Source organism: Orycteropus afer, unplaced genomic scaffold (genome assembly GCF_000298275.1).
Source record: "Orycteropus afer afer isolate SDZICR_OR568_19922 unplaced genomic scaffold, OryAfe1.0 scaffold00020, whole genome shotgun sequence".
In the NCBI taxonomy this organism is placed as follows: domain Eukaryota; kingdom Metazoa; phylum Chordata; class Mammalia; order Tubulidentata; family Orycteropodidae; genus Orycteropus; species Orycteropus afer.
In genome coordinates, this window is record NW_006921607.1 from 14,860,425 (window position 1) to 14,932,513 (window position 72,089).

Here is a 72,089-nt window from a genome sequence, read left to right on the forward strand (position 1 = left end):
TGAGATCACATGTCAGATAACGTTAATTCAACTCCTGGCTCTGGCATTTCCTAGCTGTGATTTGGAGTAAAAAATCCTAGCTTACAATTATGACTAATTACTAACTGATTTTAGGTTGCAACAGTCAAGACGTCAGACGTATTACACTGGGAGAATCTGCTGCGAAAGACCTCTTTCAAGTGCTGAAGAGCAAAGATGTCTCCTTGAAGACTAAGGTGTGCCTGACCCAAGCCATGGTATTTTCAATCACCTCATATGCATGTGAGAGATGGACAATGAATAAGGACAGACTGAAGAAGAGTTGATGCTTTCGAGTTGTGGTGTTGGTGAAGGATACTGAAAGTACCATGGACTGCCAGAAGAATGTCCTGGAACAAGTGCAGCCAGAATGCTCCTTGGAAGCGAGAATGGCCAGACTTTGTCTCACCTATTTTGGTCATGTTGTCAGAGGGGACCATTCCCTGGAGAAGGATATCATGCCTGGTAAAGTGGAGGGTCAATGAAAAAGGGGAAGGCCCTCAACAAGATGGACTGACACAGTGGCTGCAATGATGGGCTCAGGTATAGCAAGGATTGAGAGGCTGGCACGGGACCGGGCAGTGTCTCATTCTGTTGTGCACGGGGTTGCAATGAGTTGGAGCTGACTTGATGGCACCTAACAACAACAACTTCTTCTATAAGGAGGCCTGGTGGCATACTGCCTCAGTGCGGTGTAGTAAAGTACCTGGTAGGGCTTTTCTAGCCATAAGTCTCTGTAAACTCTGTGGTGGAATTTGCTGTGAGCAACTGAAGAGCTCCTGATTGTAAAAGTTATCCACCTGGGGTATTTCTGTTGTGAACAGCACAAAGTAATGTTCTGGGAAGTTTGCACTGTCTCTCAGGTGCTTAGAATTCTGCTGTTTTTATTGGTTAGTTTGGCCACTCTGCCGGGATCAAAAGGAGGCCTCCTAGAGGCAGAAGCTTTCTCTGACTGCTGGCTGAGAAGAAACGCACTCCCAAGAGAAACATGCTCCTGAGAGACATGCGCTGCTGGGAAAGAGATGCAAGAGACATGCATGGCTGAAAGAGTCACTGAGGGACACGCATTGTTGGGAGAGAGACTGAGAGACTGTTGTCTGACAGACGGCAGGCTGAGAGACACTGAGCATTTTTTTCCTGAACTTGAATTGTAGACTGATGCTTCCCTAATAAACCCCATAATCTGTGAGTTGTGTGTGGCCACTGCAGTGAATTATCAAACCCAGCAGAAAGGTGGTGAGTCCTGTGGGAGGAATGGTTGGTGTCAGGGTTGGTGAAAGGGCTGAAGGGAGGCAGCATGTCTGGCCTTGCAGGAATAGGCCTTGGGCTACTGATGGTGATTCTGTCTTCCTCTTGTGTGGTTAAAAGAGGTCAGAAGATGTGGCCTCCTTGCCTCTATGGCACTAAGGCATTAACTCATTCAATCAGCTATGACTCAAGTGCTGGGGACAAAGAGATGGATAAGATGCAGTTCCTTCCCTCAAATCTTAGGTAGGTCACTTAAAATGGGGATAATACCCACTTCATAGCTTTTTTACAGAGAGGTTTACCTGTGTTTTATTGATTATACAAAAGCATTCAACTGCGTGGAATATGATAAATTATGGGTAATGTTGAGAAGAATGGGAATTCTAGAACACTTAATTGGCTCATGCAGAACCTGTGCATAGACCAAGAATCAGTTGTTCAAACAGAACAAGGGGACAATGTGTGGTTACAAATCAGGAAAGGTGTGAGTCAGGGGTGTATCCTTTCACCATACTTATTTAATCAGTGTGCTGAGCAAATAATCTAAGAAACTGGACTATATGGAGAACCCAGCATCAGGATTGGAGGATGACTCATTAACAACCTATGATATGCAGGTGACATGATCTTGTTTGCTGAAAGTGAAGAGGACTTAAAGTGTTTACTGAAGAAGATCAAAACTATAGCCTTCAGTATAGATTACATCTCAACAAAGAAAACAAAAATCCTCACAACTGGACCAATAAACAATATAAACAATAAGTGGGGAAAAGACTGAAGTTGCCAAGGATTTCATTACTTGGATTCATTTACTTGAATATACAATCTATGTCTTTGGAAGCAGCAATCAAGAAATCAGCACTGGGCAAATTTGCTGCAAAAGACCTCTTCAAAGTTCTTAAGAGCAAAGATGTCACTTTGAAGACTAAGGTGTGCCTGGCCAACCATGGTATATTCAATCACCTCATAAATGGAAAAGCTGGACAATTAAAAGGAAGATTGAAGAACTGATGCTTTTGAATTATTATGCTGTTGTTAGGGGCTGTCACATTGGTTCCAACTCATAGTAACCCTACGTATAACAGAATGAAACAGTGCCTGTCCTGCACCATTCTCACAATCCTTGTTACGCTTGAACCCATTGTTGCAGCCAGCGTCAATCCATTTCATTGAGGGTCTTCCCTTTTTTCCCCTGCCCTCTACTTTAAGAAGCATGGTATCTTTTCCCAGGGACTGGTCCCTTCTGACAACATGACAAAGTCTAGACATTCTTGCTTCTAAGAAGCATTCCGGCTGCACTTCTTCCAAGACAGATGTTTGTTCTTCTGGCAGTCATGATATCTTCAGTATTTTTCCCCAACACCACAATTCAAAGGCATTGATTCTTCTTTGGTCTTTCTTATTATCATGTTGGTGAAGCATATTGAATATACAATGGGCTGCCAGAAGAACAAAGAGCCCTGGTGGTAAGTGGTTAAACACTTGGCTGCAAACCAAAAGGTCGGTGGTTCAAACCTATCAACCACTCTGCAATGGAAGAAAGATGTGACAGTCTGCTTTTGTAAAGATTTACAGCTTTGGGAATTCTATGGGAGCAATTCTACTCTGTCCTATAGGGCTGTTATGAGTTGGAATTAACTCTATGACAATGGGTTTGTTTTTGGTTTGGGGCTAGAAGAACAAATAAATCTGTCTTAGAAGTACCACTAGAATGCTTCTTAGAACCAAGGATGGTGGGACTTCATCTCACATATTCTGGGCATGTTATTAGGAGAGACCAGTCCCAGGAGGACATAATGCTTGGTAAAGTAGAAGGTCAGCGAAAAAGAGGAAGACCTTCAACAGTGGTTGCACCAATGAACTCAAACACAGCAACTATTTTGAGGATGGCACAGGACCAGGCAGCAGTTCATTCTGTTACAAAAGATCACTTTGAGTCAGAAATGACTGGATGGTACCTATCTACTACTACTACTACTACTATGTTACAGCTTTACCATTAGGATTAAATGAGTTACTTTGTGAAAACAAAGTGTCTGGCACATAGCAAACAATTAGGAAGTGTTAGCTATGAGTGTGATGATTCTAGTCTAGAAAAGAAGGAGCCCTGGTGGTGCACTGGTTAAGAGTTCAGCTGCTAACCAAAAGGTTGGTGGTCTGAATGCACCAGCTGCTGTAAAGGAGAAAGATGTGGCAGTGTGCTTCCATAAAGATGATCAAAAAAACCAAACCCACTGCAATCGAGTCAATTCTGACTCATAGCAACCCTTTAAGACAGAGCAGAACTGCCCCAAAGGGTTTCCAAGGCTGTAAATCTTTACAGAAGCAGACTACTTTATTTTTCTTTGGTAGAGCTGGTGGGTTTGAACCACTTAAATCTACAGGATTGGAAACCCTAAAGGGCAGTTCTACTCTGTTCCAAGCTATGAGTCAGAATCAACTCCATGGCAACAGGTTTTGTCTGGAAAAGGGGTAAAGGCATGTAAGCAAAGACAAATACAATGTAGGAAAAGCAAAAAAAAAAAAACCAAAGGCACCAACGAGAAAAACATCTCCTAAACTGGGGTCTGCCCACAACTGGGAAGTTCCACAATGATCAAGAAAACCGTACAAGCTGTTACGTCTCTGAACTTTCTACCACCCCTCCCTCCATAGTAATTACAAAGACAATTACTTTGCTGCTTTAACTTTAGCTTAAAACTTGGAAAAAAAATTGAGTAAGTCTTCAGATTCTCAGTGTTTCTTAAAGGAGGCAATTCCCCCCCCCCCCAAAAAAAAAGGTTAAATTCTTAAGTTTGAGAAATGTCAACTGTATGGGGAATCTCCAGGGCGCAAGGGTTTGGTGTAATTGCCTAAATGAAGTAACCAATTAGACGCCAACAGCACAAAGCTGCGTTTCATGGCAGTGCTGTCACAGACTAAATGTCATAACTGGGCATTAATGAGTGGGTCCTGGAGGCTCACTAGGAGTTCTTCAGGAGAGAAAGAGAGCATCACGTTTGGGGAGAGAATAGCATGAGCCAAGGCGCAAAGGCGCGAAAGCGCAAGTGCGTGACTTGGCCGAACCAAACAGTAGGTTTTTGGGGGGCGGCCACAGGGCTGGGCATGTATAGAGGAAAAATGCGGCCTGAAGCTTGATGGATAAAAGAAAAAACCCTCCCTCCATACTCAGGCCATGATCCCTCAGCCCCAGTGTCCCCACAGGATCCCCTCTTCGGGATCCAACACGCCGATTTCACACTGGCTCCCGCCATTCTTCCCTTACCTCGTCTTCTAGTCTTGCCCTCACTTTCCCACCGCCTCTACCCCGCCGGAACTGACGTAATTAGTAATGCGCCGTACAGCGCTAGAAAGGTTCCGCGGGCGCGGGAAAAAGAGTTCCGGCGACACTCAATGCGCCGGCGTATGGGCGCGAGCGGTTACAGCGCCTTCCGGGGCCGAGGCACTGAGCTCTCTCGTAGTGTCTCTAGCCTTCGACGTGCCCTGAGCAAGGTTTGGAGAGTCCGCCGCCACTAGAAGGACCTTTTTTTATAGCTCCGGAAGCTTCTAGGTGCCTAACTACTCTGACTTTTGCCCCTTGACCCTGCTCTCGCGGTGGGGCGAGAGGTCGGGTGGCCATCTTGTGGCGGCGGCGCGGGCGGCTGTTACTGCGGAGACCCATCCCCTCCCCCCAACCATCATCCGGGCGGTCTGTCAGTAAAGAGTCTGGCAGTCTGTCTGGTGAAGCCTTGGCCTTGTGCCGTTGCTTTTTCAGCCGCACTGGGCGGCCCAGGCCGCTCCCTGCCGGCCTTCAGCACCGCCACCATGTCCTCCTTCTCGGAGTCAGCTCTAGAGAAGAAGCTGTCGGAGCTGAGCAACTCTCAGCAGAGCGTGCAGACGCTCTCCTTGTGGCTCATTCACCACCGCAAGCACGCGGGGCCCATCGTCTCCGTGTGGCACCGCGAGCTCCGCAAAGGTAAACACCCTCTCCCCGCCCCTTTGGTCCAATCGCGGGTTGACCTCTTCCCCACCCCCTCCCTAGGCTCCTCTGCATCTTGATCGAGTCTTGCCCTTACAGACACGGGCTTCTGAGTTGGAGACAGTGTTTTCATTTCTCGGAGAAGGAAACTGAGGCCCGGGAAGGTTTAAGGCACTTGTCAGAGGTCCCACTGACCAGGGCCCAGGTACCCGGATTTGTAGTTCATTAAGCTGTCAATCCCTCAGATTCCTCCTCACACTTTGAACTGTTATTTTCAGGGCTTCATTTAGCTCCTGGTGTTGGGTGCTGGCTCCAGGCTGTTATCTGCCAGGCGCTGTGCTGGCCATTTGGAGTAAAAGTCGGTGGGCTCAGGAGTCAAGCTGCCTGGATGAGAGTTCTGGCCCGACCACTTAGTAGCTGAACAATGTTGGGTTCTCTTTTCCTCTGTTTATCTGTAAAACGGAAGTAAATGCAGCTGTCAGTTACAGAGCCTTTACTCTGAGCCAGTCACTATTCTAAGATTTTTATGCACTGCCTTGCCTCAGTCCTCACAACAGCATTTTAGAGAGTTTAAGGGGCCACATCACCTCGCCCTTACCTCTCACGCCCCTCCTTTCATGCCGCTGCCGTTGATTGTAGACCCTGCTCAGGATCTGGTTGACATTCATTGAGCTCAGCCTGGCATTGGGTTGGGCACTTGATAGCATGTTAGTTCCAGAGGCCAACAGCCTGGATCCTAAGTTTGACTTTGTTCCTTGCTACTACCAACAACATAACCTCCATGCCTCCCATGTTCCTTAATTCTGAGTCCTACCATGTAGGAGCTTCTCAGATGAGGAAAAACTGATACAGAACAATTTGTGGTGAGGAGTAAACAGAATAATCCAGATGAGCATTTAGCATCGTGTCAGAACACAGTGAAGGCATTGGATAAATATGGTGGTGAGATGGGACTATTGATTCAGTGTGAGGCGGAGCCCTTGCCTTCAGATTTCTCACAGTTGGTGGGGAAAGATGGATACCTACACAGCTATCTGATACCCCAAAGAGTGCCAGAACAGAAGGATGGGGAGATAATAGGGAACTTAAGAGTTGTGATGAATAGCATTCATGTGCTAGGTCCTTTACAGCGTAGGAGGTGACTTTACATGTGTTTTCTATTGCCTGTGTGGTGGAAGGAGTCACTTCAATTTATAGATGATGAAACTAAAGCTCAGAGTGGTGAAGTGGTATTTCCAGGGTCTTAGAGCTGGTGAGACTGTATCAGGTCTCAGGTTCCAAAATCCAGTTTTTGTTTGTTTTCAGCAGGCCCAGTTGTAGCCATCTAGCAGAGATTCACAAGTGTCATGTACTGAACTGAGATAGGGATGCTCTCAGCCCTCAGCCCTTTGGTAGAGCTTGGGAAGGCCAAAGCCTCCTTCACATACCCCAGTGGGCCATTTAAATACTATTTGTAACATGCTGAGATGTGGAAAAATGTAAATCACCTCTCTACGTGATCCTATTGGATGAATTTCAGTCCATCTACAATGTCCCATTTTTTGTTTTATTTTTTTAAAATTTTATTTTGATTTGGGTGAAGATTTACAGAGTAAATTCACTTTTCATACAGCAGTTCACATAATATACTTTGTCTCATGTCATTGACCAAAATTTATAATGCAACAGCTCCCCTCCCACTTCCTCCCCATAGTTACCTCTTCCCAGTGTCCATCCCTCCATACTCTTCTGCGCCCTGAGCTGTCTGCCTGTGTATAAGCAGCCCTTCCTTCTCCCATGATTGTTCTCTCCAGGGCGTGTGTCTACTTGAGGTAAATGTTTAATTCACATGCCTGTACTTTGGCTAATGTCCCTTTTTTTAAACGAAGACTTCTTGATTCCTCATCTCATTCTGAGTTATGGAAAATAATAATTTAGAGAGTACATTAATTTCTGAAGCTCCTTTATCCCTAATCTCATATTTTAGAGTCTTCTGTTGTAAGTAGGCTGCCATTATTATCTCAATTTTCTAGATGAGAAGACAAAGATACAGAGAGATTTAAGTACCTTGTTCAGTGGCCTGCAGCCGGGATATGAGCCTGGAGTTGTCTGATGCCAAAACTTGAACTCAGTGCACTTAAGTGAAAGTGGTTATCTGACTCCAACCAAATCCACAGTATTTTCATTTATTAGAATTAATCACTACCTCCCACCTTATCCCACCTATTTAGCACTTACTTCCTTCTTACCAGTTACATCTTTTTTAGTACATTGTGTTTTGAGAGAGAAACTGTTTCTTTTTTCTCTGTAACCCCCATGGCATTTAGCATGGTGTGTGCTACTTCTAGGTAGTCAATAAATAGTCTTAGGAGTTAAATTGTGTGGCCTCTGACACCATTTTCATGGTTGAGTAAAGCATCCAAGCGGCATTGTCTATTAGAACTGTCTGTGATGATGGAAACATTCTATACCAGTGTTGTCCAATAAGCTAGCCACTAGCCACGTGTGGCTATTGGGCACTTGAAATGTGTGGCTAAAGAACTGAATTTTTAACTAGATCAATTAAAAATTCATTTCTCCAGTTGCACTGGCCACAACTGAAGTGTGCAGTAGCCACACGATAGGCATGTGGCTACCATATTGAACAGCATAGAGCTAGAGAAAGCTCCTTTCAGGCATCAAGATGCAACTTCCTAATACCCAGGCTTCCTTCAAATTGAAAATGCCCTTACACTAAAGTGGAAAAGGATTTTGTGTTCCTAATGTCAACTTGGGAGCCCTGGTAGCATAGTGCCTAAGGCACTTGACTGCTAACCAGAAGGCTGGTGGTTCAAACCCACCAGCCACTCCTCGGAAGGAAGGTTGGGCAATCCTACTTCCGTAGTGATACTGCCTCGGAAACCCAAGGAGGGGTCGCTATGAGTCGGGGCCGACTCGACGGCACATAACAACAACAAATGTCAACTTGCCTGGCCTTTTAGATTCTAGGCTACTCTGATTCTTCAAGAAGTAGATAGTTCTATTTATGGGTAAGTCATTTTCTCTGTGTAAGTTGTTCACAGACTTTCTGTTGAGTTACCTTCAAAAATATTTACCAGACTTAAAAAATAACTATTTCTCACTTAAATATTCCTTCTATTTCTGACGGTTACTTTCTTTCCAATTTTCTAGGAAGAATTCTTAAGTTACTCCTTTGGGCTCTGTCCTAAGTAGAACTTCTGCTCTTCATGGAGTAGTTTGGTGTAAAATGCTCTTAGATGAACATTTTTTGTAATGATGTTTTTGTATCCTAGTCTGAATGCAGATACATAGGCCTTTTTCCAAAGTTACTTTAAGACTTTCTTTAGATGTCAGAACCAACCAGCCAAGTGAAAAGTTTTGGTCAGCCAGTTCCTACTTTGCTCAGTTTGGATTGAGCATAAGTAGGAGGATGAAAGGACCTATTTTGTCGTATTGGAAAGATCTCTGAACAAGTGAGTTGTCACCCAGGGCTGGAGTTGGAGGGGTGGTGTGTGTCCTATATGAATGTGTGTGTTCAGGTACTCTAGTGCTTTGCCCTATATCACCTTTACACATGTGGTGTTTGTGTTGATGGTTACATGCTAGATGTGGAAGGATAAAGGTTTTCTAAGTAGGTCACGTTTAATTTTTATTTAAAAAATTAGATGATAAATTCATGTAGTCAAAAAATCAAAATGACATGAAAAGCTATGTATTAAAAGATCTTACTTGGGATTTCCCATAGCCCCATGTACCCTATTCCCACTCCACACGTACCATTTGTCAGTCTTTTATTCCTATATCTTTGCATTGTTTTGTGATTTTTTTAATTGTTATAAAAAAAAAATATACACACACAAAACGTGGTTGCTATGAGTCAGAATTGACTCAGTGTTGAGTTTGGATATATATAAAACAACATTTGCCAATTCAACATTTTTCAGGTGTACAGCTTAGCAATATCAATTACAGTAATCATATTTTACAGCCATCATTTATTGTTGATGGAGGGATAAAGTTTATCCTAAATAAATCCCCTTGGTTGTGTTTGGGGATGTTGGAAATTAATTGACATTGTAGCTGGTGAAAACCTTAACTCTAGTCTCTTAGATACTGTATTTGAAAAATGTATCAGGTCTTGGATGGCCAAATTGACTTTTTGCAGTACAGATTATGGATTTTGTTGACATAAAGTATGTGAAATTTGTAAAACTTCACTTAGTCAAATTTGTTTTATTATTTTTAAAATTTGAATCCACTATGGACTTAGTATTTTGACTTACTGCAACTTCTCAGAACAAGGTTTGCTTCCCCTCCCACCGCCCCCCCAAAGAAAGCCTTTGCCATAGTCATACCTTTGTAGCAACAGTAGGATATCTTAACTAGTGATACTATTGTTCTGCTTTTGAATAATAATCAAAGCAGTTTAACATAGCTCAGGGTTTACAATATTCTCATCAGTTGGCCATCTAAACTAAGTTATTACCAGAAGGTTAATACAATTCAGGGTGTCCGTATTTAATTTTTTGAACACTTTAAGACATCAGTTTAAACTATGATGTGCTTTAAAAGTCTTGGTTTTTTTTTCTTTTTTTAACTTGGACTATTCTCATGTAGCTACTAAAGACATTTTAAAATGTCAGATCTTATACCTGCTGTGTCAGCACTTACACACGTATATGTTTCAGAAGAAACAGAAAAGTGGTTTCTGAGGAAATGGAGCAAGAAAGACTATATTTTTGTACAGATAACATGCACGCACATAGAATGTGTTGAGAGGGTTGTGTGGTTTCTGAAAAACCATGTACGCGCGTTATTTGCGTAAAAATCTGGCAGTTATTCAGGTGTGTTAAAGGTTGACATACAGCTCCCTTGAGTTTTTCAGGTAGTTTTGCATTGGAAAAAACTTAGTGTTTGAAGTATCTAACTATGTTCTTATTTATTTCTTTTAAAAGAAAACGAGGATCAGAAAATGGTAGTGATGTAACTTTATGGTTGAGAAATTATGTGCATGGAAGCCAGGAAATTCAGTAATGTTCCCCTAAGCAACTGTAACTCAGACATACTGCATGAGGTTTTTATGGTTTAATATATGAGACCGTATAGAGTAATAGGAAATGCTACATCTAGTATGTATAAGAGAGAAGAATTATGGTTTTTGTGAGAGTCATAATTTTGACTATCCAAATTTCAGATGTGTGTAAATTTTCAATAATAATGTAGCATTAATGTATATTTGTATTTGAAATAAATAGCCATTGGTACATCTAGAGAGTTCTCTGGATTGTAGAGTTGGCATCATTGACTGTTTATGGTTATTGAAGTATTCAAAGAGAGATTTTCAGTTCAGGAGCATAAAGTATAAAGCATGTAGTGAAACTGAGACTTAGTCTTTCATTCTGGAATATTTGATAATCAGCAGTAAGTTAGCAATGTTCATTTTTGCATGGAGTAAAGGAAAGGCTTAGTTTTAACATGTCTTCTTAAAAATATTGAATGGTTTATCCTTTAGGAATTTTCTTTGGACTATCTTCATTTTTAGTATGTCAATTAATCATTCTGGTTAAAATAATACAAAAATGAAGATAGTCCATTCTCCCCCCACCCCCCCAAAAAAAAGATTTTCCAAAACCTGTTTTGCCTGAGACCTTCATGAGTTCCTTTTTTAAAAAACAAAACAAAACAAAAACCCCACCATATAACAGCTTTGACCTCAAGTAGATAATATTTGTTTTAATGTTCTGTGTGAGTAACCTAGGGCAAAAGAGCTATGTAATGAGAATTTCCTTGGTGTATATTAAACTTTTTTTTTTTTTTTTTTTCCAGCCAAATCAAATAGAAAGCTTACTTTTCTATACTTAGCAAATGATGTCATTCAAAATAGTAAAAGGAAAGGACCGGAATTCACTAGAGAATTTGAATCTGTCCTTGTGGACGCTTTCTCTCATGTTGCCAGGTATGTTGTCTCTCTCTCCTTCTTCCTTTTTTTAATGTAATACCTTTTTTCCTTTTTTGTTCTTTATGTTTCTGTGATAGCGTTTGTAAATTGAAAACTGTGTACTTTAAAGAAAGTGTTGCAGAGGCCTCTAGAAGTTATCTCAGTCGTGGAAACACTTTGTTGCATTAAGGAGATTCAGCCAACCACTTGAATTACATCTTTTCCCCCAGATATATTCATTTATGATATGGCTTCTTGAATATGGTGTTTTCCTTGGTTTAGCTGAGTTGTCTCATTAGCTTATGATTTAAAAAAAAAAAAATGGCTAAATAGCTAAGTAGTGCAAGTGAGCCTTTCAATAATAAAGCCTTAATGGCTTATGCTTTCGTTTTTACTTATTTCCTTCTGGATGTCTGGATATCTAGTTCACTAAAATTAGTAGTCATTACTGTATCTGCAAGGATAGTGATTATTAGTGTGCTCTGGCTGTATTAAATCGTTTTACTACTGTATTTTGTGGCAGAGAGGACTGGAGCATAGGGCATAGCTACAGCTGATATCATAGAAAGCATAAATGATGAAAAGTTTTAGAAATCATTGTTACTCATTTACTGTTTTCTGTAGATACAAGTTAGGTAGCCAGGAGAAGCAAAGAAAATGGCTATTTTTCAGCAGAACATGACTAAGTAAACATAAAAGATGAATAGACGGAAGTTCAGAAAGATGAAAAGGAGACTAGTGGGTTAAATAAAAATTGTTCTAAGGTCTAAAGTATAAGTGAAAGACCTTAAATATGAAAATAAACCCATCGTTCCATGAAGGAATTGACAATTTGAAGGAATAAAACCAGAAATCCAAATGAGAGAAATGAAATACACCTTTCTGGAGATGGAAAAAAGATTTTTAACTTGCTTATCAGCAACATAGCTGGCTCCTTAATTTAAGGGACATGCGTGCTGAAGAGGCAGAATGTATCATTAGTTTGTACAAAATATGGAATCGTCCTAACAGTAAATTTAGAACAGACTATGAGACTAGCTGTTTGAAATTGGAGAGTTAGGCGTTTTCTAGTTTTGATCAGATTCACTTCACACTTTTCTTTGACATTAAATGTAGCTCTGCCTCAATTACTGTCTAAGTGACCTTGACTGTGTTGGTTAACTTTGGAGTGCGTGTTTCCTAATTGGTTAAAAGAGGTGAGGGGTGCACCACCTACTTTAGAGTTGTGATGCAAAGACAATGTTTGAACTAAAAAAAATCGCCATAGAGTCAGTTCTGACACAGTGACCTTGTAGGAGACAATAAACTGCCTAAGGGTTTCTAAGGCTGTAAATAATTTTGGAAGCAGACTGCCACATCTTTCTCTGCAGAGAAGCTAGTGGGTTCAGATCACTGGCCTTTTGGTTAGCAGCCCAGCAGTTAGTCACTGTGCCACCAGGGCTCCTTTATGTGTTTGAAAGTACTTACTAACATTTGTAATGTGCTCATTTATTGGAATGTACTGGATTTTAAACTCCTGTATCCCAACTACCTAATGAAGTGTCTTACAAAGCTGCTGGATTATGTAGCTTTAGGGGTTTCATTTGTGTAACTCCTTGTGAATCGTGTCCTAGGAGCTGGGGAACATTATGGTCTGCCTAGCCACAGTGCAAGCATTCAATAAATATTTGTTGAATAAGTTAATTTAAGGTTCTAGAGAATAGGCTGAAATAATTTCTTATAGGGCCAGTAAACATAGCCTTGTGTTTAAAATATGATCAATAATCTTAATTGGTCTCAATCCAACAAAGGGTAAGTAGAAAGAGGTGAGAAAAGGAGAGTGGACAATACTAGGATTAAAAATTCCTTTTCTGCTTGGTGTAATATCTTAAAACCCTGTCCAAGAGGCACTGTAAAATGCCTTGGCAGAGTCCATGACATTGTGAGGAAAATAAGCCTGGTTTTTCTTAATGAAAATAACAACAAAAAAAAAATCCCAGTTTTTGTTTGCATTCTTCTGGTTCTTTTATAGGAGCCTTGGTAGTGCAGTGGTTAAGTGCTCAACTGCTAACCAGAAAGTCAGTGGTTTGAACCCACCAAGTGGCTCCGTGGGAGAGAAGACCTGGCAAGCTGCTTCCATACAGATTATAGCCTAAGTGACACTATAGGACAGTTCTGTTCTGTCACATTGGGTTGCTATGAGTTAGAATTGACTTGATGGCACATATTCCTTTAAGGTGCTGTTTGGGTATTGTGTTCAGGACAGCCCATGTCTTTAAGCCCCCTCCCTGAACAGAAAGTCCAGCAATTTCACTTCAATGACTGATGCATTTCATTAGCAGTAAAAGTAGCTTAATAAATGCTTTCTGTGTAGTGTTTCTCTGTCCAGTTGATGATCAAAAGTTGAAGTATTAATACTTACTAAAATTCATTGGAAGTATCTCTGTGGTAACCTCTCACTTGTCCTGTGCCCCCTTCCCTCCCACAAACAACCTCTCATGTCAAAGAATGCTACCAAGCTCAGAGGGGAGATATAATTTGAGTAATATTTAATTAACCAGACTAAGCTTTGTTGTTGTTGTTGTTGTTATGTGCCGTTGAGTTGGCCCCGACTCATAGCGACCCCTCCTTGGGTTTCTGAGGCAGTATCACTACGGAAGTAGGATTGCCCAACCTTCCTTCCGAGGAGTGGCTGGTGGGTTTGAACCACCAGCCTTCTGGTTAGCAGTCAAGTGCTTTAGCCACTATGCTACCAGAGCTCCTAGACTAAGCTTAGTTTCCATGTAAATGCTGCCTTGTTTACTCCTCTGTTTGGAAATAGTTGTGCATTTCATTTTTCTTTCAGCATATTTTGAGTGGCTTTCATGTGCCAAGTACTGATCCAGACACTAGGGGAATAGCAATGAACAAAGAAGACAAAGACAAATAAATGAACAAGATACTTTCAGAGAGTGATAATATGGATATAATAAAATAGAATGATGTTCTAGAGTAGGTGGGGTGGGGGTCTCTTCTATGTAGGTATGATCAAGGAAGGCCTCACTAAAGAAATGACATTTGAGGTAATCATATGACATAGGAGAAGCTATTAAGAGCAGGCTAAGGCAGAAATAATCTTGGCATATTAAGAGAAACAATAAAGACTAGTGTAGTTAAAACATAGTGCACAAAGGGGAACATAGTATTACATGGTGTATCGGACAGGTACATAGGTACACATAAATTCCTGTAAGCCTTAGGAGTTAGGATTTTATTATGGGATGGATTTTAAGCAGAGAAATTATGTATTCTAATATATGTAAAAGATCCTTCTGACTCGATGTGGAGAACAGATCATAAAGGCCAAGAAAGGTGGCAGGCAGGCAGATGAGTTTGGAGGGTATCATTGTAGGACATGCTAGAGATTGGCTAGGATTCAAAAACAACAAGATGATGATAACTTCCATTTATTGAATGCTTGCTTCATGGATGAATTTGGGGTATTTTTTTTACCCACATAAAACTGATAGGATTTGTGGGAGTTAAGTAGAGGTTGGTGATGAGGGGAAAGAGAAATCAAAGATGATTTCTAGGTTTTGACATGAGTGTAAGTGGAGTGTGATGGTGCCGCTTATTTAGATGAAGAATGGAGTAAAGATTCAGTAGAGGAAATTACGAGTTTGTTTTGGCCATGCTGATTTTGAGTTGGCTGTTAAATATCTAGAAGTCCTGGGTGGCACACATGGTTAAGCACTTGTCAGGTAACCAGGAGTTGGCAGCTTCAACCTACTCAGAGGTGCACAGCTTTGAAAACCCAGCAGAGTGCAGTTCTGTTCTGCACACATGGGCTTGCCATGAGTCAGAATCCATTTGATGCCAACTGGTGTGGGTTTTTTCTTTGTTTTTTTGTTAGATACCCCAAAGGGAGATGCCTGATAAGCAGATGGATAAAATCATTAAGCTCAATAGACAATTAGTTTATGGAGACATAAATTTGGGAGTTAACACCATATACATGATACTTATTTAGTTTTGTGCTAGGGGTTGTCAAGACTACTGGGTTTGGTGGCTCATGAGGACTCTCAAAACTTAGATGTAGTTTTATTCATGGCTATGACTTATTACAGTGAAAGGATTTGAAGCAAAATCAGCAAAGGGGAAGTGCACATGGGGTCAAGTACAGAGGAAAGCAAGCATAAGCTTCCAAGAGTTTTCTGCCAATTAAGTCACAGAAAATGCGCTCTATTTTTCTAATGTCAAATTGAGATAACATGTCTGAAGCGTTGTCTACCAAGAAAATCCATTAGGAAACTCTGTTCATGGTTTTGAGAGCTCTGGTAGCATAGTGCCTAAGGCACTTGACTGCTAACCAGAAGGCTGGCGGTTCAAACCCACCAGCCACTCCTCGGAAGGAAGATGGGGTAATCTACTTGTAGTGATACTGCCTCGGAAACCCAAGGAGGGGTCGCTATGAGTCGGGTCTGACTCAATGGCACATAACAACAACAACAGTCTAGCACTTAGTAAAATTCCAGATTCCCAGAAGGAAAGCAGATATTTAGCATAAGCCATATTATTTACACAAATAGTTTAGGCACTCTTACCAGTTAAGGAGTGCTGAGAACACTCTTAAAAGTTCTCAGATGCCAGCCAAGGGCCATTCTTGTGAGCAGGCCTAAGGCTAGTGGTCTCATACATGTTGTGTTAACTCTGTTCTGTTCAATTTCAGACATTCCTGTTTCAACTTTGTGTGAGGTACTATTGGAAGTCCTGGGGATACTAAGAATTCCTGCCCTTATTTGGCCTACCATAGGTGTCCTTGTGTGTGTGTGTGTGTGTGTGTGTGAGAGAGAGAGAGAGAGAGAGAGAAAGATACCAGTCAGAAACACACAAATTACAGTAGATGTTCCAGGGCAGTTCTGTAGAACTACAGGGAAAGATGAGGCGACCAGGCTGGCTTGGCAAGGCTCTAGGTAACACTCCAAGTGGCAGCTGTACATGTGTGTGTATGTGTGTGTGTGTGTGTGAGAGAGAGAGAGAGAGAGAGAGAGAAGTTTCTCATCTGTTACAGTCAATTTAATTAATGGGAATTAAAATACATGTGAAATTGTATTCAACGTAATACTATTTGTATACTTCCTTATCTTCCGTCAGTTTTTCCATAGTCTGATAGCAGATTTTTGGGCCTTTTCCCTTACAGATACTTCAGTTTAGTACCCTGAAAAGGGAACTCCTTCTGCTATAAAACTACATTATTGCTTGAGTTGTATCTGATTCCAAGTGGTTAAGTTTAGTGACTTCCAGTTGACTAGAGCTACTTAATTCAAAACCTTATCAGCAAAAAAAGATTTCATGAATGTTTCATCTGTAACTTTGAAACTTATCTAGCAAAATTTTGAATTACTCTTGTGCCCAAGGAAATAGTCTGTCCTGATTAGTTACATGTACTAATTAAACTAGAACCCGCCTTTTGGCTTTAGCCTTTAGTGATGAAAGCCTTTGGACAACGATTTGTGATTATAACAAGTATAAAGTTTAGATTCCACCGTATAATCAGGTAGCTGGAGTTGTACTCAAAGTCAGTCTTCGTCTTAATTGAGCCCCAGATATCTCCAGGAGTGGTGAGTAATGGTTTGTCCCCAGCCCTACTTTTAAAACTTAATCTTTGATGAGAATAAGTTCTCAATATTGGTTTCCTTTTCTTTTAAGTAAACAGAGATTCTGCAGAGGACAGATTTTATGTTAAAGGTACCAACCAGTTAATTAAGTTCTGATTTCTTGTGGTTTCGTTATACTAGTTATAACGACTATCTTTCTAAACCATAAATTTGATCACATCAAGGACTTCGGATTACCTATAGGATTGAGGCCCTGTGCTTAATATGGCATTTAGGGTCTTTGGTAATCTGATTCTATTCTCTCTCTCCATATTCTCCTGTTTTCTTATATATCACATATACTTCAGCCACCTGAATTACTTGCAACCTTTCTTTCCTCTTAGTCTTGTCTCATTTTGTGGGTATAGGCATTCAAAGGAGAGGCGATAGCATAAGCAAACACATGTGGGTGTGAGAGAGCAAGTTCTGAGTAGAAAATTACCGATGGTGTAGTGCTGCTAGAATGTGAAAGCCTAGGAAGAAGAGTGGAGAAAGGAGATGAGGCTGTGGAAGTCGGACCCTAGAGGTCAGGACTTCAGCTTTACTCTTTGTGTTCCAAGTACAGTCATCCACAAACCCCTTTATTGAATGAGCAGGTAAGTGGTGTAGTGAGATGACTGTTGAAAGTTAAGTGACTGGATCACCTGCTGAAACCTATGTAAGACATTTTAGAAAAGATTATAACTTGATAGATATTTATTGTGCTTGTTCTAAGGCATATATATAAGCAGTGAGGGAAAAGACAAATCCCTAACTTTGTGGAAATTACATTCAGGTGAAAGGAGAATATAAAATAACAAGCTATAGGCAGATCAGGAGATAAATTATGGAGAAAAGTTAAAGGGGTAGGGATTATAATTTTAGAGAGATATTAGAGAAGGACTCACCAAGAAGGTGCTATGTGAGTCAAAAATTGGCCCAGTCTAACGACAGCAGACCTGAAGGGAGGAGAGGGAATGAGCAGTCCAGAGTCTGGGGAAATAGTGTTTCAGACGAAGTGAACTGGAACATGTAAAGGCCCTGGGGCAGGAGGGCCAGTGTAGCTGGTGTGTGTGTGTTGGCGGGGGTAGAGTGGGTAGGAGATGAGGCCAGAGACATAACAGGCTGTGCTGAGAGAGGCTGTCTAGCCTTTGTAAGTACTTTCACTTTTACTCTGGGAGAACGGGAATAACCAGTCGAAGTTTTGAACAAGGGACTGACATGATCTGACTAAAGAGCAGCTAGAATTATGTTTCTGAAATTTGAGAGTAGAATGTAGAAGGGCCAGGGGGGAAGCAGGGGTGCCAATGATGCACTAATCCAGGCGAGAGATGGTAGTGGCCCAGGCCAGGTTGATAGCAGAGGAAGGGTGAGTTTATTCATCTCTGCATATATTTTCAAGGTGGATTAAAAGTGTTTTATCACAAATACTAAATAATTCTATCCTATCTTTTAGCTGTATAAGCTATCAGTGGAAAAGCCCCTCCCCCATTTATCCTTAACCCTCACCTCTGATTGCAGAAGGGACAAATAGTTGAACAAAAGAAGAATTAATTTCTGTCTAATTCAGTGAAATTTGCCACTGATTGTTCATAAGTGATACAGTTGGGCTAGGCTAGGCTTAAACTTCATCTCACCTCGGAGTATTAACTCAAGCTTTGGGAACGTTCTGTCAGGATTGGAGGGGACTAACATTCCCATCTCAGTTGATTTTGGCATAGTTTCTTCTTGAAGTAACTATTAAAAATATTTGATAAATAGAATGGTGTAGGGGTAGCCCTTCTTGTTGAAAGTCACTAATGATAAGGTCATTGACACTGCATTTAAACTGCCATCCAAGCAGCCTCAGAAAACAGCAGTTTGGTGGATAGTGAATTTTCCCTCTGAAAGTCTTCCGCTGCTCTTCTTGTATCTGAGGTTTTATGGTAGGCAGCTGGTTCAGCTGAGGGCTGGATAGAGTCATCTCATTGAGAAATACTGTTTGAAGAATGTTCTATGTCAATTTAAAAAAAAAAAAAAGGCTACCTTCCTTCAGATATAAATCACAAAGGACTGTTTTAGCCTCAGTGGTTAAAAAGTTATCTTAGATACCCTTGTGTAAGTATGGACTATAGATTTAGTCCAGAATATAGTAAGTATGAAGTAGTTAATTCAGAGTTAAGGTCAGTCTTGGCATGTATGTGTGTATAACTGTTTATACATGTAGGGGTGTTGGTGTGTTAGGATTGATGAATTGTGGTCATTTTATTCCCCATTTTAAACATTTGTGTTTATTGCAATCATTTTTTTCTGTTTTTAAAAGTTTTGGCTCACTTTTTTGAAAAAGTAAGCTATAAGCTATCACAATTGGTATCATTGATTTTTGATAAATTCTCTGTAAAAATCGTCCATTGGCTTTTTGCCCTGTTTGCTTTATCTTTCAAAGGGGAAAAAAAGATTACACCTGTAATATAATCTCTCTCCCTTCCCTACCCACCACAGGAAGAATGTGATTTTTGGTCAAGCCGGGCATCCAAGTATCACAATATGTGCCTTACTCTTCCTCCTGTTTTTAAATATGTAAATCATTTAGTCAGGTGTTGATTTTTTTTTTCCCCCCTAAGTAGGTCTACCCTAATGGAAAAAAAAAAAAAAAAAAAAACCTGAAGCTTATATATATCTTTTCATCTTTTCTGGGCAGAGAGGCAGATGAAGGCTGTAAAAAACCTTTAGAAAGATTGCTGAACATCTGGCAAGAAAGAAGTGTGTATGGCGGCGAGTTCATACAGCAACTGAAGCTGTCTATGGAGGACTCCAAGAGCCCTCCCCCCAAAGGTAGAAACATCACCACATGTTTACAGCTCTTGGTCTTTACCTACTTTCGAATCAAATATGAAAAGCTGCATTGGGGGTTGCTGTGAACCACCAGCGATTATATGATTCTTCCGAGAGATGATCATGAATGATGGTGAGAATTTATGTGGTGCTCGCAGTGTGCAAGCCTGGTTCTAGTACTCATGCTGTTCATCATCTCGTGCTCTGACTTTTGCTCTGTACCCTCCTTGTCTCTCTTCTGCCTTTCAGGGACTTACCTTGGCCAAGGGAAAGGAATAACAAAATTGTTTCCAGTTGTGGAGAACTGGGAAGTACCCTGGACTCAGATTTATCCTATCCCTGCCATTAATTACTATGAGATCTTGAATGAGGCCCTTAGCCCTTCCAGAACTTGGCTGCATTATAATGATGTGGATTTTGGAACATACTTTTATGGCTGTTAGTTTGCTGCCTACAATCGATTTTGGTCTTTACTGAAACCAGGACATTCTCAGAAAATATATACATGTATGTGTGTGAATGTGAATTTTACCGAGTCTTTCATAAGCGCTTATGTTATTGTCTCTTCAAAAATATGTAAGATGATCAAATGCTACTTGGTTGTTTGATTTTGGGCTATTTGTGAGTTAATTCAAATTGGCATGATGTGTTTATAGCCCCTGATCTGATCGGATCGCATACATACTCATTTACCTGGAGGATCATACTTTTTCGGACCTTTTATAATCTGAGGTAGTCTACTTTTCCAGATTCTTCTCCTAACATGCACACCATATTCTTTGGCCACATTGACTCACCTGCAGTTTCCCCTCAGGATGCTCTTTGGTACCCCTTCCTTTTCATCCGCTATTATGTCTGCCTGAAATGGCCTCCTGCCCCTTTCCCTCTATGGTGAACTTACTCTTTAAGAATGCTGCTCTCCTGGTGTAACCACTGAGACTATGGCCCCTAGCTGCCCTTCAGGTCTGGAATTGAACCCACAACTGGGGTTTCCAGCCAAACAAAGTACAGGCATGTGAGTTAAACATTTACCTCAAGTAGACACACGCCCTGGAGAGAACAATCATGGGAGAAGGAAGGGCTGCTTATGCACAGGGAGATAGCTCAGGGTGCAGAAGAGTATGAAGGGATGGACACTGGGAGGAGGTAACTATGGGGAGGAAGTGGGAGGGGAGCTGCTGCATTGTAAATTTTGGTCAATGACATGAGACAAAGTATATGTGAACTGCTGTGTGAAAAGTGAATTTACTCTGTAAATCTTCACCCAAATCCTAATAAAAAAAAAAAAAAGAATGCTGCTCTCATCTTGACATCTCCTAGCTCATGTGGGCACATGTAGCCCTTCCTTCCTTGTTCCCCTGGTACTTCCTACCTGTCTCTGGATAGAACTTAACCATGATTGGTGTAAGTAATAGCATTATCCATTCAGCAGTCCTTTATCCTGTGCCTTGCATGAGCTCTTCCAGGTCTAAGATTATGTGCATTTTAAGATGCATTTTAAGTTTCCCGTGAAACTAAAGGTTTGAGGCTTTCTAAGGGTGACATTCAGAAGGAAAATGGGGCAATCTACTTCTGTAGTGATACTGCCTCGGAAACCCAAGGAGGGGTCGCTATGAGTCAGGTCTGATTCGATGGCACATAACAACATCAGCAACAACAAGGGTGATTTAAATGCTTTCAGACTACAGGTTGTTATTTTAAACTTGATGGAAGACAATTTTGGGGTCATTCTGGTTGTGGCTTCTGAAAAGATATTTTCTGCTTTGGATTCTGGAAGTGTTTGTATTGTGTCCTTTAAAGTGCTTCTGTTTGGTGTTGGGGAATTGCCCAGTATTCTTTTCTCTACTCTGCCCTAGAGTTCATTGGTAAGTAGTACTTTTTTTTTTTTTTTCCTTCCCACCTTTGGGCAAGTAAGAGATCTCTATAAAAAGGATATTTAAAGCTAAATGTTGAATTTTAATTCAGTAAGCATTTGCTGCACATGTGTTTTGAGTAAATAGCTAGATGCATAGTACCTAAGGCATTTGACTGCTAACCAGAAAGCTGGAGGTTCAATCCCCCAGCCACTCCTGGGAAGGAAAATTGGACAATCTGCTTCCATAGTAATACCACCTTAGAAACCCAGGGAGGGGTTGCTATGAGTCGGATCCAACTCAGCGGCAGTGAGATTGGTTTGGTTTTGGTAGATGCTGTGGGAGGTGTCGGGGAGAGGAGTGGGAAGTAGTTCTGTACTCAGGGAGCAGCCAGACAAAGTGAGGAATTTGTGGCGGTGGTAGATTGGAAAATAACTCCATTGGGTTGAGTCTAGACGTTAACAATAACATAGGCAGTATTTCTCTATCTGGAAGATAAACTAATCTGAAGATAATTTCTCTTTCTCTGTGAAGATGAAAACAAATACCAAAAAGTTGCAGTGTACCAGCTAACTGCTCTGTTTTCACACTATCTTCTTTGGACCTGAGTTATCAGAATATTTCACACAATCCTTTCAAAATGTTGATGAGTTCTCCAGAAGTTTATTTCCCAATTTAAATAGTCCTTTTATAGTCCAGCTTTGATTCAAGGGTAATTCTTTGTCTTCACACAACTTTTAGAATTTACTTTTGGAATAAAAATTTTCCTGTGGAACTTTCGCAGTTCTTATAATATTGGAGAATGAATAAGTTTAGGAATTCTGTTTTAGTAATACCGCCTCGAAAACCTAAGGAGGGGTCGCTGTGAGTCAGATCCACTCGATGGCAGTGCGTTTGGTTTTTTGGTTTCTCGTATCTTAAGTTAGAGCCCCTGGGTGATGTAAACACTTAAGGGGCTTGGCTGCTAACTGAAGGTTGGAGGTTTGAGTCCACCCAGAGATGCCTTGGAAGAGACACCTGATGATCCACTTCCCAAAAAGTCAGCCATTGAAAGTCCTTACAGAGCACACTTATACTCTGACACACACAGGATCGCTATGAATTGGAATTGACTTGATGGCAACTGTTTTTTATTTCTTAAGTTATATACCTGTCTCCCCAGGTGTGAGACCCAGGTATTCTAAAGTTCTCTTTCTATTCTTGGGAACAGAGGCTGTTGTCTGACTGAATAGAGCTTTATTATTTGCTTGAGACCCACATGAATCACATAGTATGTAGTTTTAGAAGTATTTAGGAAGGAAAGGGTACAAAGGAACTAGGACTGAGTACCTGTTATCTGTGAGCCTCCCATGTTAATTCTTTTTAGGTCTTACAGTTACTCTCAGAATTTGGCATTATTTTCATATTTCAAATGAGAATGCTAAGACCCCAAAGGAATAGTAATTTGGTTCAAGGAGATATCACTGATAAGTGGGGAATTCAAACCCAGATCAATCTAACTTTAAAGCTTTTGTTCTTCACAGGGTACTTTTTCCTAAAAGCACATAGATTCCGTAGATTTGAATTATAACCGGAATTCATGAATAGGTCACTCAAGTTTCCTATTCAGAACATGAGTCTGCAATCAGACTTCCAAGCTGTGTGACCTTGGGGATGGCATTTGACCTTTCTGAACTTCAGATCCCTCCCTGTACAATATGGCTATTAATAGTAACACCTCCTAAGTTGTTTTGGGGGTTACTTGAGACAGTGCAGGTAGGATCTTGTTAGCAGGACCATGAGGTGACTGTTTTTTCCCCTCCCACTTCTCATATCTCAATATTCTGAGTTTCTAATTGTGAATCAGTGGCAAAAGTAGGAAGCTTTGAGTATTTTCAGTCACCAGATTTTGTGCAGGTCCAGGGAGCATAGAGGCTAAAGAGCACGAACTCCAGCTCCCTGGGTCCAAGTCTGGACTGGGCCGCTCAGTCCAGTGAGGTAATAGAAGAAGGTGCTTTTAGAACTGTGCCTTTTATTTGTAAGTCCACAAGTAAAATCTCATGTGCTTTTAAAATTTTTTCTATTGTGTTCCAGAGAGGGAGCATAAAGGGAGATGTTGCAAATTGTCCTTACTCATTATTTTCTCGTTGTAAAAGTTATATGAGATCTGTGGGATTTTTTCTTTTTCCAGTTATTATTTAATCCCAGAAAATTTGAGGTGAATCCTTTTGAAGATCCAGCTTTACTAGTAGATGACTTAGTTTCATAATGTGATTTGGGAGCCTTTAGACGATTTTTTTTTTTTTTTTTTGCCTTAAAATTAGTTATATACTCTGCCATAGTGTCTGAACTTCTACCATAATCACAGCTCTAAGAAGCATACCATAAATTCTTAGGTAACCTGGATTACTTGAAGGTTAGCTGAATCCAAGCCTCCTTAAGACACAGGGACAGGTTGGAGGAGAGAATACAAAGTGTGCAGTATGAGGACAGGGGAACACTGGCCACCTACAGTGTTTGCCCTGTAAACAAGGTGGTAGAGTGAGTGAAAAACAGGGAGTGTTAAATACCATTGGCAGGAGTCAAGTTGGGAGGGGAAGGATGCCTTACCTTAAATTCAGAACGGGACTGATAGCTTTCCTAGGTTAGTTTTAATGGCTATCTGACTTGATTAAGAATATTAGGCATTCTGACTGCTAACTTTACAGATTCGTCAAGGTTGAGTTCGCAGAGGGCTCTCTCCTCAAAGGGAAGCAGTGGTAGTAATTTCTGGGACAGCACTGGCGCTTTCTAAGCTCCATGCTTCCTCCGCTTTGAGAGGTTTCACACTTAAGTCTTTTGATACTTTCCTGGGTACATTTAGGGATGTGAAGGAACAAACATTATTTCTATCAGAGAGGAAAGGCCTGTGTCTGCCAGGAGCCCAGCAGCCATACAAAGTAGCAAGTGCCAGGTACTTAAAAAGAGAGTCTAAATTGGACAGTGAAAAAGAAGGAAGAAAAATGGATGCATTCTAATTAAGGTGTTGGTGAAAACACGACTAACTTTAGCAGGGACTGCCAAAAGAACAAACAGATCAATCTTAAAAGAAATATAACCAGAATGCTCTTTAGACACAAAGATGGTATGACACGGGCTTGCTTATTTTGAATACATCTTCAGAAAAGACCAAAGGCTGCCATGTTTGGTAAAGTAGGCAGTCAAAGAACATGAGATAGATTGACACAGTAGCTACCACAGTGGACTCCGAGGCGCTAGTGATTGTGCAGATGGCGCAGGGCCAGGCAGTGTTTCACTGTATTATGGATAAGGCCGTCAGGAGTTGGAGTTGACTGGACAGCATTTAACAACAGGTGCTGTGGGGGTTCAGAGGGAGAGCATGACGACTGAGAGAAGAGGGCTCAAGATGACACATTACCATACAAATAGCCTTTCCGCTTAGGAGGAGATTCTAAGACCATTAGATGCCATTCTAGGTTTTTGAAAAGAGACCATCAGAACACGGCTTTAGGAAGATTAATAATTGAGTGTTGCCTAAGTGGGAAAAGGAGCAGCTAGCGGCAGGGAGATCAGTTGGGACATTGGTCTGAACTAGGCACAATCAAAAGTAGAATGTTGATCAGAGACTGGGAAAGAGCAGAGAGAGGACGTATGGAAGAGATCCCTCAGAGGTGCAGGATCTGCGAAAAGATGGGACTTGGGGAGAGATTCTAGTGGTCTCCAAGGTTTTGTACTTGGAATATAGGGCAAGTGAAAGCGTTGACACCTAAAATAGGTAGCTCAGGGAAGGAGGCACCCCATGGGGTAATTGATGAATAATTCATTTCCAGAAATCTTAGGTTTATAGCATGAGTGGGTCTTCCTGGTGGAAATGGGAGAGAACTAGAAAAACTGAATGATAATGATTAATACCTCCAGTTACACTCACTTTCATTAGTATGGCAAAGGACTGTACTGTTCCTTTCATCAGTTTGATTTCAGTCTTGAGTAGCAGCATGAAGCAGTAAAAAGAGTTCTGGATTAGGAGGCAGAAGACTTTAGCTGTAGGACCCAGACTTAAAGAGGTCCTTTACTTTGTACAAATCACATCTTGTGGGCCTTGATACGTTAGTATGAAAATTTGAAGGGGAAGGGGAAGCAAAGACATGGGCTCACCTAAGGCCTTCCAGTGCCAAAACTCAGTGATCCAAAGTGTTTGGTAGGAAGTGATGTGTGGTTTTTACATATAATTTTTCCTCTGTGGGACTTTGAGAATGGAAGGATTTGAACTTTTGACTGTTTCCAGCTTCTTTAGCAAACAGTGATTATTGAGCACACTTCTAGGTGCTTAGAAGCAAACAAAATAATATAATTTTTTTTTGCTCTTGGGGTACTTAGATTCCAGTGGCCACTCCTCACACAGGAACACTTTGTGTTGCAGTAGCTAGATGTCTGTGTGGGTCGTACCACATACCACACACTAATTAGGTACCTGCTGTGTGCAAGGTACTGTTAGATATTTCATATGTAAGTTATATCTTAATAGATTTTTCATTGAAAAAAATAACAGCAGTCTTTACTTTGCATGGTAGATGGGACTGTAAAAATAACCATGGAAGTAGAAACCATGCAAAAAGATCTTGAGCAGCAGGAAAAATTACCGTTGTTCTGTGATGTTTTCATAAATTTTTTGTCAAAGCATTAAAACCTACCTAAATGTGTAGGAAAACAGGAAAGATAGTAAAACTATTATTTACTGTGCTATCATTTAAAGTATAAAGATTGAGACTGAAAACGTGTTTCATTACCTTGTAGCAAACCTGTCAGTAGTGTTTTAAATAGCATTTATTTTCTCCCTCTCGTCGTATAATTTATGATATAGAGGAGGCGTCTTTTCTATGCCTTGGCAAGTTATTGTACACCTTTCTAAGTTTGACTCAACTTCCAACATGTTATCCATTTTACCGTCAATGTCGTGAAATAGCTCAGAGAGTTCCTTTAAGCATAGAGTTTATGCTGGCATCATTCCTTGGGATGTTGTCATCCTTTTCATCACAACCGTTTTCTTCATGTATGTTGATGAGTTTACATTTGTTAAATTCCTGTCTACAGACTAGAGTCTCTAGGGTGATGGCATGTCAGCATTTCCACAGCCAGCTATAACTCCGTTTATGTTCAGTTCAAATTCACACCCAGCATTAGTTTAGTTTTTGTTTCTTTGCTGCATTTCCTCTTGGCTGGACAATTCCCTCTTTCAATTATTCATGTTTGTCAAATGTAGTGTGGGTTTTATCATTGGGAGACAAGGAAGCAACACAGCTAAACACTTGGCTGTCTTTACATAAACTGAATAACAGATGTGCAGTGATCAGTCACTGACAGACTTTGAAAGAAGTGACATGATTGATCACTGATCATGATGTATGTTTATTATTTATGTAATAATTTGTGAACTGAAGAGTTGCAGCGAAGTTTGTACTTTTTGAAATGCTCTGTGTTAGTATGCCATGGTAACTAAAATTTGAACTGTATTATGTGTCATTGAACTAAAGTGTAAACCATGGTAACAAATTCATGTATATCAGAATCAGCAAAAACAAGGATTGCTTGCATTGTTTATGTTGATGGTTCTTTTTGTAATATAGCAGACAAAAACATTAAGAAAACATAAAACCTGTGGTATTGACGTGGTTTTGATTTCAAGCATTGTTTGATAAGTTAATGCTTGGTTCCAGAGGAAGATGTTGAAGGAAAATGTGTATATTATTCTATTAATAACTGATGGTGTGTTTGAAGGCAGGCGCATGGTATCCCAGGAGGGTAATTGTGTGGTAATAAGTAATTTGAGTTTAGTGAAAAGTGCATAGCGTTGAGAGTCATACCCTTCTATGGGTTTTTTGGCCTCTGTCGGCCTTTGTTTTTTTACCTGTGAAATGGAGATAATACATCTTAGAATCGTTCAGAGGATTAAATGTAAATAAACTGTTGCAGTGCCCGGCACATGCTAGGTGTCCAATAGTTTCTTTACTTTCCAAGCCAGAAATTTGTCATTTAGATTGATTTCCCATAGTTATCTGGCATTTATTTTGTATTGTCTAATTTGATGCAAAAGGAATGATTTGGAATTTAAAAGCATACAGTACACATGATAAAGAATGTAACCTGTCAGCCCCAAAAGTGGTTAATTTTAAAATGGCAGTTTTAAGTAATTTCTCTCAATAGTATCAATCATATTTCTTAGTAATGGTTATTTTTAATTTTAAGATTAAAATTAAACAAATTAGGTTTGTTTTATTTAAAAAGGGATAGTTTGAAAGATGTTTGTGTTTAGAATTTTTGACATGGTTTTATTTATGGGCTTCTCTCTTCCATTTGTTTTCTACAGTCATTGGGAAGTGTATCACATCACATTTTTATGCACTATGTTCTCTCTGAACCCTTGTACATTTAGGTTTGCTTCATTATATTATCTGATGGCTTTTTTTTTTTTATCATTTTACTTCTCCTGTTAACTTTTTGTTTTTAAGATAAGAATTTTTGATTAAATGTGATCGTTTTGGAAAGTTTCACTTTTAGATGCTTGTTTCAATAGTATTTTTCCAAGGGAGATCAAAGCCTATTTGACTCTTTTCAATAGTGTGGGGAGCTACAACCAACTTTAAGTAACTAGCATAAAAGGTTAATAATGTTAAATCATTTCTGAAAATGTACACTCTTTCTGCCTTTTTTTTTTTTTTTAACATGTGGCCCATTGTGCATGACATTTGACCCTATCTGCAAGATTTATCACTCTAATATTCACTTTTTTCTTCTAGTAACAGAAGAGAAGAAGTCTCTGAAGCGAACTTTTCAGCAGATACAAGAGGAAGAGGATGACGACTATCCTGGAAGTTACTCCCCCCAGGATCCTTCTGCAGGACCCCTCTTGGTATGTCTTCACCACCTCCAGAGAGTAGGGCAGAGTGATTTAGTGAAATGATTTCTGATTGGAAGATGACGGCCACAAGGTGGCACCAGTAGGCAGTAGTCTGGAATCATCAGGTGTTCGGACGCTGGGTGCAAGTCCACCAGTGAAGCTTGCCAGAAAGCAGGCTTGCCTTTGTGTTCGAGTGCCTTGATTCTGAGATGGGTTCTGTATGTTTGTTAAATACTTAAGACTTTTATTTTTCCCTCTCCCAGAAAAATTTTTTTTTTTTTTTTAATTTTTTTTTAGAAATTAAAAATGTTTTTTAAAAATAGAATTTTGTGAGAAGATTAGATAATGTTACAGGTACATTCAGAAGACCTCTACTATGGCCTGCCTTTAGTAGCAGGGTTATTTTATAAGTAAACAACTTGCTGGTTTCTAAGGACAGTCTGTGTGGCAATAGCAAATGTGCTACACTGTAACCTATTTAAATATTAAAACAGGGAGCTGGCATTTACTGCGTTTTTAACCATGTGTTGGCCTTGCTGAGCCCTTCATATAAGTTAACTTAGGAGCTTTATGCAGTTAGTTCATTTTATTATTTACTTAATTACAGTCAAAGAAAATGACGATCAGGGAGACAGACTGAGTAATTTGCCCACTGTCTTAATGTGAGTCTAGGTCCATCTAACTTCAGAGCCCATCCTCTTCCCTAAAAGTCTTAGACACCTAGTGCTGCTGTAATGGAAATACTGCTGGTGGATGACTTTAACAAACACATTTATTCTCTCATTGTTGAGGAGGCTGGAAGTCCAAATTCAGGGCCCCAGCTGTAGGGGGAGGCTTGCTTTCTGTGAGCTCTGGGGGAAGATCCTTACCTCCTTGTAACATCTGGGGCCTGATGTCCCTTGGAGATCTCCACATGTCTTGGCATCAGTCCTCCCCTGGGTCTAAGAGAGTATCAGTGCTGGGACCCTGTGTCCCAAGGACACATGCTGTTAACTGTCTCTTCTTTCTTGGTGATACTGAGGTCACTCCTTGTCTGCTTGCTTATCTCTCCTCTTAAGATAAAGGGAACTCAGTCCATCTCTCAGAGAGGCTCCCTTTATATTGGATCAGGCCATGACCTGAGTAAGTTTGTTGTATCCCACCCTAATGCCCTTCAAACTGATTAGTTGGTGACATCAGATCACATCATGGGGGGTAATTGCATCATTACGTAACTGCCAAACCACTAAGAATCATGGCCTAGCCAAGTTGAGACATATTTTGGGGGACACAATTCAGTCCAGACACTGGATCACACTGCCTCCTATCATTTTGCCTAGAACTCCTTACTTTATTACATACTAACATGTTTTTTGCTATGTCAAAATGTTGAATTAGGCTGGTGATTAAATGATAGCGCTTACCTTACCCTCACCTGCTGCCATTGAGTTGATTCCAACTCATAGCAACCCTATAGGACAGAGTAGAACTGCCCCATAGAGTTTCCAAGGCTTTGATCTTTATGGAAGCAGACTGCCACATCTTTTTTCCACAGGGCGGCTGTCGGAGTTGAACCATGACTTTTTGGTTAGCAGATGAGTGCTTAACCACTGCACCACCAAGTTTCCTTCATGATAGCACTGTCAGCCCATATATCCTTGCATTTAACAAATATAACACACATAGCCTTAGTAACCGACTGTCTGGATAATCTGACAACCACCTACAGAGTCATTTACCACCTCTGTCATTGTGGACTGGCTGGCTTGTCAGCATCTGTGTTTTCTGGCAATTTTAATAAATCTCTTCTTGGATATACACAGAATATGCATTCCTTGTTTGCTCTTCTCATTTTTTTGCTTCTTTATTTGTAATAAGTGAGTTTGACACATTTTAATTTTGGCAGAGGCTGCCAAAATTGAAAATGTTCTTTTTCTAAAGCAAACCCAAGAAAGAATTGAAGTAAGTGGTATACATTTCATTTAATCAGTCGAAACCCAATTGATGAACATCTTGTGTATACCTTTGTACTAGAGACTGTTCTGTACTGGAAATCATGTAGCGTTTGAAACTGAGCTCCACTTAATCCAGACTCCATCTTCTTAAGTTGCTGAAGACATGGTCTTTTAAATTTTTTTGTTTTGTTTTTAAGGGATTATGTAGAATTTCATTCTTGGCCTGCCGTGGACGTAGAAAAGTTAATTTTGAACATTTCCTTAGACTTCGTATCATTGACTTCAATATAAGCTCTGGGATGAGAACAATTTTTTTAGATGTCAGGAAAGACAGGTTTTAGAATTTGTCTCCACCTCATTTAACTGCAACTAATTTTCTTCAAGCCTCCATATCTCTTAATGGATAGTGTTGTTTGTGTTTTCATTGTACAGACTGAGGAACTAATCAAAGCTTTGCAGGATCTGGAAAATGCCGCATCAGGGGATGCTACTGTCCGACAGAAAATTGCTTCTCTGCCCCAGGAAGTGCAAGATGTTTCTCTATTGGAAAAAATAACAGGTGAGAAGGTAGATTCTGGACCAAAGATGAGGAAAGGAAAAATCTCTATCACATCAAATCCTAGGACATGCTTGTGTCTGCAGGCATAGGCTCTCAGTGTGGTATTGGGTGCTCTGCCCCATTGGGATTTGCACACATAACTCATGCTGAAGAATGAAGCAGCTGGAATCGCCAAAGCTTGCATAGTGATTCTAGGGGTGGTTGCAAAAAAGGCACTGTCAGTAAGGCCTCTTAAAGACAGTACAGATTGTGTACAGGGAGGCATTAACTCATGACCCTCTTTTACTAAAAGCCGGAAGTTTGTGATATGATGTTAGGTGATTTACATAGGCAGTCCCTGGGTTATGAGCATCCAACTTACAGAAAACTCCTACTTGCCCTGTAATGTTATGTATATTTGCCTTCACTTTGAAAGAGTTGATTTAACCCCTAGTCACAAAAAATTCGTAATCACAATCACCAACTTACTACACATTCTCAAAGACACAGTTCGGAATGGCTCTCGTTTGTAACCCAGGGACTGCTTGTACAGTGTGTGCTGCCAAACACCATAGATGATGGTGCCTTCTCTGCCAAGAACGCCAGGTGTGTATTGTTAGCATGTCGTTTTTTGCTCTAATGGTGGTTAAAGAAGGGAGGGGCAGTTGGCATTAGTCCCGCTTTATGCATGGGAAATTGAAAGGAAGGAATGACCTGTGAACTAGTATTTGTAGATGACACTTTGTACTAAGTGCTTCTACTCTTCATGATCTTTGGAGATTGCTGATTTTATACTCCCATGTTGCATAGGAGGAAATTGGGGTTTTGAGAAGTTAGGTGTCTTACCTAGGATCACACAAATAGTGGATCTGGAGCTTCCAACCTAGGCTGCAGACTGTTTTTTCCCTTATAAAAGGCTGGAACTTTATTTTCTACTCTCTTCCAAGGTGCACTGTTTTCTCCCCTCCAATCCTTCGACATGGCCACTTCTCTGACTTCCTCCATATCCGTCTTTTTGAGAGAGCGAATAATGCCTCTGGATTTCTCAGTCAGCCAAGCCATTGTTTGTTCAAAGGTTCTGGCATATTCTTTTACTCTGTACATTGGGACAGAAACTGTTAACCTTCCCCCAGAAATATTTGCAATTGTGCCTGTGTGATTTGTATATTGTCTCTATTTTTTTGGGTCCATTTGTACTTAGACAAAGAGGCAGCTGAGCGTCTTTCAAAAACGGTGGATGAAGCATGTCTGTTACTAGCAGAGTACAACGGGCGCCTGGCGGCAGAGCTGGAGGACCGGCGCCAGCTGGCTCGGATGTTGGTGGAGTACACCCAGAACCAGAAAGATGTTTTGTCAGAAAAGGAGAAAAAACTAGAAGTGAGTATTTTGCAAGGCAGACCCAGATTTCCCTAATTTTCCTTCCTATAGCCCACATGAAGAGGTTTTTTAATAATGCCTTCAGTCAAAGTTAATGTTTTTATGTGACCAGGAAAGAACATATCGGGTTGCAGGAAACAAACAGTGAACTCTTAATCATACCATTTAAGATGTTAATGTCACTTTAGTTTGAATTAAAGCAAACCAAAGACTATTTATTTGGTGGTATTTGGGGTATGCTTAAAATGTCTTTCTTTGGGTCATATTGAAGTTTATTTCTGACTTGTATCCATGTTAAGGCCAGTTAAGTAGGCAGCCCCCAAGCTCTGTCTGTTGTTGTTATGTGCCGTCAAGTCGGCCCTGACTCATAGCGACCCCTCCTTGGGTTGCTGAGGCAGTATCACTATGGAAGTAGATTGCCCAACCTTCCTTCCGAGGAGTGGCTGTGGGTTTGAACTGCCAGCCTTCTGGTTAGCAGTCAAGTGCCTTAGGCACTGTGCTACCAGAGTTCTAAAACTCCACAGGAATGATTATGGAGCCCAGTTGTCAAACTCTTGAGTAGAAACTCTCTTCTACCCTGAGGGATAACATTAGTCTGAGTGCCCTTGGGAGGGGCTTTGGAAATAGTTCCCGCTGTGCACTTGTTTGGCTTCTTAATTAAGTCCGTTGTGGTTTAACCTCAGTGTTTCATCCCTTGGGATAACAGCCAGCAGTGTGGACATTTGGGACACCTTGCTTAGCCCAAGCTGCTAGGCTGCCTTTTCAGGAGTGTCTTCATTTTTCTAAAAGACAAGAGTTGGCCACCAATGGTTTTATGAAGGGAGGACAGTTGTGAGTTGGAGAATCAGTCACATTTCATTGCAAGAAAAACCTTTTAATTCTCACTTGGAGTAATTAAGGGAAAGGAATAGTTTCCCCCTCTGCACTTAGGAAACACAGGTTGTCTGGCCCAGAGGGAAGGAAAATTGAGCTTCTGGCCCTTGTGACTGAGATTAGTTTGTTTGTACTTCACACAGTCATGTGATTTGAGGTGGAAAGTAAGGGATGGGCACTGTTTCATCTTATCTTTATCTGCAATGATCATGAGAGCTGTGATGTGTAGTGGTAGCAGGAACTTCATATTGCTAGCAATTGAATGTGGAAGAAAGATGGAAACGGCTGTATAAAGAGTATGGCTAGGATTTAGAAATCAGCACTGACCAGAAATTCTGAAGGGAGTTTCACAGGCAGCACCAGACGGTCATTTATCTGAAATGCGCATCTTTCACTGAAGAAGCATTTTCAGCACTGCGCCCCGGGACTAATAAGAGAGTGTAATTAATGATTCTGGTTGTAAGTCACCATGCCATCTGTTGAACTGCCCCTTGGCGACACATTAAGGGCTTTCTCTGATCTGTCAGACATTGATTATCATGAGCAGCTGTTGTTGGGTGGAACGTGGCAAGCTACCATAGAGGACGGAGTCTTTGAGAAGGAGATTGGGTTGGTAGGATCGCTTAACTCTTTGCTCCGTGTCCCCTCCTCCCCAGTGACATTTTGTGCATTTCCTGAGGAGTGATTCTGTTGTCTGTGGAACCAGTTGTCTCCTGGACACCACAGAAGGTCATGAAGGAAGAGAAAGAAATCTGATTTGGGTCTGTTCTGTAGCTTTCCGTACCCATCTGGGTGTTGGCATTCCATGGCTTCCAAAGTAGAACATGAAGGTCCCACTGTTGAAAAGTACATATTCTGGATTAAAGGTGCTCCTTCCCAATTCACATTTGTCAGCCATTTGAACAAATGGATTCATTATAAAAATGGAGCTAAATTTGCTGCATTTTAAGAAAGGAAATGACTGAATACAAGAGAACATGTTGAAAGGTAGCTTTATCCATACTTGCTGAAAATGTGACCACTCTCCTTCCAGAATCTAAGGTTGTCTCTCACATCCCCTAATAGACTGATCTTACTCCATCATACGGTGATGGTAGAACTTGCTAAGTATATGCCATAGGAAAGATGCATTTAATACTATGAACTTCAGAGACAGGCAAAGTTTTTTTTTTTCTTTCTGCTTAAAAGGTCACAGAATTGGGCTGACAAGAGGTGTCATTTTGAATTACATTATTTTTGCCAAATCCTCTAAAAGTCTGTTGTTGATGGGGGCAGTACATAAGGTATATCTATCTACCTTTATAACATTGTTTTTTTAATGCAACCAGTCCTTGTTTTAAAACTGCGATTTAGAATACTGATTAAATCTTTTTCATTGTCTTCAGTGTATGTTGTTGTTGTTAGGTGCTGTTGAGTCAGCTACAACACAGCGACCCTGTGTACAACAGAACGAAACACTGCCTGATCCTACACCATCTTTATAATCTTTGCTATACTTGAGTCCATTGTTGCAGCCATTGGGTCAGTCTGTCTCATTGAGGGTCTTCCCCTTTTTTGCTGACCCTTCTTTACCAAGCACGATGTACTTCTCCAGGGACTGGTCCCTTCTGACAACATGACCAAAATACATGCGATGAAGTCTGCCCATCCTCCCTTCTAAGGAGTGTTCTGGCTGTATTTCTTCCAACAAAGATTTGTTTCTTCTTCTAGCTGTCCGTGGTATTTTCAATATTCTTTGCCAACACCACAATTCAATCGCATCAATTCTTGTATGGTCTTATTCACTGGCCAGCTTTCACATGCATATGAGTCAATTGAAAGTACCATGGCTTAGGTCAGGTTTACATTAGTCTTCAAAGTGACATCTTTGTTCTTGAACATTTCAAAAAGGCCTTTTGTGGCAGATTTTCCCAGTGTGATACTACATATGATGTCTTGACTGCTGCTTTTGTGGCCGTTGATTGTGGATCCAAGTAAAATGAAATCCCTGACAGTTTTGGTCTTTTCTCCACTTACGATATTGCTTATTGTTCCAATTATGAGAATTTTTGTTTTCTTTATGTTGCGGTACAATCCATACCAAAAGCTGTAGTCTTTGATCTTTCATCAGTAAGTGCTTCAAGTCTTCTTCACTTTCAGCAAGCAGGGTTGTGATACCTGCATATTGCAGGCTGTTAAGGAGTCTTCCTCCAATCCTGATGCCAAGTTCTTCTTCATATAATCCAGCTTCTCAGATTATTTGCTTAGCATACAGACTAAGTATGGTGAAAGGATACAGCCCTAATGCACACTTTTCCTGATTCTAAACCACACAGTATCCCATTGTTCTGTTCAAATGACTGCCTCTTGATTCGCGTATGGGTTCCTCATGAGTGCAATTAAGTGTTGTGGAATTTATCTTCACAATGTTATCCATAATTTATTATGGGTAACACAGTCAAATGCCTTTCCATAGTCAATAAAACACAGGTAAACATCTTTCTGGCATTTTTCACTTTCAGCCAAGATCTCTCTGACATCAGCAATGATATCCCTCATTCCACATCCTTTTCTAAATCTGGCTTGAATTTCTGGCAGTTCCCTGTCAATGTACTGCTGAAATCATTTTTGAATTATTTTTAGCAAAATTTTACCTGTATGTGATATGATATTACTCCATAATTTCCACATTCTGTTGCATCATCTTTCCTTGGAATGGGAACAGATACGGATCACTTCTAGTCAGTTGACCAGGTAGCTGTTTTCCATATTTCTTGGCATAAATGAATGAGTACTTCCTTCCAGCCTTGCATCCGTTTATTGAAACATCTCAGTGGGTATTCTGTCAATTCCTGAAGCCATGTTTTTCACCAGTTCCTTCAGTGCAGATTAGACTTACTCCTTCAGTACTGTTGGTGTTTAATCATATACTACCTCCTGAAATGGTTGAACATCGACCAGTTCTTATTGATACAGTGATTATGTGGTTTTTTTTTTTTTTTTTCATTTTCTTTTGAAGCTTGCTATATCATTCAATATTGTACCCATAGAATCTTCGGTATTGCAACTGGTGACTTGAATTTTTTCTTCAGTTCTTTAAGCTTGAGAAATGCCGAGCATGTTCTTCCCTTTTGGTTTTCTAACTCCATATCATTGCTCATTTCATTGTAATACTTTATCTTCCCTAGCTGCTCTTTGAAATCTTCTGTTAAACTCTTTTATTTCATCATGTCTTCATTTGATTAGCATCACTGTTTAAATACATAGACTTCTTACTCTTTGGAATTGTATTTATTTGATTAGTACTCTTTCCTTCTGAGAGTTCTAGTAGTAGTATTTTAATTTGTTAATGTTTAGTGTTGTTTTTGTTGTTGTTGAGTTTATATCTTCCTCTGTCTGTATAGACTGCATACCTTTTTTTTCTCTTCTACTTGAAGATTTTATGTTAGATTTCTTAGTGACTCCTGAGCTTTGAGAGAGAGGGTGTGTGACGATTCAGACCCTAGAATGAGTCAGACTTCACGTAGAGAGAGGAGTTATGGATCCCAGAAAGAGATTGTTTCTCCCTCAAGGAAATCATACTCTGGCATAAACAGCACAGATCAATACAAAATCAAAGCAAATAATTACACATAATGTAGATTAAGGAAAGCCCACACACTTCCTGGCAGACAGAAAAGCCTTTGGTGAAAGGAAATAGCAATTGAAGAAGAGAAATGTGTTTGTAAATAGGCAACAGCCAGCCCAGAGCAGACAGGTGTGTAAAGAAAGACAGAGGGAGTAGGAGGGAGGTGCTGGGGACCACAAATGGAGAATTAGGTGCAGTCCTCTCTGAGGAGCTGCCTGTTCATGAAATCAGCAAAACCTGTGCTTGTCAGGAGGCCCGCAGAGAGACGTGCAACATGTCTCCCTCTTCTCAGAGGGCTCACGCTGTAGTGAGGGAGAAACACCAGCAAACAAGGAGTGAGAAGTGTTACAGGAAGGGGCACATCCAAAATCATTGTGTCTTAGTTGAAGTAGACCAAGAAAAAAACAAATGCTACATTAATTTGATTAGGTATTTATTAAAATGGTAAGAGAATTACCAAATGCATGGGCAATTTCTGAGCACCGTGATGCCTCAAGCAGGTCTCCCAAAGTCAGCTGGACACTAAAATGCTACATTAATTTGATTTGATATTTATTAAAATGGTAAGAAAATTACCAAATGCACCGGCAATTTCTGAGCACCGTGGTGCCTCAAGCAGGTCTCCCAAAGTCAGCTGACTGTGTGCTCTCAGCCATTCTGCAGCATCAGGAACCTGTTTGTTCTTCAGTAAATATTCTGTAAACTTTTTCTTCAAAAGTTTGAAAAGATTGCATTAAAAGTGGCTTAACACATTGGACTTAATTTTGGTTGTAAAGAGTATGTTATGTTAACACACAAAAGTAACAGAGGATGCTTGGTAGAAACATCTGTGGGTTTTCTCCTTTGTGGTACTTTTCTCTTTTCCTTAAAATAGAATCATGTCTCATTTTGAAATGACTTTTATTTTTATATTTTACTATCTATTTTTGCTTCTGGGTGACATGACCTTTCCCTTAAAGTCCAGCAAGCCACAACAAGAGCTGCTAGAAATGTTTTTGTGCTGTTTTTGTCATGAACACAAGAAAACCTTGAAATGGGAACAAAGGCATGCACAAGGAAGCTGAACTAGTCCACAGGTGAGGTTCATGAATGTGGAGGACAAAGTGTCCAGACATTAGTTCTCGGAGCAAAGAGAAAGCTGCTCTCTGGTTGACACAGATGGCTTACCCTAAGTGACTGTTAGACGCTCACAAGCCATAATTGGAGTGGGTTGGACTGAGTTCCAGTCTTGTCAGTTTGAATAAAGTATAATAGGGACATGTTCTGTCAGAGTGATCAGGGCATGTGCAAGAATATGTGTTTAGGAAGGAGAGAGAAACCTATATGTGGAAACATTGAAGAAAGAAGAAAAAAGATCAAGTACAATTTCATCACCTTGACGTAGCAGTTGTTTTCATTCAGATCATAATGCTTGATTGTCAGTGATCCCGAACTAGACAGGCCTATGTGTGGTACACGTGACAGGTGAGCACGGATTACCCGCTACACAGGGAAGGACTCTGGAGAAGTGTGTTCCTAGCTGCAGATATTTTTTTATTGAGGTGAAATTCACTTAACATGAAGTAAACCTTTTTAAAGTGTACAGTCCAGTGGCATTTAGCACATTCACCATGTTGTGAAACCACCACTTTCACCAAGCTCCAGAACATTTTCATCACTCCCAAAGAAAACCTAATCCCCATTAAGCAGTCACTCCCCAAGACTGTCTCCTCCCATTTCCGGGCAACCACCAGTCGGCTTTCTGTCTCTGTGGATTTGCCTATTCTAGGTATATCATATCAATAGAATCATGTGATATGTGGTGACTGTGTCTGACTTCCCTCATTTAGAATAATGTTTTCAAAGTTTTCCATGTTGTGGCCTATGTCAATATTTCATTCCTGTCTTTTTGAAGCACAAACGTTTTGTTTTTTATGAAGTCTAATTTTTTTTCCTTTTGTTTTTCATGCTTTTAGTGTTGTATCTAAGAATCCATTGCCAGATCGAAGGTAATGAAGGTTTACTCTTACAAGTTTTATGGTTTAGCTCTTGAATTTAGGTCATTGATCCATTTTGAGTTAATTTTAGAGCTGATGTGAGGAAGGAACCCAATGTCATTCTTTTATATGTGGATGTCTGCTTGTCCCAGCAGCATTTGTTAAAGAGACTATTCTTTCCTCACTAATAATTCAGCATCCTTGTAAAAAATCAATTTACCAGAGATGTATGGGTTTCTTTATTAAGTCTTTCAATCTATAAACATTGGCTGTCTTTTTCTTATTTAGATCTTTAATTTCTGCAGAAGATTCTTAAAGAGCACCTTCGAGTGCTACTCACTGATACATTTAACATTCCAGCGTCCCTCTTTAGGTGCTGTAGGTAACTAGGACATTCGTGTTGCCTTTCAGCAGGCAGCATTAACTTCCACCCTGAAAGAGTGTGCACATTCATGTGTGTACATGCAGCAGAGTCACCAGGGCACAGTCAGGACAGCCAGCTTTGCTCTACAATGTAAAGTGATACAGAGGCCCGGCTGTCTAGGTAAAGTTCTTAATAGGATTACTGAGCTAGACAGAACCTTAGAGATCCTATAATCTGACTTCTGAATTACTGGAGAAACTCACACCAGCAGAGAAGTTAGCCATAACACAGACCAGGAACAGAACCCCAGGCAGATGTCTGGTAACTTTCTACCAGGTTGTGTTTCTGGTTTTTGTTTTTTCTTTTTATTTCATGAGGTCCACAGCAAGGAGACATCCTACACAGAAGAGCAGCCAAAATTGAGTTATTTGAACAGTGTCTGAGAATTTTGTTTTAGGGAAATGATATTTAGGGGCTCAAAAATCTTACCTGAAAGCATTCCCAAAGTGATCTCAGAGAAAGCCTTCCCGAGTTTGAGGGAGCCCAGTGTGCCACCAAGGTTCAGCCACTAAGTGTGCTGAAGCTTGCTGTTTCTCCCCAGGTTGGTAGTACCTCTCCCTTGGCTGTAGTCAATACTCATGAGTAACCTTTATTTTAGACAACACAGCTGGGAATGAGGATGTGGTCCAAAATCCAGCATTGCTTTGTGACTCTATCTTTTTATTTGCAACTTGGTTATAACAACTTGAGAAATTCTTTGGCTGTAGCTGAGGGGCACTAAACCAAACTGATGGCCATCTGTTGTTTTTGGCAGCGTCTCCCACCTCCCTGCAGAGTGCAGATGGTTAGAAACTTTCATTTCAATAATGGGACAGGCAGTAGGTGGAGACAGAGAGTTCCTTTCTGTCAACTCCGTGGTGAATTCTCCCCCTTCCCCTTGATGATCAAAGCCAAGCATCTCCTTGTCCATCAGGGTGTAAAGGTAGGTGATAACAGGTGCTCTCATCCTCATTTTAGATGAGAAAACAAAACTCAGACTTAACATGCATAACGAAGGTCACAGAGGAAATCAGTGATGACTGGAACCTGGGTCTCCTGACTCCTGGGTAGTGATCCATCAGAGGCCCTGCCTAGAGCTGCCCCCTTGTGACTCTGCATAGCCTGGTCCCACTTACCACCTCCCCAGCCCACTGCACTCAATGCCCTTCCTTAGCATATAATTGTTTCCTGCCTTGACTGGCAGACCTTACAGTACCACAGGCTGTTAGAACAGTTGTTGAAGCTGGTCATCCTGCCTACATCTTGGCAAGTGGTCATGGGGGGCTTGTCCTCATGTCCTGTCCCACACAGCAGGCCATGGTGGTGTCATCCTCCAGATTTTCTCTCCCAGATCCCCCCATCCACACAGACTTTCTATGGCATGATACATTGTTCTGTGAGTGATTTGGAGGTTCAGAGGCTCTGTGTTGCATCTTTACATTCTTTCATCCCATTTCAGTCACTGTTCACCCTTGCAGGACTAGATAAACCTTTTTTTTTCACCCTCCTCCTCTAAATGCATCTTATAGCTCAGGCCAGATTTGTAGCCAGGGGCTTTTTTGGGGGGGGGGGGACACTGTGTGGGTGTGTTCTTTGTATGTTACCATGTGAAACCTTTTATGCTTCTTTATCTCTTCTCACTTGAGGAACAATGCCACAGTATAATGTAGTTCACATACATGGTGACTTACGGACATGATTTCCCAACACTTGAGACTTCACACTGAAAAACGACACAATTTTGAAGCATTCCCATCAAGAACACCATACCTTTATTTAAACCAAGTGCTTTATACTTTTAGGTATAGCATTGTTTCCATTTTTATAGGCCAGTTTTGGGGGGTTCCTCTTCCTCTCTGGAGCAGCTCCGCTGACTTCAGCTGCTGTGTGTAGCACTAATTTTTATTTGTAAAGTACGTAGACATGTTAAGTCAAAACAGCATCAGGGCCCCTTGTCACAGCTTGCCTGCCAGCATCCCTGTTCTATTCTTTTCCAGAATACCTGTTCTTAATTCAGACGGTCCTCCCTGCTTCTCCACTCCTCACCCTCCATTATAAAAGTAGTACAGCATGAGAAGCTCAGTCAAACAAACAGAAAAGAAAGGAATCGTAATTTCGTTACCTAGTGACTGACTACTTTTCATACTGATATAATCGAATAACGACTGTTACTTTTCTCCCTGTTTTAAAGCTAAGATAGTTGATCATAATGGGTAGACAGTTTTTTTTGTCACGCTTTTTTTACTTAACATGATCATTTTCCCTTATTAACAAAACTTTATAAACATTTTAATGGCTGCTTAAATACTTATGGTTGGATTTTCAATGGCTATTTTTATTGAGCATGTAAGTTTCTCTCTCTTTTTACTTTGGACTAACTTTCAGTATTGGTATTGTTTCCATCCTGTAGATGTCTAGAAATGGATTGATTGTGTGCATGTTCAGATAGACATTTGTCTTTTAAGTTTACTGAAGGATGTAAGACATTTCAAGGTCTTTGCCACCAGTATAGGAGCCCTGGTGGCGCAGTAGTTAAAATGCTTGGCTGCTAACTAAAAGATTGGTGGTGAGCTTCCTGGGTGGTGTAGACAATCTGCACTCAACTAGTAACTCAAAAGTTGCCTGTTCGAACCCACCCAGTAGCACTGTGGAAGATCCAGCCCTGGGAAGTGGCTTAGGTAAAGATTACAGCCAGTGGGCCAATGGTCGCAAGTGACATCAAACTCAACTGGCATAACATACTACACAAAAACATTGTTCTGCATCCTATTTTGGTGAGTAGCAACTGGGGTCTTAAAAGCTTGCAAGTGGCCATCTAGATGCAATGATGGGTCTTTCCTTGTCCAGAGCAAAGAAGAATGAAGAAAAGCAAAGATGCCTGAAAACAGTCCAAGAAACTAGTAGACCATGTGATCCTCAGCCTATATGACCATGAGACCAGAAGAGCTAGGTGGTACCTGGCTACCACTGTCAACCACTCAGAGGTGGATTGGTGCAGGAGATAGTGGATAGAGTGGGAGGACAATGTGAAACAAAGCTGAAAATCATTGGGGTGGGGGGACAGGTTTGCTGGTCTGATGGAGCCTGGTAAGATTCCTGAGAATATGGCCCCTAGATGACACCCTTCAGTCTGGAACTGAACTTACTCTTGTGGCTTCTAGACAGGCATATGTGGTGAACATTTATATCAGGTAGATAACACTCCTTGGAGCCGTCATTTGTGGGAGAACAGAAGGGCAGTGTTTACATAGGGAGATAGCTCGGGGCGGGAGTGCATGGGAGAGAAGGACACAGGGAAGAGGTAGCTACAGTGAGGAAGTGGGAAGAGAGCTGTTATGTTGTGGGGAATTGCAGTCTGTGTCATGAAACAAAATGTGTATGAAGTACTGTGTGGAAAATGAATTTGCTTCATAAACTTTGACCCAAATCACAATTAAAAAAAAAAAGATTACAGCCAGCCCAACTCCAGAGCATATGGAGTGAGTCTCCTTCAGTGAATACACAAACAAACAAATGCCTAAAATATTGGTAGTTCAAACCCATCAGCCGCTCCTCAGGAGAAAGACGTGACAGTCTGCTTCTATGAAGATTTGTAGCCTTGGAAACCCTGTGAGGCATTTGTACTCTGTCCTACAGGGTTGCTATGAGTTGGAATCAACTCGATGACAATGGAGTGCCACCAGTGTGTAGTCCTAACCTTGGAATTCTTGCTTTTTTCCAAAGCATCTTAAATATTCTAGAAAAACTCACCACAAGTTAAGGATTAATCTTTGTTTTATGAGGAGTAAACATTGAATAGCTTAATTAGACAAATGGGGCTCTCTTCTGGGTTCTAAATTATCTTGTTTACATTTGAAGCAGCTGTGTGGAAATAGCAGCTACTTCTTACTTTAACATTGACTTTGAGTGAACAGAACTTTGGGAGCAGGGTTCAGATTACAGAAAGTGGCGCATTAAGGGCCAGATGTGTTTATTTGACCTAGTGGGTACATGCTATTTTGAGCAAAGATCTATTTCAGTCTTTAATGAATATTCATAGGTGGGCCTTCTAGTCCCCCTTTAAGTTAGAATTTTGAAGAAAGTAATACCGGGTTGTGGCATTCTTTGTAGTCTTTTAAGTTCTATCCCTGACTTTTTTTCTGTATATAAAATGTAGGACTTGAACTAAGTTCAGAGTCTTGGTGACTAGGGCAAAAATCTTCATGGTTGGTTGTAGGCATTCAGTAGTTACAAGTAGGAGGGTCAAAATGAAACCCTTTGCAACCCGAGAGTCCCCAGATGTATGATGTGCTTCATGTAAATTGGTGATGGGACCAGCCAGCTGTCCTGATGGCTTTGCAGACCTCCTATATCTCATCCTTATTCAGGTCTTTTATCTTTAAATATCTTTAGGAAGAAACATGCTTAACTGTTTTCTTAATCCAGTTATTAGCCACTTGAAGAATTTCAAGTCAAGGAACTGTTGCAAATTTCAATTTAAAAACTGAACACAGCCTTCTAAATATTCTTGGGGTTTGGAGAGTAATAGTGATAGTCTTCCTACTTTTTCCCCTGATATCTGGTATAAGGTATTAGATGCTTTTCAAAGTCATAGTATTTTGCCCAATGTTTCTCTTCTCTGGGGCATAGACTTACTGGGAGTTACTCCTAAAAAGACACTATTTACCTCAATGATGGTTCGTTGGCTATGATCTGTACTGCCCATATCATGCTCTTTCTGGCTTTTTCCTTGGAGGCCAGTGGTCCTTGCAGCCATTTAGCTTTGATTTGGTTTTTTAATTTATAAAATAACAGTTTCACCCGTACCTGGAACAACTAATTCCAGCCCCCTATCTAACCTTTCCTTGTCACATAGGGCCTTTAGGGCCAATTAATCTGTGGAAGATAAATGGAGAAAAGATTGAAGTTGTCAAAGATTTCATTTTCCTTGGATCCACAGTCAAAACCAATGGAAGCAGCAGTCAAGAAATCAGACAATGTATTGCACTGGGCAAGTCTGCCACAAGGACCTCTTTAAAGAGTGAAAGAGCAAAGATGTCACTTGGAAGACTAAGGTGTGTCTGACCCAAGCCATGGTATTTTCAGTCGACTCATATGTACGTGAAAGCTGGACAATGAGTAAGGAAGACCAGAGAAGAATGGTGTATTTAAATTGTGTTGGTGAAGAATACTGAAAATCCCACGGACTGCCAGAAGAAAGAACAAATCCACCCCGGAGGAAGTGCGGCCAGAATGCTCCCTAGAAGCAAAAATGGCCAGACTTCCTCTCACATATTTTGGTCACATTGTCAGAAGCTACCAGTCCCTGGAGAAGGATGCTTAGTAAAGTAGAGGAGGGTCAGCAAAAAAGGGGAAGGCCCTCAATGAGACGGACTGACCCAATGGCTGCAACAATGGGCTTAAGCAGAGCAAGGATTGTGAGGCGGCACAGGACCCGGCCGTGGTTCGTTCTGGTGTATTAATGGGATCACTGAGTCAGAGCTGACTGAACAGCACCTAACAACAACGACATTTATACTTAAATATTTATTCCATGTTTCAGTACCTAGAAAAATATACCTAGTAAAATATTGGTTCAATGAATAAAATTCCATAGATTAGATCATCTAGAACTGCAGCTATTGGGTTGTAGGATTTAAATTGTAGGAGCAAATAATCCAAGATGCTGGACTATATGAAAAAGAACGTGCATGAGCACTGGAGGAAGACTCAGGAACAACCTGCGATATGCTGATAACACAGCTTTGCTTGCTGAAAGCGAGGCTGACTTGAAGCACTTTACTGCTGAACATTGAAGAATGCAGTCTGCAGTATGGATTACATCTCAATATAAAGAAAACAGAAATCCTCACAACAGGACCTATAAGCCAGCATCACGATAAACGGAGAGAAGATTGAAGTTGTCAAAGACTTCACATTGCTTGGTTCTACAATCAATGCCAATGGAAGCAGCATTCAGGACATTAGATGATGTATTAGCACTGGGCAAATCAGCTGCAAAGGACCTCTTTCAAGTGCTGAAGAGCAAAAAGATGTTTCCTTGGGGACTAACGTGCATGTGAAACAGGTCATGGTATTTTCAATCGCCTCATACGCATGTGAGAGCTGGACAGTGAATAAGGAAGATTGAAGAAGAGTTGATGCTTTTGAGTTGTGTTGGTGAAGAATGCTGAAAGTACCGTGGACTGCTAAAAGAACTAACAGGTCTATCCTGGAGCAAGTACAGCCAGAGTGCTCCTTGGAAGCAAGAGTGGCCAGACTTCGTCTCACATACCTTGGTCATGTTGTCAGAAGAGACCATTCCCTGGAGAAGGATATCATCATGCTTGGTAGGGTGGAGGATCAATGAAAGAGAGGAAGGCCCTCAACAAGATGGATTGACACACTGGCAGAGGCGATGGGCTCAGGTATAGCATGGGTCATAGAGCTGGTGCAGGATGGGGCAGTGTTTCATTCTGCTGTGCCTAGGGTCTCTATGAGTCAGAGGCAACTTGACGACACCTCACAACAACAGGAGGAGCTCTGGTAGCATAGTGCCTAAGGCACTTGACTGCTAACCAGAAGGCTGGTGGTTCAAACCCACCAGCCACTCCTCGGAAGGAAGGTTGGACAGTCTACTTCCGTAGTGATACTGCCTCGGAAACCTAAGGAGGGGTCGCTATGAGTCAGGGCCAACTCGATGGCACATAACAACAACAACAACAACAACAGGATTTAAACATTTTGAAAATTCTTAACCAAACCAAACCAAACCAAACTTGCCGCCATCAAGTCAGATCCTTGGGTTTCCAAGGCAGTATCACCATGGAAGTAGATTGCCCAACCTCCCTTCTGAGAAGTGGCTGGTGGATATGAAGCGCCAGCCTTCTGGTTAGCAATCAAATGTCTTAAGCCCTACGCCACCAGAGCTCCCTATTTGGTAAGTGTTATGGATTGAATTGCGTTTCCCAAAGGATATGTGTCAACTTGGCTATGCCATGATTCTCAGTATTATGTAATTATCCTCCATTTTTGTCATCTGATATAATCATTCTCCATTTTATGATGTGATGTAATTAATTTTATATATTGTAAATCTTAACCTGTTAATGAGGCAGGATACAATCTACAGGATTAGGTTGTATCCTGAGTCGGTCTCTTTTGAGATATAAAGGAGATTAAACAAATGAGCAGAGATTTAAAATAAATAAGATGTACAACCTTAGAAATTCTATGGGATAGTTCTACTGCATTGTATAGGGTTGTTATAACCTGAAATTGACAGCAACAAAATTTTTTGGTTTTAGTCCTATAGAGCCTAATGGAACCATTGAGACTATGGCCCCTAGCTGCCCCCAGGTCTGGAATTGAACCCACACCTGTGGCTTCCAGTCAAACAAAAGCCAGGCAGATGAGGTGAACATTTGCGTTAGGTAGATACAGTCCTTGGAGAGAACAATCATGGGAGAAAGAAGGGCTGTGTATGCATAGGGAGACAACTCAGGGCAGGAGTACATGGAGGGATGGACACAGGAAAGAGGTAACTAACTAGGAGGAAGTGGGAGGGGAATTGTTGCATTGTGGGAAGTTGCAGTCAGTGTCATGAGACGAAGTGTGTGAGCTGCTGTATGGAAAGTGAATTTGCTTTGTAAACTTTCACCCAAATCACAATAAAGAAAATAAAATAATATAGCTATTAAAAAAAAAGAGTTTTTAGTTTTAAACCCAGTAAGGTGAAGTCACGTGTCATACCATAAACAAGTGGTAGAATAGGATTTGAACTTAAATTTTCTGACTCAGACTCCTTTTTATTCCACCATAGCCCCCTCCCTCCAGTGGGATGGATGTCCTGTCCATCCCCTAGTCCTTTGGAGGAACTAGGAAATGTGCCTCCCTTCTTTTGGTGTTTGCTGATGGGAAAGAGTTAAAGTTTTTATTGCTCATAGAGGGAGCTGCAGCCCAACTCAGTGCAGTAACCTACAGGTTGCCTTGCTCTGGGCAGACCATCTAGCACTTAAAATGATGATAGACATTGTGCTTAAAGATCATTTTCTGTGAAACTTGGCCTTTTCTTTTCTGCCTTTTGCTTCTCAGCTGTCCTCCAGGAATGCTTGGCTCTACTAGTATTTGACTTACAAAGGGGAGGTGATCGAAAGGCCTGTACCTTTGATGTTGTTTATACAACAACAATAACATGGCTCTCCACTAAGATGGCCCTTAAGGAAGCCAGTCTGTGCAGGTCTTTGCTACTTTCACAAGGCTTACATTTTTGACATTTAAATTCAACAAAAAAAGACCTAATTATAAATAGTACTTCTTATACTTAGATATGTTGGGTTTACCTGGTTTTATACAACATGGGAACCAATACACGAATGTGAGCATTTTTAAAGGACCCAGCTGTGTTTTTTAAATAAGTTGTGGATTTTTTTGCTAATCTAATTTTTCTTATTGTGAATAGGTAACAAAACATTTGCCATTTCAATATTCTTTATATGTGCAGTTCTTTGGCATTAAATCTGTCCACCATTGTTCAGCCATCACCATTCCCAGATACTTCCGTCACCCTGAGCAGAAGCTCAACGCCCACTGCCACAGAGTTGATCTGACTCATAGTAACCCTATAAGACAGAGTAGAACTGCCCCATAGGGTTTCCAGGGTTGTAAATCTTTTGGGAAGCAGACTGTCTCATCTTTCTTCAACAGAGCAGCTGGTGGGTTTGAATCACTGACCGTTTGGTTTGCAGGCAATTGCTTTAACCACTGTGCTACCAGAGCTCCTTAACAGAAGCTCGGTGCCCCCTAAAGTATTTTTGAAGCATTTTATGAACATCTGTTAAATTGTAAGTATTTACGTTTTAAACTTAAAGTTTGAAAATGTTCCCAGTTCTGCAATTGATCTTATTTTTGTTAGTATTGTTTTTATTGGTTTAGTTGCATGAAGATTTTTTGTTTCTTCTTTACTTCTGCAAATCTTTGTCAGGTTGGGGTCTTCTTCTGACCTTTTCTGTTGAGAGTCCTCTGAGGAGGTTAACTGAAAGCACCTTGTGGTATGGTTTCAAGTTTGAGAAGGCCAATTCTTTTTAACTTCCCAGGCAGATGGTTGGGTTGCTCTGAGAACCTTCCTCTAGTTGTAGCCATTTGGTCATTTTTCTTTTTGGGAAATAGCTGTGTGTGCCTTTATTAGTGGTTTTGGTGATGGAGCTGAGAGGCCCTGAGCACTGGAATTAGAGACACAATTTCTTCTTCTCCTTGTATCTTCCCCAGTGTCTTACTCAGCAGCTCCTGCCCTGCTGTAACACCCCAGAATGTATCATTTTGAAATGTCGCAGCTGCCACTAAGTCATATGGGAACATGGAGCTAGCTGGGCAAGAGGTACAGGTCAGTGATGGTTTTTGTTCCCGCATGGATATTTGAAGAAAAGTTAAAAATGTTATTTTCACTTTCAGTTCAAAGATTTATGTATTGTATTTTCCTTTTTAAAAAAAGGGAAGTGAGGGAATAAATTAATTCATTAAATTGTGGTTTAAAATAGATACTGTGATTTCTAGTGCCTAAGGCATTTGACTGCTAACCAGAAGGCTGGCAGTTCAAATCCACCAGCCACTCAGAAGACTGGACAATCTACTTCCATAGAGATACCGCCTCAGAAACCCAAGGAGGGGTCGCTGTGAGTTGGAACCAATTCCATGACAGTGAGTTAGGGTCTTAGTGGAGAGGATTGAGCCACATGGCAGGACGAAGCAGGGCTGGGTGGGCCTAGTTATGCAAAATAATGTTGAGACTGAGGGTCGGCTTCCCCTTTCTGCTTGGGTCCCTCAGCCATCATATAAGTAAGCAGTTCTTTGATTAAATTCAGGTTGGCAGGTCACCTTTAGAACAGGGTCCTTTATAAAACTGCTTTGTGCACAATAAGCCTTTATGACTCTTAATTGGGGGTAGCCAAGCGGTGGGTGGTTTTTATATACCATATGTCCTATAGCACAATAGGGCAAGATCAAGAAAACCATGAGTCTTGATACTGGAAGTCAAGGGCCTGCCTGTGACATTTTTTCGAACATAATTTTTCTTATGTAGAACCTTCCTAGCAAGAAAGAAAACAGGTTTGACGATGTTTACATTTTGATCAGTATTTTCTTACATGAGTTGCTAGAGGAAACGCTTATAATTTTATTTGTTTTGAAAATGAAATTCTTATAGAAAGGTCATTGCAGTGTCAGCCCCTGTCATTTCTAGCCCTCTTATCCCAGAGCTCATCTGCAACATGTCAGGTCTGGCTTACTGCTCTAACCAAAAAAGGCAAAGAATGTGAAAGCCCTGCTCCCTTCAGCAAATCGTCCTGGTGCCCGTGATGGTCTGTGTTCGCACAGTGTGAGCTGTGTCCACAGAAGCAGAGGGTTGGTGCACACGTTTTCTCCTGTAGGTTTGGGGGGTCTAAGGCGACATGCCAGGGCTTTGCCAGGAGCATAAATCCTAGGCATTATCTTAGGGCTACACCTACCCTCTACGTTTTAGACATTTCTTGGCAGTCACATAAACCCAGGCAGTTCATCACAGGGGCCTGCCACCTCTCCACCTCCCCTCCTCAGAGGATCCTGAAACAGAAAGTAACGGCAGATTTCATATGATTCTTATCTATTTCGTGGTTGCCATGGCCCTTCGGGGGTGAGGCAGGCTTAGGGGCTTTTAGCCTGATGGAGGGTTCCGCCTAACCCCTTGCCTCTGCCACCATATAGTGTAAGTTGTGGATGAGAAGGAAAGGAAAAGCAGCTAGGATTCAGGATTGCCTTGTCTTCCCTTATGGTTGGTAATGGAGTAAATCCTAGGAGAAAAGGGGTGGAGTAAATCCTAGGAGAAAAGGGGACTGTCTGGAGCAGAGTGCAGGGAAGAGGCCTATAAACCGTCCTGAGAATCTCGGGTGGGCTGCAGCACCGCATCCTGCTGGTGAGCCTTGGCTCTGATTGCTGTGCCAGACGGTCACCCAAGTGCTACATTAAAGGCCAGTCCTGGGCTACACACAAGTGTAAGGTATTTTGAACATGAGACATAGGGCCATCTTTGCCACGGTATTTCTCCACCCCAGTGGTACTCGGTGTACTGAAGAGATTGCGGACTGCAGCCCACTTGAATGAGTCTAAAGAACTGAATGAGCCTCATCACATGGACATCGGTTTTAGCAGGGTCTTGAAAAGAGGCCTGGATTTCTTAGGCGTGCACAGCAGAACTTGTGTAGCACTTTTGCCTGAAGGCAGGCTGATAGGTTGAAATAAAGATGCTTGGTTTTTGCTGATGTCTTTCTGCCTTACCTGTCCAGAACCAAAGACAGGAGCCTAGAAAGGCAACTAGTGAGGGAGCATCATGACCTGCCTCTGGGAGAGGGGGCAAAGTAGGAGGCAAGTGAGGGCTGGAGTTGTATTTGGGGAGTTTTGTTTAGATTCACTCTGAATGTTTTTTAGTCCATAGCAACATTTATAGATGACTTTATTTAGAAAGCCTAAATGTATTTAAAAAAAAAAAAAAACACACACACATGGTGGAGGTCATAGAGTCAGTACTATCGAGCCTATTTAAGAGACTATAAAATTATTATAGCTTCATCGTGGCCTAATCAGAGTTTGCAGTGAATTCTAACTTGCCCACAACTCCTCGGGGTGTTAAGCTAGGTTATTCGACCATGTCAGTACCCAGGTGTATGTTTTGACAGTTTTAAAAGCAAACTCTGCCTGCATTTGGATACTCAAAGTGTATACCCAGCCACCCACACCGAAGTGTTTAAACCTTGTAGCCTGTGGGTCTTTTTTGGTACTGTTTATCAGCCTAAAGAGGTTTCAGTTCTTCTCGGTGATTGTCCGGCTCTCACCTTTTCTCTAGTGATGCCTTCCTCCTCGCTCACTTGCCTGCTCTTAGGATAGAAATCCCTCTGAAAGGTGCAACCCAGTGGCATGAGGAATGTGAGCAGGACCCTTCAGCTTTCAGAGTGGCCTGAGGAGCGGCCTGTAATGGGGAGCATATTTCCATTTCCTTTCAGTAAAGTGCAGTTTCTCTGGTGATGTCTGGAATCTAGTATCAGCCTATACACACCCCTCCCAAAGCACACCACGTGGGTTTTTGTTTTTGTTTTTGTTTTTATTTTAAGATTTCTTAGGAGAGAGTTATTTGAACCTCAGGTGGTACCTGATCAAATCACCTGCCTCCCCATTGAAACATGGGTAGGCTTGCTTGTTAATCTGCAGATCTACCGGGGTGATTTTCACACTGTTCTGAGGAGCTGCTTGCGCTAAAGTGCTCTATGGCTGCTGGGGGTGAATGGCTTTCATTTGTCCACTTTGGTGAGGGAGGGAGCAGCAAAAGTAACTCTTCATTAACTATTTTTTTCCTGTTCGTACTCAGCATCCAGGAGAACTTTCTTAAGTGAATTCATATCCAGGAAGAGAGTATTGGTTTTTGTGCTTTATATTTCCCTTGAAATATATGTAACCAAAGACAAGAAAGGTCGTGAAGGGGGAGGGGCAGGCGACTAGCATTTCACATTCTTAGATTTGAAAACTAATAGACTAAAAAGTGACTGTTGACCCAGGTCTCTCTTTCCGGAACATTCCGTCCCATGGTTTAATGTTATGTTTTATATATTGTTCATTCACCGAGCACTCATGTTTGCTGGCACTGCTGAGCATGGTGGATGCTGGGGTGATGCAGATGAGCCTAGGCCCTGCTCCCTGGAGTTTACCAGTCTAATGGGGAGGCATTAGTAACAATTCACATAAGTCATTGTTGAATTTCAGGTGTGATCAGTCTACAGAGGACAGAGTGGAATGCTGGGAAAGCTTGCTTTCTGTTCCTGTCTCCTGGATCAGGGTTCATTTGGTGGCCTGTATGAGCAGCTCTCATTTCAGGTGGGAGACAGTTGTTGCCTGCAGTAATGTGGGCGTTAGAGCTCCCTGCCCATATGCCCTGTTTGCTCCTTCTGCTCCTCACTTGAACTAACTATTCTTGTTGTTGTTAGGTGCCGTTGAGTCGTCTCTGACTCATAGTGACACTGTGTGTACAACAGAGCGAAACACTGCCCAGTCCTGTGCCAGCCCCATGAGCCTTGCTGTGCCTAAGCTCATCATTGCAGCCACTGTGTCAGTCCATCTTATGGAGGGCCTTCCCGTTTTTCACTGACCCTCCTTTTACCCAGCATGATACCCTTCTCCAGGGAATGGTCCCTTCTGACAACATGACCAAAGTAGATGAGAGGCAGTTCTTGCTTCCAAGGAACATTCCAGCTGTACTTCTTCCAGGACAGATCTGTTAGTTCTTTTAGCAGTCCACAGTACTTTCAGCATTCTTTGCCAGCACCACAACTCAAAAGCATCAACTCTTCTTGAGTCTTCTTATTCATTGCCCAGCTCTCACATGCAAATGATTTGATTGAAAATACCATGGCTTGTGTCAGGTGCACCTTAGTCTTCAAGGAGATATCTTTGCTCTCCAGCACATGAAAAGAGGTCTTTTGCAGCAGATGTGCCCAATGCTATATGTTGTCTGATATCTTGACTGCTGCTTCCATTGGTGTTGATTGTAGAACCAAGTACTACAAAGTCTTTGACAACTTCAGTTTTTTCTCCATTTATTGTGATGCTGCTTATTTGACAAGTTGTGAGGATTTTTGTTTTCTTTGTATTGAATTGTAATCCATACTGCAGACTGTAGTCTTCAGTCTTCCTCAGTTAAGTGCTTCAAGTCATCCTCATTTCCAGCCAGCAAAGTTGTGTCATCTGCATATCGCAGGTTGTTGCTGAGTCTTTCTCCAATCCTGATGCCACATTCTACTTCATATAGTCCAGCTTCTTGCATTATTTGCTCAGTGTACAGATTGAATAAGTGTGATGAAAGGATACAAGCCTCACACACTTCTTCCTTCTTGATTTTAAACCCTGCAGTGTCCCCTTGTATGTATTCTTAGTTCAGCCTATTTCTTGCCTTGTCACTCTTCCCAGTAGTACGTAAGCTTTTATCCTCAAACCTCTTTTATCCTCAAAGCCTCCTCAAGTGTGCTTAAGTGTCTGACATCCAGGGATCTAGAACTTGAAGAAAAACCTTAGTGATGTGATGATTTCCTTATTTTTGCATAAGGAAGGTCAAGACTGAGGAGGAGAGAGGGAACATGTCCACCTCACACAGCAAGTTAGAGGGAGAGCCAGAACCATTCCCAGGCCTGTGCTTTCTGTTATAATCCTGCAGGAGATGTTTTCGTCAGCAGGGGCCCTTCTTGCAGAAACACCTACAGAAGTGAGGCAGCTAAGGGGAAAAAGAGGCAAGCCCGAGGGGACCGTAAACTACAGTTGTTCACATGGTCTAGGGCAGTTAGTCCATATGGATATACCAAGAGCATCCTTTCAGCAGGCACAGGGCTGGGCTGAGGGCTTTCCAGGACCAGGAGCACCTCCAGGCTTGAGAGGGATACTGAACAGTGGCCCCTGCGGAGGGAGTGGGGAGGTTGTGAGAAATGGGTCTGAGGGGCGATGGTCTTAGCAGACCTTGAGCTCTCAGAGTCATAGAGATCGTGCGGTGCAGGTCTTCACTTTCTCAAAGAAGGGATTTGAGGATGACTGTGCTTTTGGGAGATCATGTTTGGGGGTCAGGGGAGGGGGGAACTGTCAGAAGGCCTTATCAGGACCCAGGTGTGGGGTGGGGTGGTCCTCGAACACAGAGTGTCAGTGGACTCTGTGATTTTGCAGTGCTTGTATTTGAGGCTTCTTCAGTTTTACTTAATAATGGGTTAATTCTATAAATACAACTTTCTGAAAATAAACAATGAGTTAATCTCTGAGCTTTAACAAACTATAGTTTTATGGTGGTTTTTCTAACTACATCTAAATGCAGCCTTCAGAGTACTTGTACAGCTTGAATATCTGTATGTTATAAGGCATTTTGAAACAGATAAACAATTAACAGAGAAAGCAAACACTAAATGTCACTCACTGCTCTTGAAATTCTAGATACTGAGCATCAAGCTGAATACTGTTTAATTCACTGTTGCTAGTGTTGCGCTCTGCTCTTTTTTGATCGAAAGCTTTGCCTTTTGAGTTTGGGAACCCCAGCATTATAGTGGAGCTGAGGGGGGGCAGGGGGTCTGCTGCTGCAGAGGACGCGAGGAGAGCCGGAGGGTGAGAGTAGCTGTGTGGCTCCTTCAGCGCCCGCTGACTGAACTGCCTTGTCTTCTCTTTGGCCCCTTAGGAATATAAACAGAAGCTGGCTCGGGTAACCCAGGTCCGCAAGGAACTGAAGTCCCACATTCAGAGCTTGCCAGACCTCTCACTGCTACCCAACGTCACAGGGGGTTTGGCCCCCCTGCCCTCTGCTGGTGACCTGTTTTCCACTGACTAGGATAGGTGTCTGGCCCCAGATCGCCAGCTGTACCAGCAGAAGGAAGAGGGCTCAAGTCATGGTTGGAAATAACCTTCTGGCCCCCGGTTCTGCCCCTGCTTCCACCCGGCCCCCAGCCTTGAGAAGAACCACCGAACTCACTCTCCTGTCCGGCCTCTCATCTGGAGCACCGTTCAGAGCAGTGGCGAATGGGACCGGTTCCCACGCACATTTGGAAAGAACACAGATTCTGTCCTCCTTCATGTTTTCGTGCCCCTGCTGGTTTTCTATTTTTAACTCTCTTTTTACACCCATGAAGTTGGAAAATCATGTGTACCTCTGGAGCTTTCAAGGAATATTTGTCCCTCAGGACAGCGTTTTCTCAACAAAAGCAGCTTCACCTCTGAGCCGGGCTTGTTCGTGTTAGGCATGGGCTCCCACCAAGGGGCTCTCTGTGCTGCCATTGGCTGGCCCGGCTGCTACCACCTGGCCCCAGAGGTCAGGCAGCTGTGGAGCAGCTTTGCCATAAAGAGTTTGCCAAACCTCTGACCCTCCCTTGCCATCCTTTCCACTCATGCTACAGTCGAAGGGTAGCTGTATTTATTTTGTAAGCCAACTAGAGAATTTAGCAATAAGGTTCAAAGCTGATCTGGGGACATGAAGTCACACTTCAGGGATAGAATAACAGAGAGCACATGCATGAGTTAAAAATAAGTTATTTACTTCAAATTCCTACATACAACCTTCCCAGGCTGCACTTACCAAGGGTCCTGCCCACTTACTCAGAGCACGTTACAAAAGCACTATCCTTTAACCCCTGTTGGTTGAGAAGCACTGCACTGGTGGATCCCAAACGATGGAGGCTCCACACACCAGCGTGCCTGGGGGCTGAGCTCTGCAGCGGTGTCGCTCTGACCCTTTTATCTGGAATGGGGGGAGGGAACACACACTAACATTCAATCCACTGTGTGGACATACGTCCACGGTCTGGTGACTAAACTTGAAGAATCTCCCCTGCAAGTATGACCCTCTTGTGCATGCTTGTCTGCCAGTCAGTTCCTGCCACTGCCCGTGTCCTTGTGCCTGTATGAGGAGAAGGACTTGGCATCAGATGTTACTGGGGGAGGCAGGGAGAAGGATATTAATTTTGGGTTTTAATTCCATTATCATGCCAGCTGACATTGTGACTATATAATGTTGTTAGAGTTTTTATCTTGCTTTTAATAAAGGGTAGGCTGCTAAGTGTAAATCATTCTAATTTGGCAGACTTATTTGTGAAATCAGAAAGGGCAGAAAACAATTTGCCCCAATAGTGTAATAGGAATTATTGCTGAAATCCACAAGCTATAAAAAGGAATTCAGTAGCAGGGGCTTTGGAATCTGCCTGATTGTGAGTTGGTATCGTCAAGGTTACCCGAAAGCCATTTTCATGGAATTTTACATATTTAAACAAGTTAAACATAACTTGTGCTTTAAAAAGCCTAACAGGCTTCCCTTCCAGAAGCGGTTCCTGCCTGCCTGGAAGTGGGAGCAGCTCTGAGTCCTAGCAGGTAGTCAGTTTAACTCTGTGGAGGGCAGTGCGGAGTAGGCTGTTGTTGCAGATTGGAATAGGGACTGCGTCTGCCTGCTGACACTACTTGTGGCACTTCACTGTTAAATAATGGATCTGATGTTTGTCTCCCAGAGGCCAGAGGGCACTGTGGTTTTACTAACATTGCAAGATAAATTCCGATCTCGGCTGATTCTGCACATATCCCCCCCCTTTCCCCAGCAGGGTGGGTGTGCTGAGATTCCTACAGATAAGCCTGTTTCTCAGCAGACCTGTCTGCCTCAGACATTGTGTGTGCTTTCACCAAGGAAGCAAAATTCTGCCAGCCGCAGACCATCAAGAAGGGTGTAGTAAATGTTTGCTCTAATCCACTGGAGGAAAATGTAATGGATTTCCTCCACGACTGTGTTTTTATCTGAGTCTGACCAGCAATTGGGTAGTTACTACAGCAAGATCAAGAAATGAAATTGTAGCAAATTATGTAAATGAGTATGTTGGCCTCTTAACACCTGTTACTAGTGGACTTCCTGTGAGGAAGTTGGCTTTTTTTTCTCTCCCCCCTTAATGAAATGCTTTTTGTTTTTAAAATCATAATTCTTCTCCCCACATCCTCCCAAAGTGGCTTATTACTTCAGTTGTTTAATTTAAATGAATCTTTTTCCTTGGATGTATGAGGTGATTTGAAGGGGGCAGGGTGGGTTTTGTTTTTGTGTTTTTTCTTCTTAGGGCATCCATAGGCCTCAAAGGACTTTTCCTTTAGGTCATATTCCTCAGAAAGTCTTCAATCTTCCTTTGTTTTTGTTTTATTTTTTTCTTAAAGAATATTTTTAAAGCTTAAATTTGTATATTAATTTAGGACTTTATTTAGAAGTATAGGCTGCCAGTGGTGGCAGCGGTATATTCTGAAATGTCTCATAGATATATATTTTTGAATAAAGATGGTGTTGTTGAACAACGTTGTGTGATGCGTCTTTCCCCACCCCATTACGAAAAGTCCAGGCTGGCTTTGTAAGTGGTGGGTGATAAGTAATCACCAATAGAGATGGTGCTGTCTGCACAGAATGCTGTCCCTTAGGAGTTTTGTGACTGTGAGAAGCCCGTCAATACCAAGCACTTCCATAGTATTTTCTGGTTCTTTCTTGGGGCTTTATTAGCTGTAATAAGCCGATCCACACAGTACCCAGGAGAGGGGCTGCCATAGTTTTATCCTCATTGTACAGAAGTGGGAACTGACAGGTTAAATGACTCTTCCCCTAGAACCACACAACCAGGCTTGTAGAGATTAAAACTTAGAAGTTCTTTGATTTTAGCATTTTTGTTCACACCACAGTAAAAAGAAAATTGTAAACCCAAGAGGTGTGTCTGTTTGAAACATTTTCATGGATTTCCTCATTCCTTTCTCTTCACTTCTAAATTCAGTGGAAGTATATTGACTGGGTACTGTTGGTTATAACTCCTAATAGAAAAACAGGTTTGAAATAGGTCCTTTTGAGGCAATTGGTATGTGTTGAAAGGATCATTTGAACCTTTTTCACTGGGTGAGGGCGTCAGTTCCTAGAAGAAGAGGGGTTAACCATTTCTTTCGTGTTACAAAAAACTCTGAAGTAGCTGTGCACCAGGAAAACTGAAAGCAGATCAAAGTCCAGAATTAGGAAAGTTAAGACTCTGCATTATCTAAGTGCTGCCTTAAAATATGAAGGTTGAATGTAATATGTGAACCCCAGGAGACAAGATCGCCTTCTGCATGTCCCAGGTTTCATGGCCTAGTTAATTTCTTCACTCCTGCCTATAAATAGTATGTAATTCCTCTGATTTAATTAGTACTTCAGGGTGCACAGTGTGATTCTGAGGTCCTCAGAGCTGAAGATGGAGTTACTCAAGAGTTCATGAATCTGTCAAAATGCCTAATTTTTGTTATTAGAGCCTTAACTCTGTGTGACCTTTCTGGGCAAGGTACTTCCCTGTGTGGGCTTCAGTTTTCTTATCTGTGAAATGTGGTGTTGGACTCAAGTATTTCTAGGCTTCCTGCCAGTGCTAAAAGCTTATGCTTGTTACGTTACATGAGAGGAGTGCAAGGGTGGCATCTTAGGTTCCCGGGAATTGTTAGATAAATAACATCAACGTTAGCTTCATGTTGTTATTGTTAGTTGCCGTTGAGCCATCTCCGACTCATGGTAACTTAGGTATGAACAGAACAAGATGGCGCCCAGTCCTGCACCGTCTTCATGGCCTTCAATATGTTTGAGCCCAGTGTTGGAGTTTCGTGTCCATCCGTCTCATGGAAGGTTTCCCTCGTTTTCGCTGACCCTCTAGCAAACATTTTTTCTGGCAATTGGTCTTTCCTGACAAGGTGTCCAAAGTAAGCAAGTCAGAGTTTCACCATCCTCACTTCTAAAGAACATGTGGTCATATTTCTTCTATGACTGATTTGTTTGTTTTTCTGGCAGTCCATGTGATACTCAATATTCTTCACCAATGCCACAATTCAGATGTATCAGTTCTTCTCTCTTAGTGTGCTACATACACTTATAAAGCGTATATGAAACCCTGGAGATCATCCTAGTCTATGAAGGATCAGAACACAAGAGATAGTGTCAATGGCCCACATGAACCACCACCTCCTATAATCTGAGACGAGGATAATTAAACGGTACCTGCCTACCACTCAGGAGCACTCTGACCAGGAGCACAATAGAAGGTCCCAGTTAGAAGGGGTAATAAATGTAAAACAAAATTCAAATTAAAAAAAAAAAAAAAGACCAGACTTAACCGGTTTAAGAGACTGGAGGAACCCCTGAAACTGTCGCCCTAAGGCAACCTTCTTACTTGAGACTGAAGATACTTGTGGAGGCTTCCTATCAGCCAATTAATAGATGGGCCTATGAAATAAACACCACCTGGGAAAATGTGCTCCTTAGAACAATCAGCTGTACAAGACTAAAAGGGGTGCCACATTTGCCCAAAAGCAAAGGTGAGAAGCCAGGAAGGGACAGAGGAACCAGACCAGTGGAGATGGGGAACTCAGGGAGGAGAAAGGAGCAGTTTGTCACGGAAGAATTTGTGCAGGAACTATTGATTGGGAAACGAATTTGCTATGTAAATTTTCACCTAAAGCGCAATAAATGTTCAAACAAACATTGTCAAGACTAGAAAGACGGGGTTAAACAAACAATCTACATTTGTTTAATTTGGGATCTTTAAGAAAAAGCTTTTTCTGGCCTGGCTTTGCTATCTTACTTTCTCCTGGAATAATTCATCTGGCGAAGCTCATTTCTTATCACCACCTCTGTGGGATTTTCCGTTTAAGAGTCATTCTTCCACTCAGAGGCACAGATTCAATTAAGAATCTATTACTCTCCCAAACAGTAGATTGCGACTCATACAGCTTTATATAGTGTTGAAAGCCCAGTTTGTTCAATTTTTTAGACCCTGAAATAGTTACTGTGCGTTAAAAATTAATGTCTACCGCTGGTTTGATAAGTATTTAAATTAGCGGTATGAATTAGAATTTGTCTAATATTTTTTATGAATTAAAGGCAGCTGTGGCAAGCGATAACCCACATCTGACCTTCTCTCACTGATGCCCTTGGGCAAGTCACTCAGTCTCTCGGGACCTCAGCTGCTGCTTTACGGAAATGAGGAAGGTGGACTGAGAAACCTCAGAAGTCCTTTCCAGAGCTGAAGTCCTCTGACGAGGCTTTCAGAATATTTTTTCCTACTGAGAATCTTACTAACAAACTCAGAACCTGCACAATGCACTCCATAGATTTTTAAATGCCAGTTATCTGTGTCAACTCTCAGTAATGAAATGGATAAATCAGAGTAGTTACACACATACCTATTAATAATATTTAATGAGATGTTTGCAAAACGGGCCTAGTAGTATGTCTGGGACAAATTGGGAGCTCCATGGTATCTGTTATTATAGTCAATAATGCAGGTTTTAAAAATTACATTTTATTGTGTTTTTAGTGAAAGTTTGCACTGCAAATTAGGTTCCCCTTTGACAATTTCTACACAAATTGATTGTTCAGTGACATTAGTTACATTTTTCACAGTGTGTCAGCATGCTCTTTAATTGCATTCTGGTTGTTCCATTTTCACTGCTCTAGTTTCCCTGACCCCTTATCTTCTCATCTTTGCTATAGCACCTTTTGGTCTTATATAGATGGTTTTTCACTGGAACATCGTATTTATGGGTGCATCCTGTATTTTGTGAGCCAGTCTATTATTTTGCTAAAAGGTGACCTCAGGGGATAGTTTTAATTCAAGGTCTAAATAATATTTCAAGGCAATAGTCTTAGGGAGTCTTCTAGTCTCAACTTGTCCAGTAAGTCTGGACTTTTTAAGAATTTGAGTTCTGTTCCACATTCTTCTCCCATTCTATCAGGGTCCATCTATTGTGGCTCTGATCAGAACAGTCAGTATGAATGTAGATATTTAAAATGCACATGTAACAAAAGGTTAAAATAGATAGTTTTTGGCAGGCACCAATAGACACCACCACATAATTATACCATATGCAGGATTTACAAAGGAAGTGGTCCAAAAACTGTAACCCTCATGAACCCTCCCACCCACACTGAGGTATAAAAGGATCAGGAGTTAAACTAGGAGGAAGAGTACTTTTTTGGGGATTTCTTTGAAGAAATGGATGCCACCTATCCCTTACACAAGGCCAAGGAGAAAGTCCTCAGTGGGTGCCCACAGTATGTGTCCCCTGTGGGTTGGTGGACTAGACTGAGTCCTGCCTGGACAAATCTAAAAGAGGGTTTGCCAGTGGCTGGCTAGATGCTTGGAAGATGGAGAGAGGGAGAGGTGGTGGAGCCTTGTGCAGCCTCCACTCCTGGAGTTTGCCAGGGCAAGGGGCGTATGCCTGCTTCCTGAGGATGGAATGAGGGCTGCATGATAGTGAGTCGGCTGAGGAGCAGCGCTGAGGACAGGACAGAAGGCAAAGAGCCAGGGAGCAGACATGACTTATTTCAAAGAGAGCTTCCTGAGACCAGCCTTACAAGAGATGCTCAAGGAGTCCTTTAGACAGAGAACTAACAACAGCAAAAAACCAACCATTAACATACATGATGACACAATCCAGAAACCAACCCAGTTATGAAAGTATCCAAAGTAAAATAAGCTTACAAGACTACAAAGAGGGAACCAGAGACATCAGTTGGCCAATGAGGACAACTACAACCAAAAAGAGGGGAAAAAATAGCGTAGTTACAGAACTTCTAAATGATGAGGAAGTCAAGACAATTGCAAGATACAACAGACTGTTCCAAACTTGGGAAGAGAATTATAAACCACAAGGTAATCTCAAAGAAAAATAATAAACCTTCACATCAAAATAAGACAAGCACAAATATTTATCAAATACTAAAACAATAGCAACAAAAAAATGTAATACAACTCATAAACAGAATGAGCTCAGCGCAGAAAATTATATAGAAGAAGTCAGCAACACCAGGGAAAAACACATAACAAAATGACAGCAGCAAAGTCATACTTGTCAATGATTACACTGAATGTAAATGGATTAAATGCACCACTCAAGAGACAGACAGCTGCAGACTGGATAAGAAAACATAACCCATCAATATGCTGTGTACAAGAGACACACCTTAGAGACAAAGACAAAAACAGACTAAAAACCAAGGTTGAAAAAGGTATATCAAGTAAATGGCAATCAAAAAAGAGCAAGAGTGGCAATATTAATTTCTGATCAAATTGACTTTAAGACAAAAACCACCATAAGAGACAAGGAAGGACATTATAAAATGATTAAAGGATCTATTGAACAGGAGGATGTAACCATAATAAATATCTATGCACTCAATGAAAGAGCCCCAAAATACATAAATCAGACTTGAACAGAATTGAAAAGACAAACAGTTGACTCCACAATAATAGTTGTTGTTGTTGTTATGTGCCGTCAAGTAGGAGACTTTTAATACACCACTTTCAATGAAAGATAGAACAACTGGAAAGACATTCAACAAAGATGCAGAAGAACTAAACAATACAATCCACCAACTTGACCTTATAGACAACAATACAATATACATTCTTTTCCAGTTCACATGGAACATTCTCCAGCATAGACCATATGTTAGGGCACAATGCAAGCCTCAATAAATTTAAAAACATTGAAATACTGCAAAGCATCTTCTCAGATCACAGTGCTATAAAATTAGAAATCAACAGTAGGAAGATCAACAGAAAAAGAGCAAACACATGGAAACTGAATAACACCCTCCTCAAAAACGACTGGGTAATAGAAGAAATAAAAAATGAAATTCGAAGATTCCTTGAATCAAACAAGAATGAAAACATATCAAAATATTTGGGACACGGTAAAAGCAATAATCAGAGGGCAATTTATAGCAATAAATGCATACATCAAAAAAGAAGAAAGAACCAAAATCAACACCTTAAACCAACATCTCCAACAATTAGAAAAAGAGCAGCAAAAAAGCCTACAGTCACCAGAGGAAAAGAAATAATAAAGATTTGAGCAGAAATAAATGAAACAAAATAGAAAGGCAATAGAAAAAATCAACAAGACTAGAAATTGGTTCTTTGAAAAGATTACTAAAATTGACAAAGCACTGGCAAACTTAACAAAGGAAAGGAGAGAGAGAATACAAATAACATGAATAAGAAACAAATTGGGCGATGTCACAACAGAACTCTGGTAGTGTAGTGCCTAAGGCATTTGATTGCTAAACAGAAGGCTGGCAGTTCAAACCCACCAGCCACTCCTCATAAGGAATGTTAGGCAATCTACTTCTGTAGTGATACCACCTCAGAAACCCAAGGAGGGGTCACCATGAGTCGGATCTGACTCGACGGCAGTAAGTTTTGATTTTGAGAAGAAGAACTGTACTCCAAAAAATTTGAAAATCTAGAAGAAATGGACAGATTTCTAGAAACATACTACTTACCTAAACTAATACAGACTGAGGTGGAAATTTTTAACAAATCCCTAACAAAAGAAGAAATTGAACAGGTCATAAAAAATTACTAACAAAATAAGTCCTGGCCCAGACAGTTTTCACTGGAGAATTCTACCAAATGTTCAGAGAAGAACTGACACCAATCCTACTCAAACTATTCCAGAACGTAGAAAAGGATGGAATCCTCCCAAATATATTTTATGAAGCAAGCATAACCTTGATATCAAAACAGGCAAAGACATCACTCAAAAGGAAAACTACAGACCAATATCCCTCATGAGTATAGACACAAAAATCTTCAACAAAATCCTAGCCAATAGACTCCAGCAACATATGTGGATTAACTTGGTGACTGAAAGTCCTAAGGATTGGAATATGCCCACTTGGAGAAGTGCTGTCAGCTGGCTAGGAAGCCTGGTGATGATGGTTTCTGATGGCTTAATTCACAGACTGTGAAGTAGAGAGCCAGGCCCCTTAGCTGTGGCTGCTATGGATTTTGCTGACACAAGGAATGTCCCCTATCTGGTGTTGGAGAGATCCTAGGAACTTGGCAGCTGACAACTTGTGAAAAAGTAGATAGGTTTCACTTGTGTTTACTTTGTTTTGTATAAATGTCTGCTTTTTTTTTTTTAAATGTATATAATGAATTCCAATAAAATATGTGTATGTGAAAAAAAAACAATAATAATAATACATTTTGACCAACTGGAGTTCATACCAGGTATGTAAGGATGGTTCAACATTAGAAAAACAATCAATGTAATCAATCACATAAGTAAAATAAAGAAAAAGAACCACATATTATATCAATCAATGCAGAAAAGACATTTGATAAAATCCAACCCCCATTCCTGGTTTAAAAAAAAAAAAAAAAAACTCAGAAAAATAGGAATAGAAGGGAAATTCCTCAACATAATAAAGAGCATATATACAAAACAAACAGCCAACATTATTCTCAATGGAGAGAGACTGAAACCATTCCCCTTGTGAACGGGAACCAGACAAGGATGCCCTCTATCACCACTTCTATTCAACATTGTATTAGAAATCCTAACCAGGGCAATAAGGCAAGAAAGGAAAATCAAAGGCATCCAAATCTGTATTTGCTAATGATATGATCCTATACATAGAAAACCCAAGAGACTCAGCAAGAAAACTACTGGAACTAATTGAGAGATTTAGAATAGTGGCAGGATAACAAGATCAACATACAAAAATCAGTTGGATTCCTCTACACCAGCAAAGAGTCTGCTGAAAAGGAAATCAATACCATTACAATAGCTACCAAAAAAATAAAGCACTTGGGAATAAATCTTACCAGGGACACAAAAGATGTGCACAAAGAAAACTATAAAAAACCACTTCAAGAAACCACAAGAGATCTACATAAACAGAAGAGCATAACATGTTTGTCAACAGAAAGATTGAACATTGCGAAGATGTCAATAGTGCCCAAAGCAATCTATACATTTGATGCAATCCCAAACCAGATCGCATCAACATTCTTTAAAGATAAGGAAAAACCAATCACTAATTTTATGTGGAAAAGAAAGACACTTCAAATAAGCAAAGTACTATTGAAGAAGAACAAAGTAGGAGGTTTCACACTCCTGGAACTCAAAACCTACTATACATCCACAATAGTCAAAACAGCTTGGTATTGGTACAATGATAAACACACAGACCAATGGAATAGAGTTGAGAACCCAGAAATAAATCCATCAACCTATGGTAAGCTGATCTTTGACAAAGGGCCAAAATCTATTAAATGGGGAAGAGACAGTCTCTTCACCAAATGGTGCTGGCAAAACTGGTTATCTATTTGCAGAAAAGTGAAACAAGATGCATACCTCATACCATACACAAAAACTAACTCCAGATGGATCAAAGACTTAAAAGTGAAACCTAAAACTATAAAATTCCTCAAGGAAAAAATAAGGGCAAATTTAGGGCCCCTGATTCATGGCATAAATAGACTATCAAGCATAACCAAAATACACAAACAGCAGACAATAAATTAGATGGTTGGGACCTTCTGAAATTAAATTTTTGTGTGCTTCCAAAGACTTCTCCAAAAGAGTCAAAAGAGAACATACAGATTGAGAAAAAATATTTGGCAATGACGTATCTGACAAGGGACTTATCTCTAAAATTTATAGAACACTCCAATACCTCAACAACAAAAAGACAAACAATCCAATTAAAAAATGGGCCAAAGACATGAATAGACACTTCACCAAAGAAGATATTCAGGTGGCCAACAAACACATGAAGAAGTGTTCACAATCATTCGCCATTCCAAACCAAACCAAGCACAATGACATGCCATTGTTACTGTTGTTGTTATGTGCTGTCAAGTAGGACCCAACTCATAGCAACCCCTCCTTGGGTTTCTGAGGCAGTATCACTACGGAAGTAGATTGCCCAACCTTCCTTCCAAGGAGTGGCTGGAAGGGGTTGAACCACCAGCCTTCTGCTTAGCAGTCAAGTACCTTAGGCACTACGCTACCAGAGCAACAACAATGAAATACCATCTCACCCCAGTACTAATAACAAAGTTCAACAAGACAGAAAATAACAAATACTGGCAAGGATATAGAGAGATTGGGATGCTCATATACTGCTGGTGGGACTGTAAAATGATACAACCACTGTGGAAATCAGTATAGTGATTCCTTAAAAAATTGGAATTAGAAATACCATTTGATCCACCAATCCCATTACTAGGTATATATCCTACAGAAGTGACAAAGAACAGGTATATGCACACCCATGTTCATCACAGCACTATTCACAATAACAAAGAGATGGGAACAACCTAAGTGCCCATCAACAGAAGAATGGATAAACAGACTGTGCTACTTACACAGAATGGAATACTATGCAACACCAAAGAATAATGTAGAATCTGTGAAACACCACATAATGTGGATGAACTTGGAGGACTTTGAGTGAAAGAAGTCAATCACAGAGGGACAGATATTGTATTAGTTCACTATTGTGAAAAGTCAAGGAAAGGTTTATATATGGAAGGAAACTTTCTTTGTTGGCTACCAGGGATGGGAGGGGAGGGGAGGAAACACTGCTAGATAGATAGAGACAAGTATTGATTTTGGTGAAGGGAAGGGCAATATACCAAAAGTGAGTGATCAACATGGTAGCACTGAGGAAGAGGAAGACATAGGTAGACAGGGGGTACAGACAACAAAGATGCACCCATTTGCATGTATAGAACTGCATTATCAGTGATGGCAAGCATTGATCTATGGGGATAGATGAGTGGGTAGGTCGAATGATCAGGTTTGTTTAGGCAGGGGGCAGTGTGTCCATGACCACATACAGGATTAACGTATGATGTTTCTACATGCGTATTTGTATGTTCTATAAGAATGTCTGGGTGTGTAGTAGAGCTGACAAGGGGCAAGGTTGTGGTGGCTTCTTGGCCACAGCCAGCTACCCTGAGGAAACAAGTAATTGGACCTGCAGGCTCGGAACCAGGGTTGCAGAGGACATCAAGCTCATTTGACATAACATACTACACAAAAACATTGTTCTACATCCTATTTCACTGAGTAGCAACTGGGGTCTTCAAAGCTTGCAAGAGTCCATCCAGATGCAATGATGAGTGTCTCCTCCTCCAGATCAAAAAAGAGCAAAGAAAACCGAAGACACATAGAAACAATTAGTCCAAGGGACTGGTAGATCATGTGATCCTCAACCTATATGACCAGAAGACCAGAAGAACTAGATGGTGCCTGGCTACCACTGTCAACTACTTGGTGGGGGATCAGTGCAGGAGGTCCTGGATAGGGTGGGAGAACAATGTGGAACAAAACTGAAAATCATTAAAAAAAAAAAAAGAAAGAAAGAAAAACCAGGTTTACTGGTCTGACAGAGCCTGGTGAGACCCCTGAGGCTATGGACCCTAATTGCCCTTCAGGTCTGAAACTGAACTCACTCCTGTGGCTTCCAGCCAAACAACAGAGAGGCATATGGGGTGAACATTTACATCAGGTAGATACACTCCTTGAAGCGGTCAATCGTGGGAGAGCAGAAGGGCAGTGTTTGCACAAGGAGACAGCTGGGATTGGTGGTGACAGGGATGCATGAGAGGGAAGGACACAGGGAAGAGGTAACTACAGGGAGGAAGTGGGAAGAGAACTGTTATATTGTGGGGGAATCGCAGTCAAAGTCATGAAACAAAATGTATATGAACTGCTATATGGAAAATGAATTTGTAAACTTTCACCCAAATCACAATTTTGAAAAAAAAAAAAACCTATAAAAATTAAAAAGAAAGAAAGAAGTTCTTTTCTGAGAGAAACAAAGAAGTGCCTGCAGAGTTCCCAGAGCCCAGTGATGGTCACAAGAGGAAAAGGCAGGCAGGTATTTACATCTTTCTCCGCAGTAACAGAGATGCATACTGAGGAGGTGGCCTAGGAAATTTTGGGGAAAGGAACATAAAAGGAGAAATTATGGGAAAGAAGGAAAATAAAGGTACTAAGGAAGAAAAAGAGAGAGAGAGAGCTCCCTGGTGATGGGGGATGAGGATGGGACAGCTGGGAAAAGGGGAGGATGCACTCTCCAGGGAATGTCCGAGGAGGCCAAGTGTTTCTTTAGTGGTGCTATAACAGAAATACCATAAATGGATGGCTTTAACAAACAGGAATGTTTTTCTCTTACAGTTTAGGAGGCTAGAAGTCTGAGTTCAAAGTGCCAGCTCTAGGGGAAGGCCCCTTGACCTTGGGTTTCAGCTCTGCCTCTTGCTCCTGGCTCAGTGGAGCTGGAGGTGTCTCTTAACTCAGGCAGCTACTGACTGCTGAGGCTGACAAACCCAAGGTCAACAAATAAAATGGCACAGTCCCAAGATTATCAAGCAATGAGTTGCCACTCGTTCAAGTCCAGAAATGGTCCCAAGATCAGCAGAAAACACGGCAGGCTGCTGAGATGAAGACAGCCAAATGCAGGATCCAGATGTGCCAAAAAACTTAAGACCGTCCTCAAAACATCTCCTTATGTACTGGAAGCAGACCACATCCCTAAGAGCTACTCAGCTGCTTACAGTAGATTCCACCATGGAGTTGATTACCAGTCTAATCATGAGGAATACTATAACCAGCTGCTCAGCCACTCAACACCAGCCAAGTTGACACATAACCATAACTACCACATCAAATGAGAAAGAAGACGGTAAACTCTTGCCAAACTGGTGCCCAGTTACCACAACACCACATCAAATAAGAATTTTCCCTTGCTTTACCGCCTTCTCCTCACTCACTGCTCTATCTCTGGAGGGTCAGAAACCATAATAAACAAGGGAGCATGCCTTTCTCTGATGCTGGCTTTCTATCCACAGCAGCCCCAGAGAAGTCAACCAGTAAACCATTTCAATTATAACATGGAACTGGACATTTAAATTTCTGAACTCAGACTGTTTTGCATGTTAATTGTGACTATGAGTTTTATGTTTTGTTTTTAATTAAAGATTGACTAGAGAAGTTGTCAGGAGCTCTGGTAGCATAGTGCCTAAGGCACTTGACTGCTAACCAGAAGCCACTCCTTGAAAGGAAGATGCGGCAATCTACTTCCGTAGTGATACTGCCTCAGAAACCCAAGGAGGGGTCGCTATGAGTTGGGGTCGACTTGACGGCACATAACAACAACAACAGAGAAGTTGTCGGGTTGTAGGGAGATACCTGAGTTTTGACGTAGAGCTGTGAGAAGCACTAGCCCCAAAAAGTGAATTTAAAGTCAGTTGTTCACTGCTGTTGAATCGGGCCCTGCCTCATGGTGACTCTGTGCACAACAGAATTAAATGGTGCCCAGAGCCACGCCAGCCCCAGGATCGGTTGTGGATCAGGCCGTCATGATCCACGGGGTTTTCACTGGCTGACTTTTATTTTTTTGGTCTTTTCTTTCATTCTTTTTTATTATTATTATTGTGATTTGGGTGAAGATTTACAGAGCAAATTCACTTTCCATACAGCAGTTCACATATACTTTGTCTCATGTCATTGACCACAGTTTACCACAATGCAACAGCTCCCCTCCCACTTCCTCCCCATAGTTACCACTTCCCAGTGTCCAACCCTCCATACTCTCCTGCCCCCTGAGCTGTCTCCCTGTGCATAAGCAGCCCTTCCTTCTCCCGTGATTGTTTTCTCCAGGGCGTGTGTCTACTTGAGGTAAATGTTTAACTCACATGCCTGTACTTTGTTTGGCTGGAAACCACAGGTGTGGGTTCAATTCCAGACCTGAAGGGCAGCTAGGGGCCATAGTCTCTGTGGTTCCAACAGGCTCTATTGGACCAGCAAACCTGGTCCCAACCATCTTTTTTTTTTTCTCCCTCCAAATGATTTTGAGTTTTGTTCCACATTGTTCTCCCTCTCTATCCAGGACCTCCTACATCCCTTCCAAGTGGATGACAGTGGTAGCCAGGCACCATCTAGTTCTTCTGGTCTCATAGTTGTATAGGTTGCAGATCGGATGGTGTACCAGTTGCGAGGACTGATTGTTTCCATTAATTTTGGTTTTCTTTTCTTCTTTGCTCTTGACGAGGAGAGACCCATCGTTGCATCTAGATGGCACTTGCTAGCTTTTAAGATCCCAGTCGCTACTCGCCAAAGAAGGAGGGGGAACAATGTTTTGTATAGTATGTTATGACTGGCTGACTTTTAGAAGTAGACCTTCCGGCTTTTCTTTTTCATCCATCTTAGTCCGGAAGCACTACTGAGACTTGTTCAGATCCTAGCAACATGCAAGTCTCCACTGACAGGGAGGTGGCTACACATGAGATGGATTGACCCAGAATAGAACACGGGTCTCCATCATAGAAGGCAAGAAGTCTTCCACTGAACCCCACTGCCCCCACTAAAGGGACCCCAAAACAAAAAATAACCAAACTCACTGCCATCGATTCTGACCCATAGTGACCCCCACTGGGTTTCCGAGGCGGTGAACTTTTACTGGAGTAGATTGCTCTGTCTTCCTTCTGTGGAGCAGCTGGTGGGTTTGGATTTGAACCGCCAACCTTCTGGCTAGCAGTCAGAAGCCTTAGGCACTGCACCCCAGAGCTCCTAGAAAAGGGACCAAAAAAAAAAAAAAAAAAAAAAACACCTCACTGCCGTCCAGTCGGATCCAAGTCATAACAACCCCTCCTTGGGTTTCTCAGGCAGCATTGCTACAGAAGTAGATTGCCCAACCTTCCTTCCAAGGAAAGGGACAGTAGGAGACAAAAATAAAGTTGTTTTGTGATTGTGATCCCACAAGCCTGCTTGTTTATTGTAATGGTTTCACATATGTGACTAATTTTAGCTTTAATTTGTGGTTCACTGTTCTATTTTTGTTACTTAAAAAAAAATCCTTTCCACAACCATTGTTGCAGCCACTGTGTCAGTCTATTGCCCTCTTTCTCACTGACCCTCTACTTTACCAAGCTTGCCGTCTTTGTCCTATTGATCCCTCCTGGTAATACATCCAAAGGAAGGAGACAAAGTCTTGCCATCCTTGTTTCTAAGGAAACTTCTGGCTGTTCTTCCTTCAAGACTGATTTGCTCATACTTCTCGCAGTCCATGGTGTATTTAATATTCTTTGCCAAAACCACAATTCAGTGCATCAATTCTTTGGTCTTTTTTCATTGTCCAACTTTTGCATGAGTTTGAGGCTATTGAAAATACTATGACGTGGGTCAAGCACACCTCAGTCATCCAAGTGACATCTTTGGTTTTCAACACTTCACAGAGGTCCTTTGCAGCAGATTTGCCCAATGCAACATGTCATTTGAGTTCCTGACTGCTGCTTCCATGGGCGTTGATTGTTTATGCAAGAAGAAGGAAATCCTTGACAACTTTGGTTTCTTCAACATTTATCATGATGTTGTTTACTGGTGCAGGTGTGAATACTTTTTTATTTTCTTTATGTTGAGGTGTAATCCATACTGAAGGATATAGTCTTGGCAAGCAAGGTTGTATCATTTGCATATCTCAGGTTGTTAATGAGTCTTTCTCCAATCATGGTGCCAGCAAAAAATATTTGCAAAACACATTTGTAATGAAGGACTTGTATCCAAATTATAGAAAAAACTTTTAAAACTCACCAATCCAGTTAAAAAATGAATGGGCAAAAGATCTGGACACCTCACCAAAGAACGTATCTCACTGCCATCAAGTCAATTCCAACTCATAGCAACCCCTTTTGCATTTCCAAGGCTGTAAATCTTTATGGAAGAAGATTGTCCCATCTTCCTTCTGCAGAGCAGCTGGGGGGTTTGAACCACCAACCTTCTGGTTAGCAGTCAAATGCCTTAGGTGCTGTGCCATCAGAGCTCCTTAAAGGAGATATACAGATGGCAACTAAGCATATGAAAATATGCTCAGCATCGTATTTCATTAGCGAATTGCAAATTCAAACAGTAATGAGATATCAGTACACACCTATTAAAACGGCTAAAATCCAAAAGACTAAGAACATCAAATGCTGGCAAGGATGTGGAGCAATAAGAACTCTCATTCATTGCTGATAGAATGCAAAACGGTACAGTCACTTTGCAAGACAGTCTGGCAGTTTCTGCAAAGCTAAACATAGGCGTACCGTATGATCTAGCAACTGTGCTCCTAGGTATTTATTCAAATGAGTTGAAAAGATGTTCATACAAAAACCTGCACGAGAATGTTTTGCTTGTATGTGATGTTAATGATATCATTTGAAAAGAATGTTTAAAAAATAAAAATGCAACCACTGTCGTGGAGGCGGAGTCAACTCATAGCAACCCCTCCTTGGGTTTCCGAGGCAGTATCACTACGCAAGTAGATCGCCCAGCCTTCCTTCTGAGGAGTGCCTGGTGGGTTTGAACCACCAGCCTTCTGGTTAGCATCAAATGGCTTAGGCACTAGGCCAGCAAACCACTTTATTCACAATTGCCAAAAATTGGAGGCAACAAAGACATCCTTCAATAAGTGAATGATTAAACAAACTGTGGTACATCCATACAATGGTGTGTATATTTCAGTGATAAAAAGAACAGCAGTTAAGCAACATAAAGATATGGAGGAAACTTAGATGTATATTGCTACTGGAAGATATCAATGTTTGTGCCCATTGCAAAGAAAGATGATCCAACAGAATGTGGAAATTATCAAACAATATCATTAACATCACATGCAAGCAAAATTTTGCTGAAGGTCATTAAAAAAACAAACAAACAAACAAAAAACATTGCAGCAGTATATTAATAGGGAACTTCCAGAAATGCAAGGTGGATTCAGAAGAG

General features: G+C 41.2%; 1 protein-coding gene across 1 annotated transcript; it reads left to right on the plus strand.

Moving 5' to 3' along the window:
* The first annotated feature begins 5,070 nt into the window (after positions 1–5,070).
* On the plus strand, positions 5,071–54,336 carry RPRD1B (regulation of nuclear pre-mRNA domain containing 1B). Its single transcript, XM_007934657.2, has 7 exons — positions 5,071–5,221; positions 11,030–11,159; positions 19,416–19,549; positions 28,176–28,288; positions 30,643–30,769; positions 31,950–32,125; positions 54,187–54,336. Exons 1-7 carry the CDS (start codon positions 5,071–5,073, stop codon positions 54,334–54,336), a joined length of 981 nt encoding a protein of 326 aa, XP_007932848.1.
* Positions 54,337–72,089: the final 17,753 nt, after the last annotated feature.

Bases quoted from the DNA above. Each gene is read 5' to 3' on its own strand.
- RPRD1B (XM_007934657.2), top strand. From the start codon at position 5,071: ATGTCCTCCTTCTCGGAGTCAGCTCTAGAGAAGAAGCTGTCGGAGCTG. The intron at 11,160-19,415 runs GTATGTTGTCTC...TTTTCTGGGCAG, and splicing joins GCTTTCTCTCATGTTGCCAG to AGAGGCAGATGAAGGCTGTA. The intron at 28,289-30,642 runs GTATGTCTTCAC...TTCATTGTACAG, and splicing joins CTTCTGCAGGACCCCTCTTG to ACTGAGGAACTAATCAAAGC.